A 72,089-nucleotide genomic window follows, 5' to 3' on the forward strand; every position below is an offset into this window, starting at 1 on the left:
TTTAAAATCTAATATACTCACTAATACTGCCTTCTTCTCGTTCCATGCTGTCCTTTTAGATCTAGGGATTTTCAGATTATCTAGTCCATTTATTAAGCTTTAGGGCTTTTCATTCTAACTCTTGGCCATTTCTTTGACCTCACTCCCAGACAATCCTAAACAATTAATAATCCTTTCTGACTGCTGAGTTCAGGGAACTTCCTTTTTAAATAAGGAGACAAAAATAAAACAAAGCTAAAAGATAAACCTAGTAAATGTGTGACCCTTTCTCCCTGAAATAGAGTCATTTGTCTATACCTACTAATTTCAGAGGAATTATTAAAAGCTGTCCCTGAGGCATCCAGATAATTTTTATTAAGCTTGGGTATCTATTCCTATTTAGTGTGGCTGTATCTTGTACCTAAGATATTTAAACAAAAGGAATGCTAGGTATGGTAGCAAGAACTTAGATTACTGAGGAAGATTCTCTAGGGAGAATCTTTTAACCTCTCCTGCCTTCTGAAAGAAGGAAAGACACAGAAGTTGTGGAAGAGATGCTGAAAGTTAGCATATGGAATATAAGATTAGGCAGGAAGAATTCAGTGAATCCAGTCTGAAATCTGAAGTTCTCAATGACTGAGACATTCATAACATTTGTATGATGCTCATGATAAGAACAGTGTTACACCCAAAAATAAATAAATAAATAAAGGGGGCGGGGGAAGTACATACTATTTTGTATGTGAGACTTTCATCAGAATGATTACATTCTTTTGTAGTGGGAATTAAAGGCTTAAACTTTCATTATTCTGTTCAGTTACTTGGAAGACCTACCCTCCATCTTCTGGATAAGTGCAAGGGTATAAACATTTGGTCCTCTCAGTTGTCATACATGTTTCTTCCTCATCTACTTTGCTGCTTATCTCTGTGCTCTCAACTGCATATTGGTATCACCAGTTCAAATTAACCTAAAATTATTTTATTGGGTTGATTATTAAAGTATGTTTGTAAAAGCTGCTCTTTGTTCTTTCTTTAGTCTACCCTTAGTTCTTTTCTCTCTGCACACACTTCTTGAACCCTGACTAACCACAGTTCTGTTAGATTATTTCCTTACCTCCTCTCTTTCCTCTCTTCCCTGTTACTTATCTCCTACATTGAAACTAACACCTAGTTACGGTCAGTCTTTCTTGGTCATTATCATTGCTCGCCTCCAGTTTGAGCTAATCAAATTATATCACACGTCTCTCTCAACACATATGCAACTAATTCAGGCATTTGACATGTTTACTCCTCACATTTATACAAAACGCATTTAAACTTTCACTTTTCATTTAGCTCTGTATTTCATCCTCTTTAGGAAAAGAAGTCACACAAGAGAAGTATCTGCCAGAGTTCCAGTTCTTGTTTCAATTTAATTGTGCTTATTTTTTTTCTTGCTTGACTTACTTATTTAGTAGTGAGAGAAACTATATCATGATTATGCAATTTTTGGCTCTTACCATCTCAAATAAGGTACCAGTATCTCCTTCCTAGATTTACACCTATGTCTTATTTTTCTGTGTGTGTGTGCATATGGATAGATGCTCAAAATTTCACATACACCATATTTGTAAAAAGATTAGAGGATTGGCAACTTGACTGTCAATTCCTGCCAGACAGGAAATACACCAGCCTTTTTTTTTTTTTTTTTTAGCACAAAACTCCCAGAGACAGTGCTGTCTGCCAGTTGCTTTCAAGTGAGCGATCAATTGTTCTTTCATTTCCAGTTCTACCAGTTGAATTTCTACCTTGGACCAGAAATACTTTTAAGCCACAATTTACCTTTCCAGTATTTTCAAATTGAAGTGCAGACTATAAATTTTATCTTAAACACTCAAGAGTTTTTCTTATTTTGTTGTATCTGTGTAATAATTTCTTGGTCTCTACTCTAGAATTTGCTCAGATATATTTAAATAAATAACTGAAAATGATGCTGCAGGCAGTAGAAGGGTAAGACAGGCTGTTGGTAGCTAAGCAACAGGCCTAGAAGTGATAATTTATAATCTGCATTGCTTTGTGACCCTCGATCACTTTTGCCTAGGTTCATTTCTAGTAAGATGGGGCTAGTGGATGGTTAGGGAGGATTGAAGTGATTTATATTAGATAATAGACAAAAAGTAATATGTGCTTCTTATAGCACAGAACCTCACTTTCCTCCAGTCTTCAGTGAAACTCTCTCAGATTATCTGGATGTTATGTCTGAGACTCCCTTTATGGATGAAGATATCTAAAAATTGTCAGTGTGTCACTGTCTTTCCCCTTCGGAGGTAGGGTTATCCATTGATTCTATCTGTTGTTAACCTCTCTGTGCTATTTGACCTCAGGAATTTCATTAACCTGTCCACTTGTTTGCGCTACTGTTTCTCTTTCACAATAAGATACCCAGATCAAGCTTTTCCCCTATGACTTTTATTCACTTGTCTTTGAAAGACCCCTGTTTCTCTTTCTGCAGCTCTGTAATTGTTTGGAGCCTGGGTAACCTCTTGGCTGGAAAGTTTAACTCTTGCTCTCCTTTATAAGATTTGAAAAGCTGCTCTCGTTTGGTCAACATGTTCTATTAGGAAGAATCTATGTTGTATCAAATATCCTATCTTGGCTTAAATTATTGATGAACAAGAATTTTAGTGATGAATTTTTAACATTTTGCAGCAATTGCGTTAATAGAGCTGAGAACCATCACCTAAGTGAGCAGAGAGGAAACGCCTGGAATAGTGCATGCTACATACACTTTCCTCCTCTGGAAAACCTTGTACTGTAGCTTATGCCTGTCAAACATGATAATATGTCTGTAAATTTCAGTTGACAGAAAACACATCAGCTAATCAGCAAGCTCAGAAAGTAAACAAAGCTGAGCCACAGAGAATGATTGCTGAGCAATGAGAGTGGTGCGTGGAGAGGGCGTTAGGAAAAGCACAGCAAGCCTAGAAGGAACACCCCGCACGGGAACCTGCCATTCAGCTCCCCCAGAATGATGTGGTACCAAATACTCACCTCCTTCCTCGGTTCATAATTAACTGATAGAACATATGCCTTGATGCTTTAAACTTTGCCACAAAACCTTTTTTATTCTTTTTCTGTTTGATTTTGAAAAGCTTAGCACACCCCCCCCACACACACACACCATTAAACTACAGAGAATACCATAACAAATACCTATGTACCCACCTGCAGCTTAAACATGGGTCCATTTTCATATTGTGTTTTAGACTAAAAGCAAAGATAAACTTCCTTTTCTTCACCTTACCAGTCCCAATCTTTTCCCTAGCTACCTTACAGAGGGAACCATTTTATAACTTGATGTGATCTTGCCAGTCAGTTTTCTTCAAACTACTTATAAATGTATCCCTGGAACAACAAATAATTGTGTTTGGATATGTAAAAAGTTACATAAATGATGGTCTCAGGTATTTCATGTAATCGGTTATTTCCACACATTCTACCTTTATTATGCTTTTGCCCCCCCCCCTTAAAAAACCCTATTTACACCTATATCTGGCTCATTCTGTGTCGTCCTTCACTTTCTTTCCTCATCTTTGTGGTTTGCTGACTTTGCTGACTTCTAAGACACACACACTCACTCTCTCTCTCACACACAGGCTGTTGTGGATACCTTGCAGTTGTAGAAACTGCATAGCAATCCCTACCCATCCTCTTACTGCTGAAACTTCTTGAAAACCTTACAGTGATGTGATCATCATTGTCACAGAAAGACCAGTAAGTCCACACCACTGAAGGAGAATAAGAAGAGCATGAAGTCTCCAATCACTTGGCTAGCTCAAGAGTCAAAATATCCTCTTAAGGAAAACCACCCATTTGTGGGTGATACATATACCATGTAAGGAATGGCCACTGCAGTGATCAATTTAATACTGAGTTACAATGAATGTGCCTCAGTCTTAATTTGCTGCTTTCCTGGTGATGGAAGCAGCTGGAGTTTCTGAACACAATTTGTTATGAGGGTTATGAGGAATAAAGCATTTGAAAGGAACTCAGATCCACTTTCCCCCAATAGTTTCAGGGCAAGGTTTTAAAACTTCCCTAGAGAACAGCAAAATAATTCTCTTTATTATATATATCTCCTGTTGCAAATTTCTAGGTCATTTACTGGACTCTCACTCAGATCAAAGGACCATATTATTGACTTACTAAATTCTTGACTAACTCCTGCCTTCTACTAGATTACATGATGCTTTTGCCATGTGGCTTCTTTACCAGATGCTCTTGCCCTCAGTAAAATACTGGCACTCCCTCATATTTCCTTAGGCATTTTTTATTTACCTTTACTCTTTTTTCATGCAAGAGTACCATACTTATACTGAGAAAAATGTTAAACTTCTTCCAAGGAGCTTAAGTCATTGTGGGAATCCTGTTCTTCATTTTCATGAAACTTATATGCACAGGGGAGGCAGAGGAGAGGGACCAAAGAAGTGAGATCTCTTTCCTCATAGTTTCATTTTATCTGCCCCAAAAGATTTAACCTCTTTGAGGACAATGCTCACGGCTATTTCATTCAGTGTTTTTGGTTGGAGTAGGCCCTACTAAAGTCATTTCAATGCCACAAGCACTCTGAACTGCTTTTAGTTTTTGAGCATAGTACAGATATAACAAAGTGGACACACTTTTGCCCGGGACATCCCTCATAAGCCCTTGCTGTGCCCTGACTCTTTCCCCACCCCATTCCAAATCTCCATCTAATCAGTTCATGTATAGATGAATGGCCCACTTTGCTTTCTCCAAGAAATCTTCAACATTCCAAATCTGAGAGCAATTACCTCATCTTTTAAAACACTTGGCTTTTATTGCCTACTCCATGGCAAGCTCTGTGTCTGTCATGTTTAGATTTGCACCTTTAATCTTCAAGTGAGATGGTGTTCTAGACTCCGGGAGTTTTTGCTTTACTCTGTCCAACAACCTTGTAAAAGCATTAACTTTTTTCTATCTGCCTATTTTTTTTTTAAGCTAGTTTTCTTCAGCACATTTCAGAGGAAAGAAAATTATTTCTTTCTAACCCGTCTTATGAGTTAATGGGTTCCATATCTGCACTTTAAATAAGGGAGGAAAACATCTTTACACATCTTTTAGCTACTTGGGTTGCCTGGCTAAAGTCTTTGAGTTTAGTGAGAGTGAAATTTATCTTTCTACGTCCTCATCTTAAGTAATATGAAATACCTTAACTACAATTCACCATTTGGCTTGAGAAAATTCTTCTGATAACATATTTACCAATAACTAATATGTATAATCTATAACCATTTTAATCTAAGGATTTTTACATGACTTTGCTAATACTGATTAACCAGTGAAAACAAAGTCCTGGCACAGAGGGAAAGAGATGGCATCGACAACCCCTTATATTGTGAACCATGAAACCCACTGATCTTATTCCCTGATGAGAAAGTATGCATTAAAGGCAAATTAGTCCAAGGCAGTTATATTTTTTTAATCCAAGAGACTTCGTTGTCTTTTGCCTATAGTTATCCTTTATAGACTTTCTATGTGCTAATTATTTAAAAAATTTTGAAATTGAGACCTAAAGGTATAGCCAACCTCCACATCTTCTACCTCAAGTTAAATAGTGATTTTTCCTATGTCTTCCTTTGGATGTGAAGAGAAAAATAATCTTGGAACTCATATCAAACAAATAAAGAAAAATGACTCTGAAATATCCAAAATGGCAGTATACTGACTCAACACATTTACACTTACATTATAACATATTTTAATATAAATTCAAGCTGCTAAAAATTAACTTCCACTGGCAGCTGTGTAAAGTCACTTTTTCTCACACATTTCCTTGTAATAACTGAAGTCTTAGAGTAATTCCCTTAAATAGTCAGAGAAGAGAAAATGAAGAGTGTGTGTCAATTTCCAAATTAGGAAATTTCACCTCAGGGTGGTGACTGTTTCTTGAAGAGATGCTCTTGGTTGAGGAGGTTCCTCTTGCTCAGGAGAGCCAGTCCTTCCTGTATTGGGGCCTTGGCTGCTGCCAGGCTCATGTCCTTGATATGTGGAATAAATGTCATGGAGGAGCAGGACACCACAGGAAGTTCAGAATCCAGAAAACTGTTGTTCAGATATTCTCTCTGCCACCTTCTAGCTATGTGATCTTAACGCTTTAGTTGTTGCTTGCTGAGAAGGTCACGTTAAAATGTAAGTAAGGTATCCAACACTCTGACAGGCACATAACAGTGACTCATTGCCTGTAAGTTCCTTCCCTGTTGCCTCTGTTTCTAAATTGGACCTTCTCTTTCCTTCTTTGTAAATTCTGTCTTCTCACATGCACGAGCGAGCACTCATAACACTCTGGGAATTTATGATTCTAGTCCACACTGCTGGCATCTTGTTTTAAGAAGCTCTTAACTTTGGGTTGCATTTTTCTAGTTTATGCATGTTTTTCCTGAGTACTCACCAATGACAGTAGGGTTCTTTTTTTTTATGCAGTTGGCCTCACATTGTGGGTAGGCAATCTAGGGGCTTCCAACTATGTGATTGATTATTATTATCTAGGAGTCAGGCACATGTATAAGATGTTGAAGAGACTAATCTACAAAGATAAACACCGTGGTTTATCTGCTTTGAGGTTTCAGACTTTTAGTTAATTAAGCAGCCATCCTTTCATTCTGTGAGCTGACCTACTTTTTAAGATACATTATCAGCTAGTTGAGATTTCTTATTTTCACATTTGTCCTGCAAAAATCAAAACAAAACCAAAACTTCCCAGTCTGTAATTTCATTTCAATTTCAGTTACTTTTGATAACTAAACACCTATCTTACTTTAGCCTTAACTATATGGATTGTGGTTTAAATTTTGGTGCATCAGAAGCAATGTTCAGAGATGATAACCAGTAATATTCCTGTGAAATGTGATTAGATACCTGGAGGGAAGACAACATAAAGACAGTTCTTGGTGATTTCCTAGTCACATAAGTTAAAGAGGTTCACATTTAAATGTCAGTAAGTCTTTTTGTGTACAATTGCAGTAAAAGTTCATAGCAAGACTGTTGAAGATGATGAATCAACTTAAATGCCCTGATACTTTTAAATAATTTATTTCAATAAATTAGTGTTACACTAAAGTATTATTATCCATCATTAAATATATAAAGTCTTGCTATGCCTCACCCTAATGTATTGTCATTTGAGAAGTAAAATGCAAAAAATATCCACAGTTTGGGTCAAATATTGTGATTTTTCCTTTAGTATTAAGGTGCATATGACTAACGGTTTGGGGTAGTGCTGGGTTATGCCAGTAGTTCTGGCTGGCATAATATTCATCAGACCCACTCTTAGCATTGGAATAGCTTAGTTTGGACAATGTGATTTTTCTTTATCCTTTTTAGGGGTCTAGTTGCAGTCCTATTTACTTTCTGTCTTTATAGTGTATTATAAGACTTATATAGTGTATATAAGTCCTGGGATTTATATCTCCAGATTAATATTTAATGGCAGACATAAGTTTGGATTTTCTACCCTTGTTGATTAAATGGTTCTTGTTGTTTGTTGAATTGTATCCTCAAAACTCTGTTAATGTTCTAACTTTCTGTACCTATTTAGACATATGGCATTATTTGGGTATTTCTATAAGTTAAATGAGGGGGCTGGAGGGGCAGTTCTAAAACTAATGGCCTGTGTCTGTGGAAGGAGAGAGGCTTGAAGTATGGAGGAGACACAAGAAGGCTGTGTAAGGACTGAAGCAGAGACTGGAGTTTTGGGGTGACTACTTAAAGAATATGAAAGGATTTCCAGAAACCTTTAAAAATTAGAAGATGGGAAGTATTCCTCCTGACGCCTGCAAAAAGAGTGTGGCCCTGCCAACACCCTAATTTCAGATTTCTAGCTTCCACAAACTATGAGAGAATACATTTCAAGTGTTTTAAGCCACTCAATTTGTGATAATTAGAGGAAGCCTAGGAAATAAAGACATGTCCTCATTTCATCTGGATGGTGACTGAGTGGTTCTTTGGTGTTCACAAAGCAAAATTTGTATATTCTATGTAATTCAAGTATTAAGTCAGATAATCACAAATGTATGCTTCAAATGAGGCGAAAAGCTAATCTATTCTCAGTTTTAATGACTTTAGGAAGTCCCAGGTTGAATTGTGCATTCAATACCAAATCTATACTTTGAGTCACATCATCCCAAATATATTCATCAAGTTTATTGAAAATCTCATGTAGTTTAGCACCACAAGTAAAGTGATAAATTGTTAGAAACTCTAAAAATGTTTGTATAAATATGGGTATGGATTTAGCTATACATTTTTAAGCAGGGAATATATACAATTGTTGGTTAATAAATTATACTGTCTCTGTTCAGGTAGCTCTAGCTATGGATATGCATTTATCTGTATTGATAGTTATATCATACTCTATATGGCATTTTCATTGGTTTTATGGTTTCTGTTCATTTGTCAATCTGTCATGACTATCTGCCAATTGATGGGTGGATCAGTAACTATTGATAGTTATAGATCTATAGATACAAAGATCATTTGCAAATCCAGGAAAAGTAGTGAACCAAACCAACTTTTAAAATACACCACTGTTGGGTTATTTACATTATATGAAGATATTGTCACCTTTCAGAAGTCTTCCTTCTAAGGCTGATTCCATTCTATGGGAATAAAATCCACATGCTTTATTAAGCTGCTGTTAGGATTTAGGGAAAACATTCAAGGCCTGATGGCACTAATGGCAGAGAAATCAGGAAGGGGTGGATGCTGCTACAGCCCTGCTGGGGAGTAAGGAATGGGCCATCTGGACCTCCAGCCGAGGCCAATTGGATCCAGACAAGAGCTGCCAGCAGGAGTGGTCTGGACCTGGATGAGGGCCATCCCTGCCTAAGGAAGTGGGCTGGCCCTGGAGCAGAGGGGAAGGGATGCTCTTCTCAGGAGAAAGGACTTGGAAGACAAGTTCCCTGAGAGGTCACAGCAGAGACAGACATCTTATAATTATTAACGTTGACTGAAAGCCAGTGAGATGACGAGTACTGTTGAGAACGTGGAAGCATTCCTGATTTCTGTCCAGGGAATCATTTATTCTGGTAAAGAGGTCAACACTTTGGTGTTCTTGTTCCTTATATTTAACTTGCAGAGGAGTCCATTCACCTGAGACAAAGACTCCCTACCCAATCTCACCCCAGACCTTATGTTTCCAAGGAATAGTCCTTTGTTTTGATGCTGCTGCTCGCACACCTTCTTGTTCCATTACTTTGGCATCAACTCCAGAAGAAAAGCAACATCTTCTGGTTCATCCACATCTCTTTCCACAGTGGCAACAATATTCTCAAGTGAGGTGACTTTATAAAATTAGAGCTTGTCTTTCTTGGATTGTATAGTTACTGGATTTACATAGCACCTCTTTAATTCTAGAGCAGGCAAAGGAGAACATAAAGTGAACTCTCATTATCCATTGTAGTTTATTTGTCTTAAAGATGAGCTGTCTATGAATCCTTTGTTTAAATATGTGATTTTTCTTAGGCTCATTTATGTGAAAGGTTATTCAAGGTGATTATTGTATTTAATGACTCCGCAGAGTAAACCAGTAGTGGTGGACACTGTTTTGTCCATCAGCATCATGAAGAGAATAGTAGGCATTTGCCGTGTGCACCATGAAGAGAAGTTGAAGAAAAAGCCCCGTGAACGAATTATTGTTCTTTAACTACCTTAAATCATTTTATTCATGAAGTAATTGGCATTTTATAGGCAGTAAGTGATAGTTAATTATTATCAGAAATGATAATAATCTGACCTATTACTTGGGTTTTTTTTTTGATTGATTGATTTAAAAATACTTATGTCCAGGCCTCTTCTGCAGCTTCTGATACTTCCATTTTAGGGTAGACAAAGATGTGTAATTTTGCAAACCTATCTCAGATGAACCTGGTGAATAATCCTGAATAAGAAGCAGAAAAGAATGTCTCTCTGTAGGTCAGACAAAGAGCAATGTAGGGCTTTGTCTTTTTCCTCTTTCTCTGTCTCCTGCCTGCCTCCCTCCCTGAGAGAGTGGAGCCTGAACGCTGCATAGTGACAGGCTGTTCAGTTGTGTCTGTATCCTAGACCTGCAAACACAGTTCATTGAATTTTATATTCCTGCTAGTCAAACCTTTCCATAAGTGTGAAGAACAAAGACTTTTATTAACTAGGAGATTGAACCTTCTCCCTCATTTGAACTACTGACAATAATTATGCAAGATGAACCAACCTAGATGGTATCTTTTTTTTTTTTTTTTTTTTTGCGTGTCCCTTCCTTTCTCTGATACTGTACAGTAAAAGTGCCAAGAGGGAGGATGGAGTCACAGACTGAGGTTTGGGGTTCTCAGTACTCAGAGATTAGTCATGGGACAGCTGACTCCTGGGTATGCGGGAACAGGCAGAGACTGAGACAGAGGCAGTAAAGTAAAAAGAAGTGGCTGCACAGTCTGCTGCAACTAAACAACACCAATAAAACAGCAGCAGGATTAACAAAATAAGAGAGGGTTAAATAGTATTGTAATGGACTATATTTCATTTGGGACTGTTTCTACTGGAATACATCACATGGCTAAATTGGAAATAAAGGCTATTAAGTTTCAGTCAACCCATGAAATTATTACAGCAAACATTCATTATTTTTCCATGCTGCCTATTGACAGCCCTTTGCCTACAGAAAGAATTATAAACCCAAGTCACAGTGGAACACAATCACTGAAATCCAGATTATAAATTCATCACTGTGCTCATAAACCCATGCCATTGTTTCAAGTAATATTTAGGTGAAATGTGTGCACTAGTTTACTCTTTGGGTGAGATATATTGCCTAATGGAAATCACAATGCTGAAAGCCAAAAGGTACCAAATTGTGCACAGAAGTAAAAATTAAAATATCTTTGTATATCAAAGTATAGGAAGTAGGTAATACAAAGGTCTGAAGATGTAATTTTTTATGTATGTACAGAATGATACTATTAATAGATACTATTCATTTGTCATTTATTCATGCAAAGAAATACTTATCGGGCAGCTACTGTTCCAGATACTGAGCTGGGCAAAAGGAAAACAAAGTTGAGCAAATCATGCTTTCTATTCTTAGTGGCAAGTAGACAAGTGAACCAAAACTGCAGAATAGAGCAAGCAATTGTTTTAGAGTCCTGCATAAGGGGTTTTGGGAGCAGAGATGTTTCAGTGGAATTTGCTAGTCAGAGAAGGACTTGCCGTCGACACTTGAACTGAGTTTTAGAGGACTTAAATATCTTATTCTGTAATTTGCTTGGGTGAAGACAAAAGGCAAGAAGAAGTGAGTTATTTTGAATGTTAAATAAAAATTTGGATTCCTAACACCTTCTTAATTCCCATGTAATGCCACAGAATGATCCAGAACTGCTCACCTTGGTTTTTAAGTACCCACCATGACTAAATTCTGGATTTCCAGGCTGTGAGATTACAGACACTCATTGGAAAGTTGTTTGTTATTTTTATTTCTGAGGAATGTAGTTTTGAGGATGATGGACTTCAAGAATTATCTTTTCGTTATGATCTATCTTTAGGGAGACATCAGTTTTGTAGATTAAAACATTCTACTTCTGTCCATTCTGAGTTTGGTGGAGTACTTTATGCTGCATTGTAAACAAGCTGAGGAATGGATAGTTCTGTGTAACGAGGACATCATTAAGTGATCTGATACGTCAGTTCTGATTGGAACAAAGCTTCAAGCTGAACTGTCCATTTACACAGGGCTTCTATTTATCAGAGCAAGACAAATAACTTTTTATAGGTCAGTGTACTTCAAAAGAGTAGAATTTGATATATTTTCAACATAAACAATGTTAAGAGTCTTTAGATTTCTATGTTACAATTGCTGGGTCAATAGAAACTCAGTAAATTTCTGTATTTCTCTTGACTTGGCAAGGAACTAATTTTGTTTGGTATTTTATAAAGATAGAACATATCAATAAGAATGTCCCTATGCTGGAGGTAGTGAAGTTAATAGTAAGGAACATTTATTCAGATTTAATTCTTTGAATAAAAATGTAGTTTTTAAAAGGAAAAACTGGACTTGCTGAGTTAACTTGATGAACAACTATAGCATTTTATTGAATAGTATGGATATGGTTGACTACAGGGATCACATTATATACTAAGTATGCATATTGTAAACCAGATATTTAGTGTAATCATAACCTGAGAATAAGAAACATGAACATGGAATAAATCTTTTATGTATTCTAGGACATAGGTTGAATTTGAAACTTCATTAGCTGAGAGTTTCCTTATATATGTGTATATAAATATATATATATATAAACTATATACCAAGTGCCTTTATTCCCCCTCCCCCATTTTATGATAGGTTAACATGTGCCAGTGATAGAATTTTAAGTGCTTTGAGGACTATATACTCACATGATGGATTTAGAATAATCTGTGATTTTAATTTTCTAGGCTATATTTTCCCAATCTCGTCATCCTCTTTTCCTTTCCCTTTCTTCAAGTCATATAAGTTAAGTTTTAAAATATTCTATTCATCTTTTATCATTACTGAAAGAAAGCAAATATAATTTTCTTATCTATATAGATGCGGTATCTAACATATGCTCCAATTTAGAGGAGTTTCTTAATGATTGTTCCAAAGGAGCAGGAGCTATAGATAAGCAACTGGGGGAGAGACCCATGATTTCTAAGAGCTGAACATTTTATATCTCCATTTGTCAGTTAAAACTGTTTTTAATCTCATATTCTACACCCACCCAGATGTTTGATGCTTTAGAGTCCTGCATAAGGGGTTAGGCAGCAAAGATGTTTCAGTGAAATTTGCTAGCCAAATTGTTACAGGAACAAAATCAAGATGAAAAGTGTCATTGTTCACCTCCCCCATGGTTCTCTCACCCGCATTTGTTTCAGCCAGTTCAAGACCAAGAAGCAGCTGCAGCATCTTTAAACATCTCTGCTCTATGTACCTCCTCCAGGCCTCCTCACCATCTTTCTTCCTCCCAGTTCAGTCCCCTCTCCAGCCCTCTCAGGTTTCTTCAGACCCTCCCTTTCTGGGGTGGGGTAGGGAACCTGGAACACCCCCTTTTCCAGGGGACCACCTGTTATGAAAGGAGGGCTTGCCGTAGGCACCCAAGCTCAGTTGTGAAAGACTTAAATATCTTATTCCATAATTTGCTATGGGGTAGACATGTGTTTGCTGTTCCAGAGACCCCAAATTTGCAGCACACTTCCACTCCTCTATGTCTGCTTATGCTGATCACTCAGTTTCTATCCAGTTAAAAGTCTTTCCACCCTGACAGTCCAGTTTAGGGGTAACTGTCTAGGTCTGGTGTAGGCCATGGTAGACACAAAGAGGCACAAGTTCTTTCTTTTACAGTTTAGCTGTCATGGGAAAGTTATTTAATTCCTTTTAGCTTTAATTTCCTCATTTGAAAAGTTAGGATAATGAAGGCAGAAAAAAATGTTTCTCTCTTCCTCCTCCTTGTCCAACTCTTGTGAAGCTCTTTCTGATGGTATGAAGAGTACTTCCACATCAGAACTCTTCCTTCTTGAGAGTTACCATCCTTGTTTTTAGCTCAATAATAAAAATATTCTTTTTTATTTTACAATGTTTGTTCACATGTCCATTTTCTCTAATGTGCTGAAAGCCCCTGAGGGCAGGCACAGTATTTTGCCTAGTGCATATTAAATATGCAGTGAAAATATGGCAAGACTCAATAAAATGTGCACTAGGCACAGTATTTTGCCTAGTGCAGATTAAATATGCAGTAAAAATATGGCAAGACTCAATAAAATGGGAGTTACCTGATTCCTAGTCTTCTATCCAATTTGTATCCCCAGAACTGACTTTAGGCATTTGCTAAGATCTGATATTGTAACATATATAACACTAAAGACCTAACAGACAATAGCTAAATCTCAGCTCAGTTTGTCTACTTGGTAGTTTTTGTTGTTTGTGTTTGGGATCAGAGGATTACATTCTATTGGGTGAATTTACTCTTCTGTTGTTATATTTCAGGATACCTGGGTTTCTTGTTTGGGTTTCTGTCTACCACTGCCGACAGGTAGATTAAACTGGCTATACTGTTAGGGCAGTGATGAGATAAAAAGCTGACTGACCTCATCTCTGTGCCCTGTTCTATGCAGAGATGCAACACTATATTAAAGCTTTCTTCCTCATTTTGCTGCTGTAGGCCCCTTCCAGAAGTGCAGGCATGAAAAAAGGTGTGGGTGACGAGTATGTGTGTGCTGTGTGTGCTCCGGGAGAGAGAGAAAGCAAAGCAGCGAACACTGGGTGATGGCGAGAGAACATTTGGCATGCATCTTCTACATCTGTTGGAAAGAAGAAGCCAAGCCACCTGTTGTATTTCAATGCCTCATTCCTCAGGGATCTGGCTGCTTGCAGCAAAAGGTTTAAGATAGCAGTAATTCACAAGAATCGAGAAGTTATAGGTCACCCAGTTCTTTCCCCTGGGGGATCCCTGTCAGACCATTCTCTACCGTGTGCTCTTTAATACAATACAGAACATTTCTAAAACAGTGCACTCCTTGTCTAACTTAGTTTAAAACATTTTAAGGGACAAAGGTTTTACTCTTTTCTAAAGGCGATAGATCCAAAAATCCCATTGTTTACAAGGTCGAGAAATGTGTCCCTGATTGTCAGCCAACAGAGTCACTTTCAGAACTTCCTGGTATTCTCCACTTCATTTCTTTTGTACATTGGGTCTTGAATGGAGAGGCCCTGACTTATCTTTGCCATAAATACCCTGCAGGATGTTTTAATACACTGAAGAAAGGTTTAATCTATTTCTGTTAAAACCTGTAGAAAACCTTTTCACCCCTCTCCAGGAGCTTCTAACCCCTAGATACATTCTCTCTCTCTCTCGTTTTCTGTTACCTGTTTTTCCTTTCTTACAGTCACTAAGCCCAGCCTCCATGGGCTTATTTGAAATGTTACCTTTCTTTTTCTTCTTCATTTTTTTTTATAACATGGTAAAGGTTAATAGTGAAATGTAAAAGTTGCTTTTTTAGTTTTGTAATTCCGAGTCTTAGTCAAAGAGATTCAGAGGTGGGCTATTCCAGGTCTCTCATTGAAAACACAAGAAACTGACAGAGGGAGGAAGTGATTTTCCAGGAAAAAATCATGTAGAATACCACCCTTCTCCCAGAGACTGACCCAGGAAAGTGCCCATAATAAGCCTTGCCAACATGCTGAGTAGGACACCTTCTTTCCACATTTAGGGGATAAGAATGCCACAAATGTGCTAACCCCTGTGAGCACTTGCCCTGAGGTCTCAGGGGGGTGGTAGCAGCTGCAGGAGCTGTCAAGAATTCTGCACCTGCCTCAAGTGCTCTGGTTGGACATCAGGTGCTGGCTTAGGCTGTCCACTTACTAGGTGATGCCGATGCCCTGGCTCACTTGCGAGGGGGGTGGTGATCCCACCTCTCTGTAGCAGATGCTCAGCTGATGTTAAACAGCTGCACCAATTCTGGCTTTGCTAGAACATGGAACTTGTATGTGTCTTTCACAGCAAGCTCTCCAGGCTCCTTCACTTGCATGAGCAGGTAGCCGGTATAACCTACTACTGACCCACTAGGCTCTGGTGCTACACTGCCTGGCTTTGAATCCCAGGTTATCTCAATGACCAGCTCCTAGCCTTGGGCTCAATTACTTAATCAGGTTTCTCATCTATAAAAATGAAGAAAATATTAGTACCTTGTAGTGGTGAGCCACAGATGGGACAGGCTCTCCATGGATCTGGGCAGATGGGGAAACGTGAGTCCTGGAGCCCTCAGTGGCTTCTTCAGGCTTTTAAAGGTCTTTCTACACCATGTGCAATGAGGCAACCAGGTGCAGGATGGGCAGGAGGGTTGGGGGGCCAGGAGGGTGGCAGGCCTGCTAGCCTCCAGTGAATCTGGACTCTTTGGGCACTTTCTGGGCTCTCTCTGGGCCTGCCTCATGTCTCTGCCTCCACTGCTGTTCCACCGCTGTCTGTTGTTCTCTTCCCAACATCCTCTGTGACGCAGCACTTTTGTGCTCAGCCTCTCAGCTCATGTGTTTCCACTCACATGTGCCCACACCATACTCCAGGTGTCCACCATCAGGCATGCGTACCCCGAGCCCATGCTTCCAAGCACCTCTTACCTTCAAGGCTGCAGATGATCACCACAGAGGCCAGTGGCACAAAAGCCTGAGCAATCTTCACTCATCTTACAGCCTCCCTCACAGAATTGACTTGATGATCAAATAAACTAGTAAGTAATAAACATTGGCATGTTCAAAGCACTCGGTAAATAGCTTTTTTTTTTTTTAATATTCATGATTCCTCTGAAAGCACAAACACGTTTCACTGACCATTGCTGGGTACTGGCTTTAATCAGCTTCACTGTTTCCTGCTGATATTTTTGAGAAAGCAAGGATGTTTCTGGTGCTCAGGAATGACACTGGTTACAAGGTGGACCTTGTAGACACCCCTGATGCCTTGCACAGCACTGCTACCTCTCTGCTGGGGCTGCTGCTGCCTCTGGGGTTATTTTGTATTTGGGGTGGGGAAAGTGCCTCTCTACCTTATTAGGAATTCTTGCACAGTAGTAGCACTTTGCACTCCAAAGTATTTTTTTTTTTAATAATTGCATACTTATGCTTTTTTTCCCTCCTTATTTTTTTAATTAATAAGCATTATGATATGTATTTTGGTTTTTACTTTTGGTTTCTGACTACTTAGAACTCAGGTAGGAATCACTGGCTTGGTGGTGTGGCAAACAGCAAACTGGTTTTATCAGCTGAGGCTTTGGACCTGACTCCCTCTCTTCTTAGGAAAAATGATCTGAAGTTTCAGTGAACCATGGGCAAACAGATTTTAGTAACTGGCTCTCTTTGTCCAGAAGGCCTCCCAAGCATGTTTGAATCTCTACTGTGGGACCCTTCTCATGTTCACTTGATCCAAAATGGCAGCAGTGACAAAATAGTCATCTGAGCGAAGTTAAGGAAGATGTTCACTCATTTAAGAGGAGGGTATAGACATAGTGTAGGTCATCAGCCACTTTCTGAGTCACAGGCATGAAAAGCTGCCACACAGGAAAGCTTTGGACTTAGCTTTTTTGTTCTTAACTGCGAAAAATCTTATAACTGTCTCAGAATGGCTAATTTAAAAATCCATTCTGTCCCAGTCCCTTCAGTATTTAAATGAATGGTATTGGTGCTTTTTCTCTTTTTTCCCCCTTCAACATTCAGCATCTCTTAGAGCTGCCACTTATTAATGGGCTAGGTGTGGGAGATGCCAGGGATAACAAGGAAATGATTTGTCAGCTTAAGGGGTGTCACTGGTCATCAAAGAGTCTTTTTTCTTTGGTATGAGCTATAAAATCCATTTGAGTCACAAAGTCAGGCAGGTGACACTTGATACATCTACAGAAACTGAACATTTATGCCAATTACAGACTCTGTACATGAGGGAGGACAGAACTGATTTAGCCACTAGACATGTAGCTCACCTTAGGACCTGAAAAGAAAGAACTAATGTTAAGTAACAACTGAAAAAGAAGCTGTTTGACCTGACTAGTTCCAATCTCCTGCCACTACTCTATTTTATTTCTTTTGGGGCCAAGGAGACAAATCCTCACAAAGAGATAGATTTTGCAAAATAAGTTCATTGGAATTTTGTGAAATAGCTCTATGAATTTATGTCCAACATAAAATAGACAATAAGTATAAATACATGTGTAATAAGTATCATGAAGGATTAATAATATATATAATGTAGTTCTTTTTTGCAAGATTTTCTGTCTAGTTTGAATGAATATGTACATAGGAAAAGAACTGGGAATGCCATGATGTAATTCTATGTCCGATAGATGGACTAGACACCTGATGCTTAGGATGCATTATTCTTTTATTTGAGATGGCCAGAGGAGTTTCATGAGGGAATGGTTCTAAACTGAATTTTGAAAGACAGGAAAAATGAATTTTAAGAAGTTGAATTAAGATAATTAAGAGATAGGAGCTTGAGAAGGGCTGCTGGTAGACCAGTGTGAGTTTAGGACAAGAGCAGTGGAGGGAAGCAGGAAATGCTGAGTGATGCACTGGTTTGAAGTCTCTTGAATCAAGGACAAAGGATTGACAGGTCCTTGACAGTCAAAAGAACACCACTGAAACTGTTGTTCATAAAGTAATGTTTGGGGGAATTCATCCTGGAATTATATGGAATGAACCAGGGAGGTGAAGCTGAACAGGCCAATTAAGAGAGTTGGAATATTATGTGGGATAATCATTGGAAGAATTTTTAGTGGTTCATGTTTGATGTAGAAAGGAAAAACCTCCTCAGAGGTGTGAGGCAAATAATAAAAGGAATAAACCTATAAATGTAGAGTCACACGGTTTGGGAATGTATTGATTCTCAACATGAAAATACAGGGAGAATGAGAAGTACTTTCAGGTGCATGCCTGGGACATGGTGGAACTGAGAACGGAAGCAGGAAATTAAAGGGCAAACTAGTTGTTCCTTAATCACTGCAAATACTTCCTAACTGTCCTTTATTCACAATAAACTCCTTCTGCTCTGCAAATTAAACTTTAATTCTATACAAATTTTGAGGCCTGTAAAGGCCATCTTTGAGAACAATAGAGACTGAGTATGTATAATGTAAAGCACAGCAATCAATGAAGTCTTAAATGTATTGGCAACACCATTGACTACTCCACCCTCAGAATTTGTTAGGAGTTATTGTCTGAAAATGCAACTTTTATATGGAACTGCATTCATTTCTCTCAATAAATTATACACCTCGAGGGTATTTTAAAAAGATCAAGTCACTAGCTCTTTAAACAAGCATGCTTCAGCTATTATTTTTGCTACAAGAGATTTTCATAGTATTTGAAATTTGAGGTGGGCTAATTCTTCTATATTATTAAACTGTTATAATCAGATGGGACTAAATTTGAATCCCTGCTCTTCATATAAGAATTCTGTGTTTTCATCTTCAAAAAACTAGCAACAACAAATGTTGGCGAGGATGTGGAGAAAAAGGAACTCTCCTGCACTGCTGGTGGGAATGCAAACTAGTACAACCACTATGGAAAACTGTTTGGAGGTTCCTCAAACTGCTAAACATGGAGCTTCCTTACGACCCAGCAATCCCACTCCTAGGTATCTACCCAAAAGACACAAAAATACTGATTGAAAAAGATACTTGTACCCCCATGTTTATTGCTGCTTTATTTACAATTGGTAAAACATGGAAGCAGCCCAAATGCACAAAAGTAGATGACTGGATAAAAAAGATGTGGTACATATATACAATGGAATATTACTCAGCAACCAAAAAAGAGAAACACATGTCTTTTGCAGCAACTTGGATGGAACTGGAAAAGATCATGCTTAGGGAGATAAGCTAGAAAGAGAAAGAAAAATACCGGATGGTTTCACTCATAGCAGGAGTATAATGGACCAGGTGGAAAATAACAAAAATCATGAACAACCATATACCAGAGACATTTTGTGGGGGTGGAGTGGGGAATGGGATCAAAAACGGGGTGGGGGGAGGGAAATGCACGGGATTATGGTGATGGCACATGGGTGACTTGGTGATGGGAAACCGGCGGGGATTACAATTGAGATGGAAAAAAATGTACAAAATGATGTAAAAATAAACTTTTGTAATAAAATAAATAAATAAAATGAAAAAAAAAAAGAATTCTGTGTTTTGTCAAAGTAGGTCCCTTTGTAGGTAAGAGGTGGTAAAGAGTACGTGAGTTAATACAGGTAGAGGGCTTGTCTTTGTGTCTGCATACGATAAGCTTTGAGTACATGTTAGGTAATGTATTTTTACATAGACTCACCAGCAGCTGTGCAAGACAGAGCCTTATTTCTTTAAATAGACTTTTCAACATAACTTGGAGCAGCTATGTGGGCAGGATAAGAAAATCTCTGTCCTGGCAGAACCCAGAAACCCAGAGGCTATCTCAGATACTGTGGGAAGCTGGGATTACGATCAAGTTGCATCAAGAGGAAATCAATTTGGTGGTTGTCTTCAAGCTCTGGCCTTTGTGGGTAGCTGTTACAAATGGTTTTGCTTCCCTGCTGTGCCCTGCTGAGGGTCCTCAGTTTCAGGTCCACGTTGGGAGAGAAAACCTTCCTAGTCAGAGTCACTCCATTCGTTGTCTGGGGGCAGACAGCTTTAGGTTTCTATATGTACACACTCAAGCCTGTTTACACACTCAAACCTACACATGTGCCACATCTTTGTTTCCTGCAGCAAATCCACCTCTAGGTGGCTGTGCAGGTAGGTCTTCCACAGAAGTAACTTGTCTATAATATAGCCAGGTCCAGTGTGGAGACCAGCTGTCTAATCCAGAAGCTATTTCTCATCGTGAGTTTTCTCTGAGCAGCTCATGAGAACCATTAAATACGGTTCACAACGAATGGATGTTCCCACTTGTAGATGCTGAAGAGTTTGGCATTTTTAAAATGCATTTTCTTTCATAGAAAACTTGAAGTTTTGCCTCACCAGTCATCCTTCTACACTGTTACTTTTATTTCAGAATGGAAGAGCTAAAAATGTCCCTTGATAACACTTGAGAGAAAGACACAAATCTTACTCTTTCAAAATCCTGTATTCAAGTCAATTCCTATTATAACTCTGGTCTGTCATATACAAGAAGGTGCTACAGACTTCTAATGAGGTTTCTCATATGATACATAGAATTTTTAGTTCATTTTAGATGACCACATTTATAATTTTTTTTCAATTAAAAATTTCTCACTCATTTTGTCCCTTCAATAAAGCCTTAGGAAAGTCTGATTTTCCAGATCATGTGAAAACTAGATAACCACCTTCTACCTGTGGCTTTAGTAAAGGAAGGGAAAAAAATCTCATTTTCACAACGTGATCACTTTTAGTTTGACATCCCCATTAAAAGAAATAGCTCTCCAAGCAAGAATGTCCCTAAAGCCAAGAGAAACTTGTCAGTAACTCTGAGCCTGAAAAAGCTTGATTTCCAGAACTGTGATCAGATTGTCAGGCAATGCTGCTTCCATAGGATTCAAGACAAACCACCTGTCTGACCCCTCCCCCACAACACGCGTAACTAAAAACTCTAAAGATGAGTCAAGCAGCTGAGTGAAAGACATCAAACAATTGCATCATTATTTCCCTTGAGGGATTGCATTCTGAGAACTAAAAAACTCACTTAAATTAGCTCTAATTAAATGCTGTGAATCTTCAACCATTCAGAAAATGGATTGCTTCACTAACAGAGTAAAATTGTGAGTTAATAACAGAGTAAAATTGTAAGTCTTTAAAAAAATAAAGATGAAAAGCAAGGACAGTTCAAAAGGAAATATGGAGAATATACAAAGAGAGAGCGAGAGAGAAAACAATGAACAGGACCCCTGAGGATTGCCTATATATAAATGGATGATGACCCCAGATAATCAATCATTCAGTAGGTGTTGACAGAATTGGTTTATGTGATCAGTGATATGCTTGCTAGCCATATTGATTATGGAGTGATATGTATAGATTACTAAAATGACTAACACTCATCACACTACCGTGATTGACAAGATCAAGTTATTTTATATAGATTATTCCTTAGGGTGGAGGGTGGGGGAGTTGACAGTAGGAGGATTCACCAGACACTCTAAGTTATTCTGAGGAAATAGGATTGTTTAGGATTTACTGTGAAGTGTTTCTGCACAAAGGAAATAAGGATGTTTTGTGGAAGGAATTCAGGGGACCATGCAAGCATCTTTCTTTAATTGGAAACTGGATACACTTTACTAAACATTTTATTGGAATATTTATTTCACACGTTAGGAAGGGTCCTGAGAGAAATGCTTTGTGATTAACTGTGATCATCCATATATGAAAAATGAGGTAAGGGACAAGAATAAATATGCAATTAGTAGGTCAGGTTTCCAATCCTTTACTCATTTCCTAATGTTTTCAGCAGTACCAATTCTCTCAAAGATGATCATCTGAAGCAGGACATCTAACGCTAAATCTTAGTCAGTTTTTTGTCCTATTATCTCTCATTGTTGCTTTAATCTTTAAGACAATGTGGCTATAAAAAGAAAGCTTAAGATGTCATTGTGATCATACAAGGAGTTTCTTTTGAAGCGAGAGAAAAATGAGACCCAAACCCCTTGCTGACTTTTTGTTTTCAAATGACACCCAAACTCACTTGCACACTAGTAACTTTTTAATTCAATTTTAGTTGTAGTGTTTTAAATGGATAGATCCTGTACAGAGTGGGTCCCTTGGATAAGCAACATCAGCATCACATACAAACTTGTTGAGAATTGCATATTCTTAGATCATCCCAGTCTTAACTGATTCAGAACATGTGTCTGTATGGGTGTCCGAAACTCTGTGTAGCATATCCTCCAAGGTGACTCTGAAACCCGCTAAAGTTGAAAACCAGTGAACTGAGCAATTTGCTCTCTTCTCTTGCTTTTTATCCTCAGCACATTTCATGTAGGGTGCAGCTGTGACTTAGTATGAAGTACAGCTTGCTGTCTCTAACTAAACTTTGTGTTTCTTTAGCACAGTACTTCAGACAATTGAGCTAAGCAGACATACATAAAGGAAATATGTGAATTCGCCTGCACTCCCCCCCTTTTTTTTTTGGAAGAAAAGGCATATTTAAAGGTCTTGTTTTAAGTTCTGATGTGTCTTTGTAGTTGTGGTACTTGAAACAAGTTATGTAATTTCTCTTTTATGTTCCTTGTCTATGAATGAATGTTCTTCATGGACTTTTTCTAAAATATAATGAGGTCCCACTAACTCTAGTACATCCAGTGACTTAAAAAAAAAAGAGGGGGCATCTCTCTATGGGGGAAAATTAAAATGTATTCATTTGGTTAATCAGTAGGCTAATTTATCTATGTATCTTCTTAGATTTGGCAGTGAGAACCTGGGCTGGATTTCAGATCTGAATTCCTGCCCCTCTGGATACTTTTGTCCAGGGCACAAGGATATGCAGAGTTCTTATGCGATAATGTATGTAAAGAAATTGGCATAGAGCACTTGTTTTCCACATCATCTAATATATGCATGATACATATTACACACACACATAGTTTTCTTAGATGTATCTTTCACAGCTCAAGCAGCATCCTCGGTAATTGTCTGGTTATCAGTAAAGATGCTTCGGCTGCCTACAAGAGTTTTAAAAGAATAATCTTGTTGCTCATTGTGGTGACACATGCACTGAATTAATAGGCTGACAGAAAGCATTTAATTTTATCCTCGTGGGCCATTAAAACGTAAGATCTGAAAAGAAAACTGGCTTCACATTTGCTACTCAAATGCCACCCATGATTTATCTAACTGATGAAGTAATTTAAATAAGGGATTGACACTCCAAAACAATAAATAAAATTTATATAGATAAAAAATGTGAAGAGGATATCTCCTGACATGATGTCATCTAGGAGGTAAAGGCTTTGAAATTTTTTCAAAGGCAAAAGTTAATAGGGAGAAATTCCTGGATTCTACAAAAAGAGCAGGAAGAGGAAGATACAAGAGGATGAAGAGTGATGTCTTTAACTTCTTCACAAGAGTCCTAAGGTTAGCCCTTCCTGGAATTCTGTATTCAAGAACTTGAGTTGTTCTCATCCTGAGAAAAATACATAAATTACTGTCACATTTGATTGTCATAGATTTTGGTGTTTAGCTTTAGTGTAACTCATTTTAACCTATCAGTTCCTTGGTACAAAAAGCTGAGGTCTTATCTAACCTATCATTACATATTTAATTGGCACAATGAAAATGATGGAGCAAAGCACCAGTTTTAAAAAGTACATATTCTTTAAAGACTAATTGAAATCCTTGTCTACCTATTACTGGATTACATAATTGCTACCATAATTAAATGCTATACAAGGAAATATAACAAGATATTATGTGGACAAAGTAAAATGCTAACCTAAATAGCATCGTAAAAACATAATACCGGAAATAAATTGGAAATCACTATTAGAACACTACTCATGTTACAAGATGTCAGAATCATGCATAATGCAAGAGCGGAACTGCTTACAAGGGGCTTTACTTAAGAGAATTTAAACTTGATTCTATGGACATGAGGAACTGCTCTTTGAAGCTTGGTCTCCGATGATTCTGCCTGGCGCTAACAACATGCCAACGGAATGTTCAGTTTCTGTCTGATGCATATTTATTTATAGGGTGCTGAATAAAGGTGCACTCACACTACATGGCAGATTGTACTTCCACCATATTCTTCATTAATCACTTTGGCATCTTTACCATTGCTTTCTTATTGATCTGTTTTTAAACTCTCTATGTGAATAAACCTACAATCAAAAAATTACCCATTGATCAATGTCAGCAAACACATTCCTGCAAACACAACCTTTACTCCTTTCTCCCTGAACCCTCATTCCATTTCATCTCTAGGGCAAAGGCCTGAAAAAACAGATGATCTTTGTGTTAATCCCTGAAGGCCAACAAATCCAGGCTTCACTAGGTTTACAACGGCTTACTATGAAACCAATCTGAAGTCACTTTCCTTTACTGCCTAGATTTTAATAGAAGGTCTTTCTTTTGTACTCTAAAGGTATTCTTCACTATTCTGTGTTGAAGACTTGATCACATTTTGGTCTTTGATGCCACCTGTAGAGAAATCACCATCTCTGAATACATGTACCAAATATAAACATTTATACACATACTAGTCTCTCTAATTTGGACATAATTAAGAAAGGGCTAGTTAATTAGTGAAAAGTCTGAAATTATAGATGGCTGATTACTTGTGAGTACATAAAGGAATAGCAGGAAGTGACTAACACAGTGTTGCCAAGTACAGGACCTGCCAGGCCTGTTTTAATGAATAGCTAAAGATCACTGAAATTAGCACATTAATTGTATGCATGTAAATTGCTTTGCTAAGTGCATTAAAATGTTCTTTTTGTAATCATGCTGAAATTATTTTGTTGGTTAGTATACCCTTTTCACAATTATTCACAGAAGACAAAAAAGTGAGCTTCGATATGGCCCCTGCCTCAATTGGAACACTACCAATTACATGTCTCCACATTGTACCATGTATATGCCAAGGTCTTGTGAGTTATGTTTAAAAGTTCCCAAATGTGCACAGAGTAAGATCTTTCTTTGTTTTACTATTTCTTTACTTCATGTATTTCTCTCACCATCTCATGGAAAGTAAGTATGATCTTGGGCTCCAGATCACACTCCCTGATGGGAATCCTGCTCTGGTTCATAGCTATGTGAAGTTGGACTCATTATTAAATAACTCTGAACCTTAGTTTCTCATCTGCTCTTGAGGATTGTTGTGAGAATTAAATGTATAAAATATGTTTTGAAAAGTGTTACTCAAATCTCCATTATGATAAAAATCACCTGGGCACTATTAAAACCTACAGATAACCAGGTTCCTCCTCTGCGCATTCTGTGACAGTGACTTCTAATTCCGTCCAGGCCACCATCAACCCAGGAGATTACTACCATCTGGGAAACACAGTTTGGAGCACCTGGCTTATAGTAGTTTCTCTTCTGCCACATCCTATGCATTCCCTGCATGTTAATGAGTCAAAAACAAAGGGAAAGGAGACTGAAGATACATAATCCAAAAAAGCCATCCCAGCACCCCTGACAATTTTTCTCCTAGTGCCCCAGTATAGAGCATTCTCTCACTTTATAGAGAGAATGATTTTCTCCATAGTTGAAAAGTTTCAGTGGTCCAAAAGGCAAATGTTATTGTATGGGAAACCTATTTCTTTTGAAATTCTATTCATTGTTCTTGCCTGATATTTGGAGCATTCTGGAATAAATCTGCTCACTTGTCTATTTGACTGCCTTTTTTGAACCTTAAAAGCACTCGCCTGTCTCTAGCGGAGCTTCTCTTTCCAAGGTAAAGATATCAAGTTCCTTCATCCATTATTGGGCATAGAACTTCACTTCTATAGACAATATTGGTCACCTGCCTTTGGAGCTCACTTGAGACTAGCAATGTGCCTCTTTCAATGTGCTTTATGGTAGAATTAGAATGCTATACATTTCTGAACAAGACAAAAGATAGACAAACCATATTTCTGTATCAAATACTAAAAATACATTATTTGAAAAAAAAAGGTACCCTTAAGAGAAAAATTTCTGACTCCATTTCCTTGACTCATTTATGAAAACTTACATTTTGACATTAACATTTCTGAACAGAATGACCTGATGTCCAAACTCTGTCTTTTCACTCGCCTCATAGGGTTATGCAGAAAAGAAAGCAGTTTGATTGATTATGTGCTATGATTTTATGAATCCAACATAACTTACAGAGTTATCTTCAAAATAATGGCTACTCAAAAATTAAGGTGTATTTTAAAATTGAAATAAATTACATGAACTTGAAGGAGGCAGGAGATTGCAGATAGACTGGATAGTTGAGTTGTTGCTTCTCTCAGGAATACTGAGGGTATGTCCTGAGGGAGCAGCCACCTCTGTCTGGCACAAGCTCAGGAAGTAGAGGACTGGCAACTTAGCAAGAAGAGCCAAAAGCCTTCAGAAAGTGAAACAAAGACTGAGATATACTGACCCAGCCCAACAGCCCCTTAGGCACTCCTGAGCCCTAACTGGCTTGGGAAGAAGAGTACATGATTCACAATGAGAACACAGCCTGGTCTAGAGTTCAGTGAAGGACAGCAAGGGCTGTATTTGGTAGCGGGGAGACTTGTGCCACCGTCCCTAGCAGAGAGCCTGGATTCTCAGGATTGTTTGTTCCCATTTTGGGAATAATTCTCTCCACTCTTCCCTCCTGCCTGCATCTACAAAGACATGAAGAACCCTGCCTATTCAGTAGCTTTTTCAGGACAGACATGGGAAAGCGACCAAAGGGTCTGGAAGGGGCATTGCGGCTGGCACGTGTCTCATGGGGTAAGAGAACAGCACCTCTGGGCATATTGTTTATATTGCCTTTTCAGCAGAGGGCTTCAAGGCCACTGGCTTAGGAAAGACTGAATTCACACCTCCTGCTTCCCCACTGCAGGACCTCCGGACCTATTTTGGAGCATACAGTAAGAAATTACAAGTAACCACAGTGAACAGCACCTGTGAAAAAGGACTTCTAATTGCTGGGGCCACTGTGAAGGTTCAGGACTGGGGCCTGCCTCCTCTTCCAGTGTGTTCTCTTGGGCTTCCCCAGAAGCTTCCAGTTTGCTAGTGCTGGACAGTACAGAACTCTTGGGGAAAAGATCTAATACAGCATAATGGTCAGATAAGAAGAAATAATAAAACACATGGCAACTTGTGACCTCAAGGGAGTATATCACCACGAGGAGGGAGCAGCTCTGCAGAATTCAACTGCAAAGAATGAAGGAGCATAACTTCCTATCAGAGAGTTAAAAATGGCCATGCTGGCCCTCCCTGGTGGTGCAGCCGGTTAAAGCACAGCACAAAGAAGCTTAAGCCACTTCCGCATGAGTTGGATCCCAGCCTGCCCCAGAGGTGACTACATGGCGCGGCAGACCTCTCCTGACCCGCCCGCTGCTCCCCTCAGCAGTGTACTTCATCTATCTGCCTGTTCTGCTTCCCACTCTCTCTCTCTGGTGAATCCTCTCACCCTCCGCATCTCTGACCTGTACCCCAGTTCTGTATGAATAAATAAATAAATCTTAAAAAAAAAAAAAGGCCATGCTAAAGAAATGGAAGAGAATGCAGCTATGCAGAAAAAAAGAAGAACTTGGGAAACATAGGCAAAACATACTATGACACTGGCTTTGAAGATTTCTTTGGGAATTTGTCTCCAATGGAAAGAGAAACAAAAGCAAACGGGATTACATCAAGCTAAAAATCTACTCAAAAAAGAAACTATCAGTAAAGTAAAAAGACACCCCATTGGAAGGGAGACTATATTTGCACTTAGTACTCTGGCAAAGAACTGTTACAAAAATATATAGAAATGCTGCGATTAAACAAAAAGAGAACAGTTAGCTCAATCACAAAAAAGGCAGAGGAGCTAAATGAACACTTTTCCAAAGAAAACGATCATCACCAATACTCATCACTTATCATCAGGGAAATGCACATCAAAATCACAATGAGAGATCTTTTTACACCTCTAAGAATGGCACATACCAAAAATACCAGAAGCAAATGTTGGTGATGATATGGAGGGAAGGGAACCGTCATTCACTGTTGGTTAGATTTTAGACTTCTCCAGCTCCTACAGGAAACAACATGGAATTTCTCAAAATATTAAATATAGACCTACCATATGATTCACTTTTAGGTGTCTGTGTGAAGAATGCAAGAACATTAATTAGAAGGAACACAAATTCTTCTAATTTTCATTGTAGCACTAGTTACAGCCATATTATGGAAACAGCCTAAGACAGAGGAATGGATCTGAAATATAAGATGCACGCACACCCACGTGTACACACCCACACCCACACAATAAATTACTACTCAACTAGAGAAAAAAAGATGAACTCCTGCCATTTGTAATACTCATAACTGGCAAGGGCAGACCAAAATGCTAAGGGAATTAAGTCCAAAAGAGAAATGCAAATACTGGATTGTTTCGTTTGTATGTGGAATATAAAGAAACAAAAGAAAGGTAAAGGGAAAACCAAACCAGTAACAAACCCTTGGCATTTAAATGCAGCTAAGGCAATCTGAAGGGGAGGGGAGAGGAGAGGGAATGGGGTTGGAGCACAGTGGAGCATATTCAAGGCCTTGGTTGTGGGCATGGCATGAAAACATACTGTCATCAAGTATAATGGTGTAGACCAACTGTACCTCAATAAACATAACTGGAAAAAGAGATAAAAGTTAGACAAAAAATAAAAAGGCTTATCACATCCAAACTCCATACAAAAGTTTTACTAGATGCTTTAATGCTTATTTTCCTGTCATTTTTATAGAAAATAGTGTTGTTTCACATCAAGCTCGTGCCAATTTAAATTCCTGAATTTTTTTCAACAGATTGTTGCCATGCCATTGTTCCTTGAGTTTTCTAACTGCAGTTTTTTGCTGCATACTTTTTTTTTTAAAAATGCCTCCATACTTCCAGGATGAGGGTTGACAAGTCTGTGTGGTAGGGCCGACAACAGATTAACTCTACCCTGCTGGAATTTTCTTCGGTGAGGAAAGTGCAAATTTTATTATCCGTTCTTTCCTCTTTCCTTTGCTGTGACTGCAAAGGCAATCTTAGAGTAAGTGAAATATAGATCTCTTCCTCACAAAAAAATATTGGGACTTAGATTAGTAGGTAAAATGCCTTTATGTATGGAGATTTTCCTTTACTGATGTTTTCAAATAATTAATTATAGAAGAACTTCTATAATAGTTTTCATCTAATGGTAGAAAAAAGTAGGGTGCAAAATTATAGGCACATGGCATGACCAGAGCTGTGCAGAAAGTTTGTAGTAGAGACATGTATGTATATGCATAGAAAAATAAAGAACCCTAGAAGGAAATAAGCCAAAATATTAAATATGAGTATTGCTAGTCATCTAGATTACAGATGTTTTCTTCTCTTTGTGGTTTCCTGTATTTTCTAAACTTTATGCAGTAAGTATTCCTCATAATCGCCAATACCTTAGTAGGCAAGCAGAAGAATTTTGCTACCAGGTGAAAAGCTGATGTTTGTATTAGAAACAAATTTCATGATTTTTTTAAACTACTGCCAACTTCAGGAGGTGGGAAAGGACCCTCCTTTTATTCTTGTTCCCATTTCATTTTATCTCACACGCAGAGATCTTTAATGATATGTCTCAAGGAGGGGCAGGCACCTGGAGCAACAATCGAGGAGGATCGCATTACACTGTGACAAAATCTGTAGAAACACTTTTTGTCGGGGCCATCCAACAGACTGCAGCAGGTGTGAATCCTCTCTCTTTTTTTAAGTAATTTCGAGATGACTTCTTACACATTGAGCTGCACATTGATTATAAAAATAAGTTTTTGGCCTATCTCCCAAGAGCACTAGGATTCTCAATAGTATTTTAATTTTCTATTCTTTTATCTAAATTTATGAATTCATGGCAGTGGGACCTGAGCACTAGACTGAAAACTCCATGAAAATAGCAACAATGTTTGTTTTTAGTTCAACTCTGTATTATCAGCATCTGGACTAATTTCTCACATTCAGTGTCTGCAGAACCAGGGAGCAGCAAGTCCTTCAGTCAGCTGACTAAGATACAGACTGGGACATTACCTCTTCTCCTTGGGGTGTCAGTGCCTGGGTAAGGACAGAGAAACCCTAAGAGATTTGGACCACAATGGACTGAACAGGCTGCCACAATATGGGCTCAGTGAGGTAGAGCCGGCAGACAGAAAACTGGAGAACCTGGCTTGAATTTCCTCAATACTGTACATTGTGGAAGCTTCATTCTTTGGACAATGAATTGGCTTGTCCTGTCTCTTGTCTTGGAAAAGGAAAGGGGTGGGTTACAGATAGCTGTCCCTTCATTCTGAAATACTTGAGAAAGGGTTAGGACACTATCTGTAGTGACAAAATGACCAATATCAAGATCTGGGCTGACAAAGTGACAAATGTGAGAGTTGACAGCAGCTCTATATCTGCAAGAAAGAGACAGGGACTTTGGCACCCATGATAGATTATCAGAACAGGTGAGCAAAGCAAAGAGGGGCCAAGAAGTACAAGATGCTTATGTGACTTCAGATGGATTTCCTTCTAATTGGGTTTGAACTTTGTGACCATTTGACAGAGGTGAAGAAAAGACCTTTGGGTTTAGGGGTGGTGAGGGCAGATGGGAGTCAAGCAGCTAAAGCAGTTGAAACATTTGTCATGGGGAGGCTGAGGAGGGTGGGTATGGGTGGCAGCAAAGAGACCTTTGCTGGCTGATCTGACACAGCCAAGCAGGGCAGAAACCTTTGAAGGGAGCTAGAAGACTACTCAGTAACCATGACATGAAGTTTGCTGACATGCTGTTATCCCAGCAAGGCATAGGGCAGATTCTCCATGGACCCAGGCAGATGGGCAAAGGAGCGTCGTGGCTTTTCAGTGGCTTTTCCCAGATTTTAATGATCTTTCTGTGCCACTTGCAGTGAGGTAGCCAGGTGCAGGCAGGCAGGATGCTGGTAGGCCCCCTAGCCTCTGGCGAATCTTTCTTTCTGGGCTCTCTGTTGTTCTCACATGGTCTCTTCCTCTCATAGCCATGGCTCCTCTGTCTTTCTGCAGCCCTCTGCCACTTACCATACTCTCTGACATCGCCTTTACACATTCAGCCCCCAAGCTCAGGTATGCCCACGTTCGCATACTCACCCCCTGTTCCAGGAGTCCACCATCAGGCACGTGTGCCCCGGCCCCACATACTCAAGCCTCTCCTGCACTCAAGGCCGCAGGTGACAACACAGAGGCCGAAGGCACAAACGCCTGAGCAGAAATGTCATTTCTTGAGCACGTGCTTATAACACATGTTTCAAAGTCCCTCTCCAGGTAGGAAAGCTGCAGAGATTCTTATATCTTAAAAAACTGGCTGGTGTACGAGGACCCAAAAAATTCCCATGAAACAATAATATGAGGAGCTGAGATCCTAATGCTGAGGTTTCATGAGAAAAGCCATTTTCTCCCTTCATGGTGACAAAGGGACAAAAGTTTTTAATTGAGGGACAGGATATTATGCACCAACTTTAACAAACTTTAGGGAGTTTAGCATATTAACACAGAGTAATAACTTAGTGGTAAAAATTTCAAGAACTGCAAAAAACTGGGAAGAAATTTGTATGCAAGAATTCAGAGTGTATCATATTTGGACAATATGGACAGGTCATAGTAAGTGTAGATGTGGCTTTGAGGGGCTTCTTTGCCATGCCTGGAGAGAGCTGGATACAGCATTGCTAATTCATCCTTGTTGAAGGCACCATCCTATGCATCAGGATTTCGTTTGAGCTGTCATCAAATAGTCAATTTGATAGCCAAGCCAATTCTTTGAAATCCAAGTTCTAGTTCTGGACCAGTGCCCTCCCCTGGGTTTGCTGTGAATCTGTAAATCTTCTGGTTGATTTTTTCCCCACTATCTCTAGATTAACTTTCCAAAAGCATTGCTTCCATCATGTTTTCTTCTGCACAGTACAGTTTCAGTCATTCTCACAGAGCACAGAGTCTCAAAGATGTGACTCTTAAACCAACAGGATCAGCATTACCTGAAAAACTGTGTGAAATATAAATTTGGGGATCCAACCCCACATCTCCTGAATTAGAAATTCTGAATTGGAGACTCTGGATGCTGAAGGGGACACCAAATGATGTTTCGGGAAATCCTCATGCATGCTTGAGTTTGAGAACCGCTGCCATAGAGCTCTTCAAACTAGCTTTCAAAGCACTCTCATCTTTCTTATAACACTTGCCTCTTATATTTGGCACTTAGTGATCCTTCTATTATGATTGTTTTCTGTATTTGTGTAATCTGATCTCACTTTCAGAACTCCTTGAGGTCCTGCTCTGTGTGTTTTCTTGATTTACTAACCTGGAAAATCACACAATCTCTTTATTTTGCAAATCTCTGAACAGTACTGTGTGCATACTGGACATTCAGTTAATCATTGCTGAATGAAAGAACATGCCCACAGAAGCCACAGAGGTGGATTAAGACTGCTGAGACCTCAGTGTCATGCCTTCATTCAGATTGTCCCTTCTGGCACTCTCTAGGGGGTTATAAATACCTGGGGGAAAGCCTCAGATGCTTTTGCCAGCTTTTCTCATCATCCTTTGCATGGGTTTTGGATTTTGCTTGCAAAATACAAGATAGCCTTGTGTTTAGAGATACAAATGCCGCATAGTTGAATTAGGAAGAAGCTAAAGACAAAATTGATCTTATTTTCTTATTACTATTTTTTCTTATTTTTCCCTTATTTTCTTATTACTATTTTTTTCTTATTTTTCTTATTACTATTTTGAAACTGGGCATGGATTATGAATCTGTCATATAAAAGAAATAATATTTTGCATGATTATCTAAGGCACAAATAAAAATTAATTGCAGTACACAGCTGTTAATTATAAGCCTTTGGCACATCCAGGAGCAGTTGCTCGTGAATACCTATCCAGCTGAAGATGAAGATCCCTTGCTCATTGGAGAAGCTGACATCAATTAGGAAGGCACTTGCCAGTTGCTGATCGGCAGCATCTGCACAGTCCAGAGGTCCAGGCTGCCAGTGGTCATTGCCCTTGTGCAGAGTAGGCTGCCACAGTTGCAAAGAACATTCTTGGCTTATGAAATGACCCTTTCTACCTCTCATGCACATTCACATCTAGAAGAGAAGATGCTTGACTTCCGAGGATGGTCCTGTGGTTATTCTTCTAAATTAATTGGACTAATAATGTGACAGGCATGAGTGTGTGCATATCTCTTGTTGGTAGGTAGTAGTTAACATGGGTGTACTAAATGCATGAACAGTTTTTGTATTGCTTTTTCACTATTACAGTTCAGTGCTGATAGGGCCTGATATTTGTGCCAATTTTTTCCCTGATGCCATGGTTGGAACTCTGAACCTAATTATTGTGTTTATTTACTGCCCTTGATCTAGATATAGAAAACTGAGTAACAGGCACAAAGAAAAATATATGCGTGCAAAAGAGTATGTATGTGTATGTTGTGTTGTGTTGTGTTGGAAGATTGAAGGCTGAGTAAGGACAGGGAAAAGAACCACTTGACATATTAATATAATAGTCCTATTAATATAATCGTTATCAATAATCTGAATACTTATGGTATATTGGGCAATGCACTAAGTTCTTAAATTTCCTCAATGGACCCTTGTTAAGTTGGTATAATTTGGTTTTCTTTACATGAGTGAGAAATGAGGTTGAGAGAAGTTAAGTAACTTACCTGAAATAAATGTTGGATAAGAGATTTGAACCCTGCAGTATGATACCCCCTTTGTCTCCTCTAGATTATATTGCTTTTCTGTTCTTTTCTATTATGGTACCATGTTATTCTTAAATAACCAAAGAAGTAATAGAGAATATAGGAGGAAAATAACTAACAGCTAGTAGTTGTAATTTTCAAAGGATTTATATATATAATATCTGCTTAATCCTCAGAAAAGGATAGGACAGATGGTATCATTGTTAAGCAGGTAAAACAGAAACTCAACACATTAAATGAATGCCTGGCGGTGCAGGTACTGGAGTACCTTACTTGATTGTTGTTTACTGTTCCAATGTGAGCGTCTGTCACCTTATCCTGATAATGGACATTTGGATTTTTTCCAATTTTTGTATGTTACAAATAGTGCCTCTATGAATATTTATATGTATATTTCTAGGGTATATTTTGCATGATTTTTTTTTTCAAATATACCTTAGAAGTATATACATTGAAAAAGAACTTGTAAGGCAAACATTAAAAAAAAAAAAAAAGACCATGCATGGAACAATGATGTGACTATGTCACAGTTCACAGTCTGATTTAACTAATTCTGTAAAACTGAGGTAAGAAGTATCTGTAAACCTAGCTGCTCACTTTTTCCTCTCCCTCCCAAATAGTCACCTGACTCATCTAGGCCAACAGAGTGGTGAAACTGGGATTCAACCTAAGTTCTATAATTACAGATAGTGCTCAGGCCTGTCCCACTGAAGCACCTAATATTATCCACACTATCCTCCTTGGGTGGTCTGAAAACTACAAACTTCACAGGTTCAGAAGAGAGATTATACACCGTGAGTTGCAAGTCTGTTTTTGCAGGAGATTTGGTTTTGAGTAATTGCTCAAGAGTGTTTATATTGCTTCACCTACGGGCTGTGTGCTAAACTTAAAATGAAAAGAATGGCTTCGTGGTTTAGTTTTATGAGGGAACCAGGGCCACAGAGTTATGATCCAGTGCATATAACACTGAAGGATAACAATTTAAAGTTTAATAGTTCTTGTCATTTATCTTTACCAGAAGATCTCAAAGAGTTTTGTGAAAAATTATAGACTAAAAATTTGAAAGAGTTATGTGCCATTTATAGTTAAAGAAAGGAAATACTAATGTTTTCTGGAATGCTCCACGGCTGTCATTAGCAAAGGCATGAGGAGAGCCCAACATCATTGACTCTTTGGCTAGAAACCCTGGCAGAATTAGATGTGACCAAATGATCCAGTAAATTTGAGTGGCCCCGGCTTGCATTAAATGGCAATACTCCTTTGCCAGGGATACTGCTGATTGAAGGAGGACTTAGAGGAGCTATAGATTCTCCAAACTTGTAAGTGATGTTCTGGTGGTCATATCAATACAACTCTAATGTGCTTTCTGATTAGTGTTTTCCTCTCTTTAATTGGAATATTAAGCACCATATTGATATTAGCCAGCTGAGGTTTTTAAACAGCACAAATATAAATGATCACTGTAAATTATATTTGGAAGAAGTTCTCCTTGAAATATTGAGGTTAATACATAAAGACACCAAATTAATATAGACTACTTTAAGACCAAATATGTAATACTTTGGTGATCTGTATATATTCTGGTGGATGACCATAGGATTTTTAATTGAATAACTATGAAACATTCAGCACAAAATATTATCAGATTTAACTACCCAATGAGTATGTTACTTGTTATTATGTTAATCGGTTAAATCAAAGATTACAGCATTTCTTTTTTTCTGCATTGCTTTTTAGTCTGGAGGGGGTACAGTTTTAAAATGAGATAAAATTTTAGACAAGCGCAAGTACTTAATAAAGAGAACTAATTTCTTGAAAAAAAACTATTAAAAAAATAAAACTATTATATGTGCAATACTAGCTATTTAATAGTTCAAGAACCTCCTTGATATTCACATTCTGAAGGTCATAACTAATCTGAGGTTGAGACTACAAGGAGTGTTGTGGAAAGACAGGCACTTGTGGAATGAAGAACTATTTGTGAGATAGCATCAATAATACCTTCATCTGCAACACACTGCCTTAAAGTCATAGCCTAAAAACTCAAAATGCAGGTGATAAGGCAGGATGGCTGAATAATTCAATCTAGCAGATTATCATTCCAGAATCCATACATCTTCATTTGGTTGTAAGTGGCTAGGAATGCCCAATAAGTTCAAAGCCTGTACTTGAAAATCTGTTCTTAGTCAATGGGTCTCATCCTACAAATAAAATTATTTAGTTCAGTGGTTTTCAAAGTGCAGACTAGACACATCAACCAGGAACCTGGTGGAAATGTATATTCGCATTTGCTCATCTAGACCTATGGAATCAGAAGTAGGAAGGATGAGGTGCAGCCATCAGTTTTAAAAGCCCTCCATGGAGTTCTCATGCGTGCCAATTGTTAGAAAACAAACAATTTAAATTGCATTGATTATTGATGGCCATGTAAAAGCACCTTTCCCAGTGATTGATTCCTAGTAGGATCTCTATAAATATTTCCCTGGTAGTAATCATATGCTGAATTTAAAATACAGCAGGCTATGATATTTACTCTCATATCTTATTTCTTTTTCACTGATACTCAGGAATGAGTAGTTGCCCTCACTGATTATTCATTTTCTTTCCCTTTGAGACTAGCTCTTCAGCTTTTCATTTAATATGAAAGGTCATTTTCAAAGAAAATTGTTGTCTGATGCTTCAGTTATTTAATTCTCCAGAGTCACTGAGAAGCCAAGATGGTTCATGCCAATCATTTATTTCCCCTTTCTAAAAAAGGATAGTCATTTCACTGTCAATAATAATTAATGAAATTTTTCTGTAGTCTCTTCCATAGGATTAGCCAGAAGTCCAATAACCAGGAGTTTGTTGTTTCAGGCTTCTAAGTTGGCTTAGAGTATGTATAGGCAGCACATTTATCCAAGGGATTTAAAACTTTCAGTTTTGTTTCAGGTAATATAATGAAGTGGGGGAAAATCAGTCAAAGTAGGTAAAGTGCAAGTTGTTTGTGGAGAAAAATAAGCTCAGAGTGTGACATGTGAATTCATGAGTATTTTATACCCAATAACTTCTGATGTGAGAAATCATAGATGCTAGATCCAGAGAAATTCATGTGTTGTAACTCAATGCATCTTGTCTGGAACATAACTTCTTTGGAATGAACAACACCCCTGCCTATGAGTCTATGTCGCCCTTGGGGAGAGCTTCCTCAGGTAAGGACACCAAAACTGGGAGATTCCGATTATAGGTCTAGGCAACTGCCCTGAAATCTGCACCTGTGTTGATATACATAATTTTTTACTGCCAGAAATACTGCGCTGAAATTTTAATAAGTTGCTAAAAATTGATTCTGCCCAGGAATTTATGCTAGGTTTATTAGAATCTTATTAAACCATAGTTTTTGTGTGGCTAAGAGAAACCCCAAGGTCTATAGATCAATTGCATCAATAATTTTTTTCTCTCCTTTTAGGAAATCGGTGTTCTCCCAGGCCAACAAGAAAGCCTGAAAACTTTACTGAAGCTTCTTTTTTTAAGGCTGTTGACTTCCTTTAGATAAATCCAGAAGGGAAAACAGATCTTTACAGCTGTTGTGGTTATGATAGCTTAGGATAAATCACAGAGAAAAATCAGGGTATAGCTACTTCCTTTAGCATTTGTTGCAAAAAGTGTCTTTTGTTGCTAACTCCTTGTTCCTGCTAAGCTGGCTGGGGTCAGCATAGTGAGTCAAAAAGCAAAGCCAACCCTGCAGGAGAGCAGTTGGGATTCTCCAGTCTCCACCCCAAAACATGACACTGGTGATCTGAATGTATCTCCAGATAAGCAAGATCCAAAGCATCAATACTACTTAGTGGAGAATGACCCTATGAAGAGAAGTTTGAAGTCATCATCAGAGTCATTGGAGGGGATATCTGAGAGTCATGTAGGTGACATTTCACCAGATCCTGTCATGCCTCCAGTCCAGAGGAGAAAGCTAGAGCCACTCCCCAAAAAGCACCGGTATCTTAGGAAAGTTGTTAGAACAAAGAGAATGAAAATGAGCAAGAGAAAGAAGACCATGGAGACCCACTGCCCACCTATCATTCCAATACCTTTGGCGCCGCCACAGAGTGAGGAGGATGAGGTGGTTGATCCAAAGCCAACGCTGTTCGCTGCTCAGGAGGACGATCCTGGCCTTCCCGCTGAGGTAAGGCTGAGGCTTGAGGTGGTAAAATTCTGGGCTTATCAAATTCCAAAAGAGAAATAATGACAACTCTTCACCTGGAGGGGGAGAAATTGGAAATGGAAACTTGAGAAACAAAATGAAGTCCTTGAGTCCAGACAGAGCGTGGCTCAGAGGGGCATCTTCTCGCTGTATGTGCTTTCACATTGTGAACATTTTTTCTCTTAAGATTTATTTATTTATGCATACAGAACTGGGGTACAGGCCAGAGGTGCAGGGGCTGTGAGAGAATTCACCAGAGACAGAGTAAGGAGCAGGACAGGCAGATCTACAAAGTACACTGCTGAGGGGGAGCAGGAGGCGGGTCAGGAGAGGTCTGCCGGGCCATGTGGGTCACCTCCAGGGCAGGGATCTAACGCGTGCTGAAGTGGCTTTAGCTTCTTAGTGCTGTGCTTTAACCCAATGCGCCACCAGGGAAGGCCTGAAGGCTTTACTTCTAATTTCCTTCTACTTGCAGGTCAGATTACAGAGTCAGCAGGATGAGGGTGCCTGTGAGAAGCATCAGGAATGTCAGATCCAGTCCTGTGAGCTTTCGATGTCTCAGCAGCCGGGAACCTCTTCTCCTACAGTAACGTGTTTGGCATCACCACCACTCTGCTTTGGTCATTTCCTAAGCTGTGTTTGCCAGACCCTCTCGAGGTCTAGGAAACGGAAGGCTACCAAAAGAGAGGACACCAAGCAGATTGAGGGAGGAGGCGATGCTGAGGCTCTGAGACCTGGCCTGCTGAGGGGCCTGGGTAAAAACAGGGTGCAGCCTCACGAAACCTGTAGTAACTTGAAGTAGATACTGGTTTCCCTGTGTTTGTTTTTCTAGTTTTCTCTATATTGTTACTGTTAGTTGAGTTTTATCTGTCAAAGAGAGCTGCATTCATGCTGAGAAAAGCCAGCCCAACATGGTAGGAAAAGCAAAGTAGGAAAAGCAAAGTAACTCTTGAGACTATAACACAGTACCACGTAGTGAATTGTTCCTATTCTTCCCATTTGGCTGAAGTGAGATTTGCCCTGGAGCAGTGATTCTCCAAATTCTGCCACCTTTAACTAATTTCAACTTGCTCCTGGGCATGATGTTTGCTACTGTTCTCGAACAGAAAGCCACTGTCCTCTCCAGCTTCAACCATCTCCATCTTTGCTTTTCCTTTGTCACTTGTTCATAAGATGTGTGGCTTTTCCTACTAAAGTGTTCTCTAAGATTGTCTTGAAAAGCACAGCCACACAAGGTAATGCCCCTTTCTTGTCAGACGACTTAATAGCCAGAATCTTGAGTTCTTTTGAGAGTCTTAAGGAAAATAAATACTTTAAAAAAAACTTTGAGATCATTCCACCTCCCCCTTGTCCTGACATGAGTTTCATTCTCTTCCTGTATAGAAAGTGAGAATTTAAGTTAATCATCTGACCTTCTTTGAGGGAGTGTTTCCCATAGCTTGAATTACCTTTTTTTTTCTATTTGTGCCACTGTCTGAATTCATGTAAAAATAATACAATACAAATATGGGCTAGTGTGTAAAGACTTCATAAGAAGGAAGTTGTATGCTTTCTTCCAACCTTAGGAATACCTTAAAATTGGGAAAGATAAGCAATATTTTTGTTTTTGTTTCTTTCTCTGTTCTTCTTGAACAGGGCTTTGCAATGTTGTAGTTGAGAAGGGAATTGAATATATTGCAGGAGAAGTGGCAAACAGCATCTTTATGATCCTTCTGGCGATAATTAATACAAACTATTATTGAAGAAGTCTTATGATGTGGTGAGGATCTCAAATTAGACCCAGAAATGCCATACTTAGTGACTGGAATAAAATGGACCTTTTAAAAGACAGTCATGCTTTGGTACCTTCTTTAAAAATGGTTGATTTCTTGTTTTAGAGAATATGTAGTGTTAATGATACTAATTGACCACTATAAATGGGTTCAAGTTAATATATGAAATTTCTAGACTACCTTATGTACATATTTTATCAATACAAGCAGCACATTCTCTAAAGTATGTAAAGTACTGCATCATCAAGCCTGTTATTAAAAGTTCAAAGGAATATGGATCATAGTGTTACTGCTCTGAGTATTTTGTTACTGTTATTGTTACTTATTATAAGTTATTTCAAGACAAGTTGTTAGATCAGAGAAAACTATCAGTGAGAGTCTAGATAACCATGTCCTCAACCCCATGGCTAATACTGATTTTCACATCAAGTCTATGTACTCCCAGCTGAGAGTACAGATTGAAGATAAGAAAGGTCTACACAAGAACCGTTGTTTTGTTTTCAAACAAGAGAAACAAGCAGGAGAAAGGGTGCCCCTTCTGATACATTTGTAAATGAGAATATGTATCTTCTCAAACTGCAAATTTTGTGTTGCTGTTTTTATGGTTTGAATTATTAAACATGGTTTATGGATTAATCACGTTGTTTTTGCAAAATTTATTTCAAAAGAATGTACAAAATCAAAGTAAAAGCATTCAAAAATATAACCTACTACAATAGAAGACAAATAAGGCTTAAAGGCCATTTTAAAAAATTGTTAGCTCTGCAAGGCAGATAAACAGATGCTATAAATGTGTTGTAAGTAGAAATAATAAGTATAAAGATTACCTTAATGTATTTAGCTCCTTTTTTCCCATGGGAATTCAAAGACCTAGGTAGCTGGTGGGTATACAAGATGATTAAACTGAGATTAAGCAGGTCGATTAAACTTTTCCAGTAATTTTTTTTTAGGCTAACTCATTAAAACTGATAGGGAATCACAATACAAGTTCTTTAAGCAGATGATTTAGCCACTAACCTATGGTTTTATCTCCCAAGTGTGATTGCTCTTGCCCTGGTTCTTTTTCAACATTCCATCCTGAAAACACTTCTGCTAACCATATTGGTTTTGTCATCTTGTCCTCAGAGCGTCCAAATTCCAACCAATGTCATCTTTACACACGTAGGAAAGTCTAACATTGAAAAACCCTGGTTAATATCAAATTATACGAATAATCAATAGAGAGAGTTCACTTATTAACAAAGTTTTGACAGAGAAATAGAAATTACCTAATGCTGCCCTCTTATCTATGAGACAAACCTGAAATGTAACACAGAGAAAGGAAGAGCTCTTTTGATGACATAGCAGTTTAGTGGCAAAACTATAACAAGTAAGAACTAGCAGTAGTGTATATGTCTTCAGACATGTTGTCTATAATCTTTAAGCAACCTGCACATGGTTGGTGCTAAAATTTGTACTTTACAAATGAGATAATTTATGTTCAGTAAAGTCCCAGGATTGAGGACCCCTGCTGAGTCTCTGAAGGCTCTATTCACTGCATCCTGCTTCTCAGTGTTGTAGTAACCCTTGTTTCCAGTCTAACTCTGTAGTGTCATGAGCAGGCAATATTTTTCAAATTTAGATGGTTAGCTTTAAAGCACACACACAGCAAAAATAGTCTGGTAAAATGTACAATTAAAAGTACTGTTTCTTCTAGGCAAAACTACATTGGGAAGTAAGTAGTAAAACAATTTTCAGAGGAAAATTACAATGTAATATAAATAAAAATTTAAATCACTGCACTCAATTAAAACAACACAGTTATTTACCTGAAGAGTGATCAAGTCAAAAACAGAACAGGGGCCGTAACAAGACAGTGTCACAACAAAGATGAATTATGTTCATAGCTTATAGTGTTTCTAAACCATTTTTAGGTGAATAGTTTGGGACTTGAATGACATGAGAAGAGATATTCTTTTCCATAACCCATTGATCCTTGAAATAAATGAGTATACTCTTGTTAATGAACTACAGGCTCTAAATAGGAAATTTGGATTTCCTCATGCTTTATAACATGTGCCATTCCTCAAGACAAAAGAGAACAACAGGACTGAGGATCTAAACCACTGGATTATCTGCTCAAGGAATGTCAGTCTTCATTTTTTCAAATTCAAGACATGAAGAGAAGCTTTGTATATTGTAGAGAAAGTGGTATAGGTTCCTTGAGCTTTATTCTGTCAACTATACAAATTGTAGCATGTTTTATCATGGAACCTTGGTGATGAACTATCTCAGTCATGTGATTACCACCTCCCCATTGCCTGAAGCTGGAGGATGGGTGTCTTTTTTTTTTTTTTTTTTTTTACGATTTATTTATTCATGCATACTGAACTGGGGTATAGGCCATAATTGCAGGGGCAGTGAGAAGAATCACTAGAGACAGAGTGGGAAGCAGAATAGGCAGATTGACAAAGTATACTGCTGAGGGGAGCAGCAGGTAAGACAGGAGAGGTCTTCTGTGCCCTGTGGATCACCTGCCTAGCTGGGAATCAAACTTGCACTGAGGCAGTTGTGGCTAGCTTCATAGTGTTGTGCTAACCCACTATGCCACCAGGGAGGGCCCCAGGATGGATGTCTTTGACTAGGATCTATTGTCCTCTCTACATCCATCACTAGTTGAAATAGTCCATAGAATTAGTCCTGCAGTTGGTGAGAAACCTAAAAAAAAAGCTATTTTAATAGAGATTTAAATATGTTGCATAAATTTGAAGCCTCAAAACAGATTAAAAAGATCTTTAAACAAGGCATGTAATTTTCAATAAATTCAGAATTCTGAGAATTTATTACAAATTATTTTTAGTGTGAGCTAGACTCCCTTCCTAATTGTAATCTGTTCTGTTTCTTTATCAATTGTGAAAATACAAAATATTGGCCATTCCAATGGTAGCCCTTCTGATGAGTGAAGAAAAGAAAGTCATTTATAGAGAGTGAAGATACAGTGACTGGAGATTTTAATAACTACCATGGGAAATACCTTTTTACATCTTGCCTATTTACTTGGAAAAAAGCAGAATTACAATGTCTACATTTTAAAAAGAACACATTTCAAGCAGATTTTAGTACCAAAACTCTACTTGGTCTGTGATGCTGAATAAGAAACTGGCAGAGATGAAAAATAAAACTGTAATTCTGTAGCACCTTTTCTAAAACATCAATTGTCCTAATTTAAAATTTTATTTCATTTTAAATTTATGAAGTAAGTTTTTATATCTAACTCTGTATGTTATATAATTATATATGTTTTGGAAAATATCTGCCTTAGTAGATAAATACTAAAAAAATTAAGCACTAGATCCTAGCTTTGTATTTTGTTACTGCATAACTTGGCTGTTTATTTAATCCATAAATCTTTGGGCTCCTCATTTAAGAAAGGAGGATATTAACACCTCATAGGTGGTTTTGAGGTTTTCATGAGGTAGTGTTCTTAAGAGAGCTTACTGACTGTTTTGTAGTAGAAAGCTTTTGCCATTTTAATGTCTAATGAATTCTTAAAAAAATGAAATAAAACATTACACTAAGTGCTATATAATAGTAAGCTATTTAGTCATTATTTCAAAAGGAACAAAATTCATTTATAGAGGGATCAAGTAGATGTGATACTTATTTATTCTCAGTTCTATTATCTCTAGAGAAAAATTTTACCCAAGAATTTGACAGCCCAAAATCCCTTATTCTTACAGCCTGTGAAATCAATAGTAGGTGGGCCTTTATTCTTGATTTGTAGGGCTGAACAGATACTCATCTGGCCCTAAACTGCCATGGTTTAATGCAACATATTTACAAGTCATTAGCATTTTCTGGGAAAACTTCATTATAACAGCAGTTTACTTAATGGCTGCAAAATAGTAGTCGTTTTTTAACTTTTTTTCTTCTCCTACCCCCTGAAAGAAAGGAAAGGAACTATCAATACCATTACTTCACAATGGCAATACTTATTAATGAAATGATAATAAAGTTACCTCCCAGATGCATTAGAATTTTTGAGAAATTATCATTTGGAAAAGCCTCTAAATATACAATCCCCTCCCCTTTTACTGTTTCTCTTAGCTACTGATTGACTATTATGCCCAGACTGACTATAGAAAGGGCCATTAACTTCCAGTGTTTTGTGATCAGGAATTTTATTATGTTCTACTCACTGAGCACATATGAAACATCTGTGCCTAAATTGAAGCTATTTTATCTCAAAGTAATACAAAGGAAACATACATAAAAAGTAGAAGAAACTGTTTGTGCTGTAAATTAATTTGCAGCCATCCAATGACGGCTTAACAATATCAAAAATATCGAAATGTACTCCAAATGTACTCCTGTGGCATTTATACAAATGCCACAGCCAAACGAGATAAAATTATTCTTTGGATGGATTTCTACAGATTGGGTGGAGCAGAGCACAAGTCTAACAAGATTCAATAGAAACTGGTAGAAATGGTAACGCTATTATGGACAAGTCACTATGTACAGGGATAGTCAGTCTAACAAAAGAGCTAGAAAGTCAGATGCTGAGGAAAAAAGAAAAAAATGGCACAGAGGTATTCACAAAGAAGAGAATAAAGAGAAGGTGGAAACTTTTTTTCTGAACAGTAGAAAGACTTAGGGCTATTGCTCATGAAGCATTTTTGGGGGGAGGTTCCCTCCACAGGAAAACAAAATAGATTATATTGGACGTATTCATGCCCATGGCTCAGATGAAGAAAGATACATGCGTTACAGGTGTTACAGGTCATATGTGGGGGTCATAGGCTAGTTTAGAAATGTGTGAAGGGCTGTAGGGAGAAATAAAATGTAACCACCCGAACCCCATATTTATACTTTGTATTTTTTTGATTGATAGTTGTCAGGAAGTCATAGTAAGTTCCTGATCATTTCTAAGGACTTATACAAATTAGTAAATCCAGAAAGGAATAGAGTGAAAATAGAGAAGTGCGAGGGTGTGGATCAAGATTTAGTAATGTCCTCTAAGAATATTTTGTCTGGCTAGTTGCCTTCCATTAAATGTCTGTTCTAGATGATTGCCTCATTTTTACCCCTTGCTTATAAATATTTTTATTAGAACTCATGGATAAAATTAAAGGAAAATTACGTTACCCTTGTAGTGTACTGTATCATGAAGAATGTAGAAAAATTATGTTCTGACTTATAGTTTCTTATTCTGAAATAGTAGAAAACTAAACAAAAATGAAACATTAAGTGTGATGAAAGCTTTGAAATGCTTATTGTTTACAAAGTAGTATCGTCTAGTGTTTGAAGATGATGCCTCTGCCGGCAATGCTGGGCTCACTTTCTGGCAATTATCACTTATTATGTACCTCAAACTAATTACCTTTTCTGCAAATCTATTTTTTCAAATGAAAAATAGGAATAACTATACCTCATAGGACTTTGATGAGAACTAAATGAGATAACACTTTTAAAGAGCTTAGAACTTTAGGCACACAGATTGTGAGCTCAACAAATAAGCATCTGTTGCCACCAATGGGCAGGGCACTGAAATACCAATTAGTGTGGGGAGAAGACATGAGGTCTCAAAGGGGAGGACGGTAGGAAGTAACTGGGAGTCTGATCCTAAGTGTAGGACCTTCCAGCCTAAAATTTTTGAGCAGGACTCAGAAATCAGTAGAATGGCTATACCTAGTATGTGCACATGCATGGTAAGGAAAAGGTTATTTTTACATAGACAGAGACCCAGTTATTACCTTAGTTATGACTAAGGGTACGTTTCTTAACATCTAATTGTGAAAGAGTCTAATTTATCTCTTATCCCCAGTACTTAGCATAGTGCCAGGCACAATAAGTGCATAATTACATCTTGGTAAATGTGTCTATCAAGTAATGAGTAAATAATTTAGTGAAGAAAAGAGTTTCAGTAAATGTAAAAATAAATGTACCAATCATGGAAATAACACTTTGCTTCACTCTCAGATAGCTTTTGTAGTGTTTTGGAACTGAAGATAACTCTCTGATCATGACACATAAAGGGAGAGCACCCCAAGTGACCTGCATGAAATTTTCACCAGTTCAGTGGATGGGTCATGGGAATAGCATCATGGGGACATAATAGATTCAGGACTACTCTATTCAGTGATTAAGAAGTAATGTATTTCCTATGTCAGCAGTCCTAGTACTTTGCTTTACAATGTACATGTGTGTACATTCATATACAAACACATGTGCTTTTGCATAAATACATAAATGTGTCACAGACACAGATGTAACATCCATTTATTAAGTGCTATATAGCAACCTACTTCAAAAATTACTTGCTTGAAACAATGATGTTTAGTTCACGATGCTCATATTTTAGCTCATAACCTGCACTTTGGTCAAGAGTCCCTACAGGGAAGGTTCATTTTGGCTAATGCGGCATAGCTGAGGAAGTCCAATTTTTGACTAAGGTTTCATTTGTAAAATGGGACACTCCAATACTGGAAAGCACTGGCTATCATCTAGTTGTTCAGCAAAGCTGTGGTCTAGGAGCTATCATAGTCTGTCTCGTGCTCAACCTTGTTGGCTGTGTTTTAATAGTGAGTGACTCAAGGCAACCAGGTGAAAACCAGGCTTTATGATCTAGTTTCAGAAGGCACATGCATTAGCCACCCATATTAGAGGGGAAAGGATACAGGATCTTCTCCCCTGGGAGGAGGGTCAATGTCACTTTGTTAGAAAAGTGTGTGGAATAGAAAGTCTTGTATTGACCATCTTGGAAAATATAATCAATATTACAGATATGCTAATCCATGCCCCTCTGAAGTTCTCCCAATATGACAAAATTATTCTGGTTTGTAAATATGTTCTGGAAGAGGCATGTTAGTAGGGAAGAGGTACTTTGTGGAGCTTTGGTAAAGATAGTTTCAGTTACACAGAAGGACACCATGACACTTATCTTCAAAGGAAGTTTCAAACAATATGAATAGGACAAAGAGATAAGAGTGTTGAATCATTGTGGTAATGAAGAACTCTGTGTCAACAATTTAAAAAAAATAAGACTTGGAATTTTCATGTTGATGCCAGTAGACAGAGATCCTGAATAATCAAGGAGCTCTGGCTATGGCTCCATTGATAAATGTGTAAAGTGTGCATAATTAGGGACTCTCCCTGGTGGCAGTGGGTTAAAGCACCGCATTATGAAGCTCTCTCAAGCCACTGCAGCATGGGGACATGGCATGACAGACCTCTTCTGACCCGTCTACCTTCACCCCTCAGCAGTGTACTTCTTCAGTCTGCCTGTTCTGCTCCCCACTCTGTCTCTGGTGAATCCTCTCACCCATCACACCTCTGGCCTCCAGTTCTATAAGCATAAATAAAGAAATCTTTAAAATAAAAATATGCATAATTAAATCTAAATTTCACTTTTCTGTGACTGCACAAAATCTATCATGACTAGAGACTTAGATAAACCTTACCAAATTCAAAGTAGACAGGAAAATCATTGAAAAATATGTATTTGGAACATGTATCAATATCCTTGATACACATTCTTTGTTAGTAAATATTTATTTTGCCCTCACAGGTGAAATAAAAATAATGACAGCAGTTCTTCAAGGAAGATAAGTACAGTATTCAGCAAGTATATAATGTACATCTGACTTCTCTGCCAAAGTAAAGGATTTAAATCATTTTTGAAATAATTTATTTTAGGACTTTGCATAGAAACCCAGCAAAATTGATACCAGTTGGCTCAGGTGACTTTTCCTAGTGTTTGATAACTTCTATTTAAATTTCAACACTTTCTGATGCTACCAGGATGTAGAAATCAGATGTTTGCTTTTATTTTCCCTATACCAGGCATAGATTGAAACCAAACTTGTTTTTATTTCATCCTGTAGTGACAACACTCCATGGAATTGAAAATTGTATAGATTTTGTGAGTTCTACAAGTTCTTTACCTATGATGTAAAACTGATTGAATACAATTAATATTGTAATTGGAACCGTGTTCCAAAAGGAGTTACTTTGATCCTTAGTATTTTGTCTTTCTTCTTTGTGGTTAATTTTCTTTATATTCTAAGTTCTATTTCTGTTTTTGAAAAACCACCATGTTTTTCAGAAAATTCATTCTAAAATGTCTTGATACTATTATGACATAGACCATATAAACAGTTTAGTTTTGCATTGTATATACTCTTCTTTCTGAGGAAATGTTAAATGAACCGGTTACATTTTACTTTGAGGAGTTGAGTTTAGAAAAGCCCTTCAAGCAATGTGACTTCTTTAGACAGGTGGTAATTTATTGTTAGGCATTCTGAAATGGTTTGCCTGGCAGAAATAAACATACAATACAATTATCCAAAAAGCATTCATGTAAGTGTTTTGATTCAACAAATGACAGTAAAGTTTGGAATTTAAATATTTTGTGAATCAAAGTAGCAACTTCAGCAGTTGAAAAGATATGAAGACAAGTCAAATGGAAAGGAATTTTGATTTTAATATGTGAAATGTGCAGTTATGTAGAAGACACTAAAAGTATCAGAAAATGACTTCAACAAACAGAAATTATGTTTAGCCAAGAAAACAAGAGCATAAGGTGATTGACAGGTATTATACTTATTAATAAAATTATTAAAGTTTTTTAAAAGCAAATGCACATAACCTCTTTCACTATCTCTCTGATGATTTCAACATTATATATATATATATGTATATGTTTACTGATTGAGGTTTAGCAGATGCTATGTAAAAAGTAAAAAGTCTATATGCTAAGAAAAGCTTTTTAATTGTCATGCTGTCAATCTTTTAAATTTATATATATGTACTTATATATCCACTGATCCAAGAGATAAATTTACAGAAGTTGTAAATCTCACAGCATATAAATACTGTGATAATAAGAAGTAATATGTTTATCAGTTGGACTCTTAAATCATATTTATGTTTTTATATGCTATTTTGTTCTAGGGAGGAGTGTGAGAAAACACATCTGTTTATTGAAGTAACATTGGTTTATAACATCGCTAAGTGTCAGTTATACAGCATTATAATTCAGTATCTATAAATACATCACCATCACTACCAAAAGCCTAATTTGCACCTATCACTATATAAAGCACTTTCCTTACCCATTTCACCCACTTCCTTATCCTCTTCCCCCTTGGTAAACTCCAAACTCTTCCCCCTTAGTAAACTCTGTATCTAAAGATGTTTATTTGCTTTACTTGCATACAATATATGAGCAAAATCATATGGTATTTATTTTTAACTTATTCCACTTATCATCTAGGTCTATCCCTGTTACTGCAGAAACATTTTTATATTGGAGAACAAACTCTTTCTTTAAAGAGATATTTAAATAAAAAATTAGGAAAAACATCAACACAAAGGTCAATATGGATGAGAGTTCAAAGCAGAATAATTAAGTGAAATTTCATCAGCATCTGTATATCCCTGCATCTTTTATTCTTGAAAATAAAGCTAGAATCAGTCATTTTCAAACTCTGTGAATGTTCAAAATCATTGCAGATACGTTTTCACAATCTTTGTGCTTAGGCTCAATGCATCATAGATGTTAATGAAAAAATAAAACTATACAATGCTTAGGAGAAAAAATAGGAGCAAGTGTTCTTGATTTTAAAGTAAGAAATAATTCTTAGATACAAAACCAAATGTGCAATGTATAAAAGGGATGACTGATAAATCAGATTTATCCAAAATACAACTTTGTTCTACCCACGGCAGTCTATTAAGAAAATAAACTACCCACAGGCTGGAAGGTTTGTGAAACATCAATCAGACAAAGCCTTTGTATCAGAATATCCACAGAACTTTTAAAATCCCAAAATTAGAAAAGTAACAATCCAATTTTGAGAAAGGATAAAAGAAGTAAAAAGGCACTTCACATACAAAAATGATATTAGAGATGGCACATGAAAATAAGCTCTGTACCAGTAGTCATTAGGGAAGTGAAAATGAAAACTATAGTGAGGTAGCATCATATACCTATTAGCTTGGGCAGCATGAATGATAACCAATCCTGATGACCATGTAGAGCAAAAGACATTCTCACACATTACTGATTGGAAGGCAACATGGTAAATCTACTCTGGAAATCAGGAAACGTCTCAAAGACTAAAGCGTGTACTTAATATACATGACTTAGCAATTCCGGCTTTATGTATGTAGAGAAAGTTTATGTTCACACAAAAACCTTTACATAAGGTTTATAACAACATTATTGCTCCTCTAAAACCAGAAGCATCACAAAATCCTTCAATGGGTGAATACATAGATAGACTGCAATCATCTCTATGTGGAATATTACTCACTAGCAAAAAGGAATTGGATTATTGATAGAAACCATAACTTGGAATGAACCTTCTGAGAATGTTGCTAAATCAAATAATTTAAATACAAGTTACATATTGTGTGATTACATTAAAATGATATTCTAGAGCAGCTATGCCCCTCAAAAAAAAAAAAAAAAAGAGAGAAAGAAAAAGAAAAGTAGAAAGAAAGCAAGAATAAATCATGCTTTCCAGTGTTTAAGAGTGAGAGTCTCTTTTGTATATTGAGCCCTGATTTGTTTCTTGATCATAAATCTGCTTTCCAGAGCAAGAGAGAATAAATCTTTTTAATCTTCCATCTGATAACTTCTTTGAGTACGATTCTGTTGCTCCCCTTTGTCCTACAATGCACACAAACACATACAAAAATCTCATTCTCATATAATCTTATACTATCAAGTTTCTCTTTATGCTAAACATCTTCAGTGGCTCATATGACTTCCAGGACTCCAGACCCTTTGCTGATTGATTTTTCTCCCCTGAAAGGCAATATATCTAGAGTGACCATGCATCCAGTATTTCCAGGGGCAGTTATGTTGTCCACTGGAAATAGTAACAATGCTATTTTTCACCTTTCAACTAACCTTATTTCAGTGATAAATTGTAATGTCTCCGTTGCACAGATAAAGATAAATGGCAAAACAACCCACACATAAGGTCTATCAGAGCAGTCTTCTGGAAAATTCATGAGTGTGGATGTGCATTTGTATCCTTTTTCCACACCCATTCTTTTTTTAATATAATAGTTTATTTTTACATAATTTTGTGCCTTTTCCCATCTCAGTTGTAATCCCCCTGGGCTTATTATCACCAAATCACCTGTGTGCCATCACCATAGTCCAGTGCACCTTCCCCCCACCCCATTCCCCACTCCATCCCTGTAACATGTCTCTGGTATATAGTTGTTCACTATTATTCCCCACCCTCCCCCCTCCCTGGTCCTTTATGCTTTTGCTCTGAGTAAAACAATCTGGTATTTTTCTTTTTCTTTCTGGCTTATTTCACTAAGCATGATCCCTTCCAGCTCCATCCAAGTTGCTGCAAAAGGCATGTGTTTATCTTTTTGATTGCTGAGTAATATTCCATCACACACCTATTCTTTTTAAAGCAGTGTACAAAAATCCATCTGAATTCTTCATCAGATTCCATGAAAGATACTCTCATCCTTTGGGTTGTGGGATATTAAGCTATATGATTGGCTAAATGTCCATCTTGCTTTGTGATCAGGTGCTGAGACACAAAAGCTATATGACATGTCACCATGTTGTCTACAACTTTATTTGTCATCACTGTGAGTTTCAGGTTGGTTATCATGTTAGTCTTTCTTGTGACTTGTTTCTAGTCCTGGGACTCAGTATTGCTGGTGGCAGTAACCACCTCAATCATTCTAACATATACAGTTTCAATCATTGCTTCAATCATTCTGCCATATATAGTTTCCATAGAACTCTGCAAGAAATCAACTCTTTTTATGCAATATTAGCATTTGGAGGATCATTCAAGCTAAATTTTATCTCTCAATTCTCCCTGCTTTTCCCCAAATCAAGACATGGTCTTTAGATATGATCTAACACTTGAACTCATAAGATTTATGTAGTTAGCCCCAGCACCACTGTGATTGATACTGGAAGACAATTAGGAATGACAGAGTCAGTACTGCCAAGAGTAGTTCATGCTTGCCTAAAGCAGTATGGAAAGGGTCACTGATTTGTGTAGCCTTGGGAGTATCTACTGGGAACTTGTAACAGGGCCATTATCTGTGTTTCATTGTAGGAGCTGAGGACAGATTAACATTACAACAAGATTTTTTCTGGTAGCATCTCTTGCATCTGTGAAGCTCTTGCATTTCTTCCTGCTCATGTTCATATGCTGTCCAACCTTATAAAAGCATTCTGAATTTGAATCTGCCATTCATCATAAAAACTAACATTCATTTCCTGATATCACCTGTAGATTGCATATGCCTACTTTCTACATATTCACCTTAGTCACTGATACACAGGTTGAATAGGGATTTTCTTTGTATTATAGGCTATATAGGAAGGAACAAAAATGCAACTGGCTCCATAAAATTATCCAAAATTGGGCCCTCCCTGGTGGTGCAAGGAGTTAAACACAGCATTATGAAGCTATCACAGCCACTGCAGCACGAGTTCAATCCCAGGCCTGGGAGGTGACCCACATGGCTGGCAGACCTCTCCTGACCCACCTGCTGCTCCCCTCAACAGTGTATTTCAGTACAGCTGCCTGTTCTATTCCTCACTCTATCTCTAGTGAATCCTGTCACTGTCCATACCTTTGGCCTGTACCTAGTTCTGTATGTATAAATAAATCTTAAAAAAAAAAATCCAAAGTTTTCATATATATTAAGCACACTTATGAAGAAACATTTAACGTTTTGGACCAACTGAACTACATAATTACCAAGAAATAAGGAAATAACATTTGCTATTAAAACAAACTCATTAAAAATTTATTTGGTTCTTACAGTTAATGATCTTGGCCAATTCTGTCCCTTAAACATGAGGGGTGGTAATGAATATACTGTTACACTCTGGTCTTCCAGTAGCTTGTTTCTGAAGACTTACAAAGCTAATCTTAAAAGAATAAGGAGGAAGCACTAATCTTTTTAATGGATTAATTTGTTTTTAAATATATAAAAATCACATTTATATCATTTACTAAATGATATTAAACTGAACTAGAGCACAAACCCTCTATAGGTAAATCATTTAGATAACTTTAAAAAGTTAAATGTGTTTAGTGTGTAAAAACTGAAATTCTTAGGCCTCAAGAGTTGCCACAGATTTGTCAGGGTTTGAGTCCTGCACATGTACATTACATTAAAAAAGTACAAAGGTCTTTTATTTGCTGAGTATAAGCAAAAGCTGAGAGTGCCAGTGACTGTGAGTGTTATACACATAGTGCAACAAGTAAGGAGAAAGCTTTTTGGTATATTTGACTAATGCAAATCATATTTTAAGGATTGTAAGGGACTTTTACAATCATCAAGTTTAGGCAAGAATAGCATAAAAACTATGCTATTCCAAATTATAGTTGTCTTGCTTTTTTTACAGTTATTTTAATTTGTTGTGCCTTTAGTCATATCATTATAAAACTGGTTATTGAAACAAATCTTAGACTAGAAAATAGGTTCAAACTAATTCCTAGTTAACTCACTATCTTGGAAGCAACTAAAAAATTGCTCAAAAATTAAAGGTAAATTGTGGCTTCAAACAAAGAATTGTTTTACTTGTTGAAAAGTACAGAGATGGCCCTTCCTGGTGGTGTAGTGGTTAAAGCAGTTAAAGCACAGCACAAAGAAGCTTAAGCTACTTCCTCATGAGTTCGATCCCCGCCTGCCCCGGAGGTGACCACATGGCGTGGCAGACCTCTCCTGACCCGCCTGCTGCTCCCCTCAGCAGTGTACTTCCTCGATCTGTCTGTTCTGCTCCCCGCTCTGTCTCTGGTGAATCCTCTCACCCTTTGCATCTCTAGCCTGTACCCCAGTTCTGTATGAATAAATAAATAAATCTTAAAAAAAAAAAAAAGTACAGAGATGACAAGGTGACATTAGAGCTGTTAGGTTGGCAACCCTGCTCTTGTACTTGAAGTTGTGGCTTCTTGGACATATGGCTTAGCCTTTTGAATCTGACTTCCCTCCGTGAGGCTAAACTTGGCTGACAGAGAATCAAAGCAGGCCTAGCAACAAAACATAAGGATGCCCTCGGTGACAACATTAATAACCACCGTTTATTTAGCCCCTTTATGTGCTAGACAGACTGCTAAGTGTTTTAAAATTTTATTCTTATAGAGTCACACAGGTGGGTGTTATTTTCATATAAGTGAAGGATTTTAAAAATTCAAAGAACTCTGGTAAGGTGAGCCATTGTTATTTGAATAAAAGACTATGCTTTAATGTTTGGAATCCTCCTTGACTATCAGATATTTTTGAGAGCAAAAACCAAATGTCATTGGGTGAACCAATATTAAATTTATTAACAGTCATAGAAGGAAATACAGAAGCATTACATCTTAACTTGGGATAGAGTTGGTATGAAATAAAGTATCCTTATATATATTTTCCTTCATGAATAAAACACAGTGGTTGCCAAATACCTAAATGATTCCCTACATTTTCCAGCAACCTAACAATTTGGATATGAACATGTAACACATTCTGGGTAATGAAATGAGAATTCGTGTCTCACCACTGGAGCAAGCAGTTCAGAGTTGGTATGGCTCCTGTATTATCTTTTTTCTCTGTTGCTCTCATCTCAGATGCCACTTGTTACAGATGGCATAGTAAGATGGAGAAGTGTATCTCTACTCACATTGTTTTGAGTAAAGATAGGCCACTGAGAGTTTGGTTTTCATTTGTTACCACAGCATAGCTTTGACTGTTCTAAGGCAATGCACTGTATCTTACTCCTAAATATATTCTCCCATGAATCTAGCATATTATGATAAATGGAGACACTTGGTAAGTCTTTGTGCAAGTAATGCAGTCCAGATCCATTGCTTTACAAAAGAAGTATTTCAGGAGTAAAGTAGTAAGATTTAATTCCCAAAACTACTACAGATAGAGTTCTTTCCAGTCCTTTAATATCACTGTACTAACAGAAGATTATCGTAACCGGGATGTCTGGGGTAGTCTTGTTTGCTTATGTGATTGATCCAAGATCTCTCAGGCACGGCCCACATATGCTAGAACTTGTAGGATAAAATTTTTCACCATATATGCTGGCTCTACCATATGATTCAGCAATTCCTCTCCGAGAATATACCCAATGGATACTAAAACACTAATTCAAAGGGCAACCTGCACTCCCATGTTTATTTCAACACTATTTACAATGGCTAAGATATGGAGACAACCTAAATGCTCCAAAACAGATGAAAGGATTGAGAAGATATGACATATATACACAACGCAATACAACTCAGCAATAGAAAGCAGATGAAGTTAAATCATTTGCAGCAGCATGGATGGAGCTGGAAGGGATTATCCTAAGTGAAATAAGCCAGAAGGAAAAAGAAAAATATTGAATGGTCTCATGTATATGAGTAATACAGAGAAACTGAACAAGGGGTCAGAAACAAGACAAAATTTGGCAGGGCAAACCATAGATCTGAGGCATAGAGGAGGAAGGAGGGAGGTGGGAATTGGAGGAGACAAAATGGGGGAGGGAAGGGCACTATGATGATGGTCACAAGTGCCACAGTGGTGGGAGAATTATGGGGACTACACGAAGGTATAGATCAAACTCTGTACAAAAATGAAAAATGTTGTAAGAAGAAAATCCCCTATATATATATATATATATATATATATATATAAAATCTTCACTATAAATGCATTATTCTTTGGGAAAATCTAGCCTAAAATTATTGCAGATTATTAGTATTCGTCTCAAAATTGGAATCCAAACACCTGATATGCTACAAGGCTGGAATCTGGTTCTAAAAAGCTAATCCAGATGACTCAGATTTTTGATTTGGCTACAGTGAAAAAATTGAGTCTTCAATTTCCTTCTCTATAAAATAAAAGATTAATCTTTAAGGCCCCTCTAGCTCAAAAAATTCTATAATTATGAACAAGAACTATACAACATGCAATGTAGAATTAGTTACTGTTTTATAACATAGTAAATTTGATCAATTTAAACAGTCAAACTTAATAATTCAGTCCCTGAAGCAAGTTGTATTCAGTTTTGCTTTATTCATTACATAAATTGAGTGATTAGGTAACCATCGCTCATATGTGAGAAGTCAGTAATCTGCAGTTAATTAAGGTGTAGATTCTGAATGGAATGGCCTGGTCCATATTTCTTGTGGATTCCCATACTCACAATGATAACATGTGAAAATTGTATTTTTAAAAATCTTGTAAAGCTAAGCCACAAAGTTTTGGGAAAACTTAAGTTAGATACTTACAAAGGAAAATTATTTAAGATATATATTTTAGTATTAATTTGAAATATTAATATAACTTTTGGGGGCTTTGGAAAAAAATTATAAATATTTTTAGTTTATAGCTGAAAGAATAAATATGTTCCTATTGTCCACTTTTGAACTTGCAAAATATTTTAATAATTACTATCTTAAGTGTCCATGCAGGATTTTTGCTATATGTGAGAAGGTTTTATAGAGGAAGAATAAGGTGATTTTTCACCTACCATGTTAGGATCCTTGTTAGGACACTGGAATTAGACTGAAAAAAAAAAAAGAGAGAAAAACAATTTGAAGTTTAACGACAAAACACTACACTTTCACATGAGAGCAAGTGATGACTAAGTCAAAGGGCTGATTAGAGCTTGAGCTGACAGCACCTCAGCGAAGATCCGTCATTTTGTAGAAGAGAGACAAGAAAAAAGAATTGGGGTTTTAGGAGCCACAAATTTGGGGAAGGCAAATATCTAGTGAAACCAATGGTAAATAAAGAGTAGGCTAGCAAGATTCCTCTGGGCTGGTAAGGGTCCAGAATTGACTCTAGGGATTAACGCCTATCCTTCCTTCTATTCTTCCCAGAAAAGAAGAGGGATAACTTATAATTTTACATCCTGCTTTTAAACAAATATTAGGAGGACAAAGAGATTTTTAAAGTGTCTGCTTCTCAATCGTCTTCAGCTCAATATAATCGCTGTGCCAAAGTAGCATATTTTAGGGTGGCATATCAATTCCTCATGCTAATTTTATAGATGGGCAAGTTTTTTTCACCCAGGTTTAAACTACATGTTTCATTTTGTGCTCTTTTCTCAAATGTTGTATCTGTACTATAGTTGTTACATATGGCAAACAGACAGGAGAATATTCTCTTTGTAGGATTTAATTAAAATGCTTATTCTATTTTGAATGATATTTAAGATGGATAATGTTGCCCTTAATGAAATAAAAGGCATATCACCAGCTGATTTTATGATCTTTAATTGAAAAATATGAATTCAGCATGCTTATTTTCCATTCTGACAAGCATGTGCCGCATGTCACTCTGAGCCGTCACCCCTTTCCTCTCGCAGCTTTCTTTGTCTGCATTAAGCGACATAAGTGTCTTTCACAGATGGAACCGCACTGGTGCAGTGAGAGTTAACCCAATGAAAGCAGCCTAACTAGATAATAGAAAAATGTTTGCTGCATATGGAGGAAAATGACATTTGAGAACTCATTTATTAGATTGATGAACTGAGCCATCTAATGCAGTGTTTTCCTGACATGCCTTGCTGGTGGGATGGGCTGCAATTTCAGAATCAGTTGACAGACTACGCCCTGCCTCATTAAGGCAGACTTAACGCTGACTACATCTGGAGAGTCTTGGGTCTTTTAGTTTTCACTTCAGTGGGAAGAAGGTAACGTGTTTGTGAGACTTCTGGATATTGAATTGTGAGAGCACCAGTGAAAGTTTCTTATCCAGTTCTCATTTAGCAGACACAAACTTTTGTTAAAGTCGATCCCGGCATTGTGCTTACTTTCATTTTTTTTTTTTAAAAAATTATTTATGCATACAGAACTGGGGTACAGGCCAGAGGTGTAGGGGCTGTGAGAGGATTCACCAGAGGCAGAGCTGGAAGCAGAACAAACAGATCAACTGAAATACACTGCTGAGGGGAGCAGTGGGTGAGAAAGGAGAGGTCTGACGCGCCATGTGGGTCACCTCCGATGGGGCGGAGGCGGGGGCGGGGAGGGGGGTATAATCGAACTCGGGTGGGAGGGGGAGGCGGGGGGCGGTGGTGGTGGTGGTGGTTGTGGGGTGGGGGTGTGTGGAATCAAACTTGTCCTGAGGTGGCTGTGGCCAGCTTGCAGTGCTGCATCCTAACCTGTTGCGTCACCAGGGAGGGCCACTTCCATCGTTTCTTTATACAAGATTTCTCTTTGCTATTTCTCTTCACTTAACCTGCTGCAATCAGATTGTCTTCCCCGCCTGCCTGACAAGCACAGGTTCATTTGTGGCCAAGCCAGAGAATCACTGCATGGTTGCAGGGGCTCCTGTGGAACAGCTGTGGCTGACTGGAGGTGCCCCGAGCACCAGAGCTGCCTTAGTGCTGTGGATTGTGATCTACTGCCTATGTTGTTCTGAGCTTTTCATCTGTTTTTTTGTTTTTTCTCCATTTGGCTTCTTTTAACCTTATCTATTCTCTCTGCTTTTATCATCTCAGCTTTTAAACTAAGTCCATCCATCTTTCTCTCCTCAAAATTTGGCTGAAGATTATCCTACCCCAGACATTGACAACAACCTGGTCCAAACCTAGTGCCCTTCTGATGACCCCCACTGTGTCATCCTGCTTCCCAGAACCAGCCTTCTGCTTTGGTCCCAGACAGGCAATATCTGTTCCCTTCAGTTTCTTCATTGAGGTTACCTATGCTGACTCTTTCCTCAAAAGTCCTCCTGCTGCTTAAATTCACAGTTCTTTCTGGTGTCTCAAACTGTGCCATCCAGTATTGCAGGCTGGTGAAGATCATGTGGCCTCAAAGATGTGTTTCATATGCAATTACTTTTGAAAATGAAAGTGGTTAGAAGCTGCTTTCTTGCAGAATATGTTAAGTTTTGCCTTGTGGTTTTTAGTGACAATTCTCGTGTGCTAGCTAGACATGACTGAGTTAGCATGAGGTAATGTACAGGGAATATACAAGGGAACTCCAAGGGACTGGAGGTGAGTTTGACCCAATAGGTGCACTGTGGAGAATGGCAAATCATCCTAATCCCCTCCCCCCCCCCCTTTTTTTTTAGGTTTGTAACTTCTGAGTGATACTAACACTCAGGATGTCTCCTAGCAGATGTGGAACATATTTGCTAGGTTTCTATGGATTTCTAAATGGCTTATACATATGGCAATTACATTGGTAGAGCAACTTTCTTTGACTTCGTGTTCTCATATTCTAGATAAACTTATCTGCTGAAGGCAATCTATGAATGTTTCTACCTTCAACACATGTTGAAAACTTACAAAATTCTCTTGGCAATAAAGTGTCTACCACATGTCCACTCAGTCTTGGCAAACCCTATGAACAAGGGGCTGCACAGTGATCTGTCCTGGTGCCAGGTCTGTCCAGGCCCCATCCTTTGTCCTCTGGTTGTTGCCGCTACAAGGTAGGAAGATTATAGTTCTGTGGTGGTACTTATAGCTTCTTACCTCATGTAGAATAGATAATATACAGATCCTTCAATAGATATTGGCTGACTGATTCAGTCAATGAGGAAGCAATTATCCAAAGTGAGTTCACAAACACAAGGGAGTTTGCCTGTGTATGTGCGTGAATGCATTCTCATGGGCACATGTGTGTGTCTACGTATTTCTAGAGACTGAATTTGTAAGTATAAAGCACACATACAACTCGGATACTGCAATCCTAATATACTTGCTGCCATGGCAGAAAGTCAAGCTCAACCTCTTTGTCAGAATGTTTAGCAAAGGCAAATCAAATTCCTTGTTATTCAAAGCTTTGCCCAGGAGATTTTTTCCACTTATGACATATATAGACAGTGTTGCTAAGTATAGAGGCCACTCCTTACCCCTCCAAAGGATTTGTTGTGTTTTCTGGTGTCATGGTACCTCAGCTAAGCACTATTCAAGCATTACAAGTATAGCCACAGTTGTAGAGCAGCTTCATTAGGACAATAGCCTTAATACCTCCCCCTAATACCTCTCAAGGGAAAAAAATCTTCTGGGGATAATGTTAAAAAATAAATGCTCTTTATATATTCTCAGCTGTAAGGTAATACTGGAGGAAGTTTTGCTTCTCAAGTGTGCAATACTCTTTTTTTTTTTTTTAAGATAGGGAGTTTTAGCCTGAAGGAAGGTATATGAAATGATTCCTCCACAGCTGTCTTCAGTTGTTACTCTATAATGACTCCATGTCTCATCTCTCTGACATGCAGTTTCTACTCCAGCAAAATAAATGTGCTTTTTAAAATACATCTCAGATATCTGGCCCTTAGTTCACACTTTTTTTTTTTATTACATTGGCTGGAATGCTTCTACTCCTTCTTGCCTTCCAATTTTCCTTCAGAATTTCATTCAGAATGAATTCCTCTTTGACATCTTTCTGGTTTAAAGTCATACATGTATGTTTACTCCAGTCATTCCAGCATGCTCCTCTAGCTTGTAGGAATTCATACTACCTCTGTCTTGTGATTGATTAGTTTCTGTCATTTGGCCATGACTTGGAGGCATCGCAGTGATTTTAGATTTATGAGTAGGGTGGGGACAGCAGAGGGCTAAAGGCTCAAGTTCAATGAGGTTTTAGAATATTGAGGGTTGAATACTTTGAGTATTTTGGGGATCATTAGGAGAAAGTAGACTTGGAATTCCCTTGGCTGGTTTTTGGCAGCATGGCTGTGATAAGCTGATTCCCTCAAGCACTTAGCAGGACATGACCATCAATATGGGGGTTGGAGAGAAGGGACAGAAGTGGCTAATCTATGAACACTTGAGAGATCATCACAGAGAATTTCATCACTGAATCGATGCAGGTAATGGCAAGTGTCAGCAAAGCATGGATGATGATCTTAAGTGTGAGTGTCACAGATGCCCTCATAGGAGATCTATTTACTCTTATTTCATCGATATGGACAAAAATTGGGAGACAATAAATGGAACCATGGATGTGGTATAAAAGATACCATTGAGAAAGCAATGTTGGAGCAAAGACTTTGGGGCAGTTAGAGATGGTAAATATATATTTGAAGGAAGAGTTTTCCAAAACTAAGAAGCCAGACATTGCAAAGCCCATGCTATTAAAGGGTGCCTGAAATGCTATGGGAACAAGAAAAAGGCAGTGTATCTGGAAGGAGGGGGCAAAGAGGTAACAGAGATTCTTTTTTTCTTTTTTTTTTTTTTAAGATTTATTTATTTGTGTATACAGAACTGGGGTACAGGCCAGAGGCTCAGGGGCAGTGAGAGGCTTCACTAGAGACAGAGTAGGGAACAGAACAGGCTGACTGACGAAGTACACTGCTGAGGGGAGCAGCAGGCGGGTCAGGAGAGGTCTGCCACGCCATGTGGTCACCTCCGGGGCAGGCGGGAATCGAACTCATGCGGCAGCGGCTTTAGATTCTCAGTGCTGTGCTTTAACCCACTGCGCCACCAGGGAGGGCCGTAACAGAGATTCTTTAAAAATGTTTTTCAATTTCAGAAGTAAATAAGTGCTTAAATATTTAAAAAAAAAACCCTCTAAGATGATAAAGTGTATTAATGAAAACATATTTTAGCACATTAAAAAGGATCTTACTGATGTATTTTTAATTTCACGCTAACTGTACTGTTAAAAATAGTTCACATCTTAAGACTGAATCAAGTTTTCTTAACCATGTTTACACTTGGTGTATGTGAACATGTGCATGTGAGTCACATATGTATAAACGCGGATATCCTTGCATACGCAGACCTCCTGTTGATCCATGTGAAATGTGGTTCAGTGCATTAAGAACACACAGCTTGTCTAAAGATACTAACTCCTGACATAGTGGGTGAAATTACCTAATTATCTAATTTGTTTGAATGTAGACCGCTGAGCTGAATATAATTCACTTCAGGCATTAAATTACCTAGTGGGCTGCCTATAGTGATCAGATCAACTCTCTAATTATCTAGTAGTCACTTCATTTTGGACTACTTCAACAGAAAGTCAACATCACACAGCCAAGTGAATTCTCCAGTTAATAAAAATTTCTAAATCTTAGCTAGGAGGATCTTACAGATTGTTTAAACTTCTTTGCTTTACAGGTGAATAAATCAAGACTCACAGAAATGACAATTCAATCAGTGCAATTAATTCTATCTGAAAACTCTTTCTAGAATCTGCAATATTTTAATTAGTTTTAAGTCCATGTAGTAGAGGAGACTCTCTCAGAGCAGAAAAGTCTGGAATTCAGACCACTATTACAGGCCTGAAGCACAGAACTAGTACTGTGTAATATACTACACTATACTATATTGTTATATCATATTATATTTTGTTATAGACTATCAAGCTCATTATAGCTGATGTGCTGAATAGACTGAGGGGGTTAAAGAGCTACTTGCAAGTTTTCTTAACCATGTTTACCCTGGGTGTATGTGAACATGTGCATGTGAGTCACATATGTATAAACGTAGATATCCTTGCATAAACAGATTGCAGGAGAGAATGAAGAAATCATAGATCAGGATGACTGCAGTGGAACTAATGTGAAGAATATATTTTGAATAGATTTTGAAGATGAAACCAATAGAACTTTTAGGAACATTATAGAGTATGAGAGAGGAGTGGAGAGTTAGTTGAAGACGTCTTAACAAAATATTATAGATTGGCTTAAATAACAGAAATGAATTTTTTCCTAATTCTTGAGGATGGAAGTTCAAGATCAAGTGTCACCTAGGCGAGGTTCTGATGAAAGCTCTCTTCCTAGATTGCAGGAGGCAGACTGCTTACTGTGTCTTCATGTGGTGGAAACAGAGTCAGCAAGTTCTTGGTGTCTCTTCTTAAAGTCACTAATCCTACCATGAGGGGTCCACCCTCATGACCTTCTCTCACTTTAATAAACTCCCAAATTCCTCTTTCTGCAACTGTCACATAGGTAATATCTCCATATGATTCGGAGTTTGCCCTAAGCCTGTGGTGTTGCTCTAGGGTTCTAAGTTTGATCTTCCCAGTAAGAGTGCAGCTCTTTGACTATAAAGACTATAAAGCCCTTTGCTCCTTTTAATTCCTCACATTGTCTAACATGTACTAGGCATGTTGTAGTCATGCAATTGATACTCTTATGTGTTGTGTAAATGTATTTTGATACATGATAAGATAACAATTTTTAAAATAGTGTATCTAAATGTATTATTTCTATTCCAAAAGCCATTATTCATAATTTGGAAGAAAGGCTAAAAATATTAATTGCAGTTATAATACTGCCACACAAAACTCCAAGTTTTAAGGAATTTTTTCCAGTTAACCTTTTTCTTGATTTTGTCTTTGTATGTTTTTGCACATGTCTTGATTATGAAGGCCAATAACCACATCTTTAAAATTCCCTTACTTTCATATAATTTAGTCACTTGCTCCCATTTCTTGTCTCCCCCCATTCCCAACGCACTTACTTTGGATTTGCAATAATCTAAATGTTTCAACAACGAATCAGCAGTCTCAACCCCATTTTCAAGAAAGACATTTCTGTTCTCTTTTATAACCTCCTAGGTATTCGCATCTCTATGATCCTCTCGTGATTTTTTAGCAACAAATCAAGCCTTTTCTTAAATCAAGTAAAATCCAAGATGACATCTTCATAGCTCTGTCGATAAATAATGTTCAGAGAAGCACTCTCCCTGGTGATCAAGAATTATTCTGTAATGTATCAGAAACACTGGGGCTTTGGTCTTGTTTTTAAGCACTGTTTCAAGGCATTGTGATTGAGAGTCAAGTGAAAACTATCAGAGAATTAGGTGGCAAGCTTAGATCACTACAACAACTAGTAACAAAAACTCCTTTCATAAGAAGCAATGTGTGAGAGTGAAAATGAGTGGTGAAGGTGGAAAGTAAATATTTTTCTTTATAATAGATGTTAGTGGTTTTGTTTATTACAGTGTTCCCACTGAAAATATTTTGAGGTGTTTGTAATAATAGTCAACAAATTAATGATTATTTACTTCAGTCCTGGCAAAATAAGTGACATATCATTGAAAGCAGTTGTATAGCTAATTGAGCCACATTTTGGACAGTATACCCAGTATAGAAATGTCTTTCAATTTGCTATGTGAAGCATCCTCCAAATCCATGGCAACAAGGTCTCACACATTTGCCAAAATTCTCATGCTAGACTTTAATTTAGTTCACTGTTGGCAAAGAGAGATAATTATCTTCTTCCAAAAGTGGCTATAAAAATTCTAGATGCTTTTCTTAGAAGTCTTTCTTCTATATCAACATGGAATGTAGGAAATGTCTGATTATTGGCTAAATTTTTACAAGAAATGTATGTGTAGAAAAATGTTTAATGAGGACTTACAGAACATCATCATATAAAATGAAGCAGTCTTCACTGCAAGTGGCAAAAAAGGTCACTGACAACAAATAAAATAAACCCTCAGTGATCTATTGGAGATATTGTTTCCACGGGAAGAATACCGAAATGAAATGAAAGTCCATACAAAAACGTAAAGTAATAATGATTAACTGTTCTCTAAATTTGCTAAAAAAAAAAAAAATAACTCACAAATGCAAGGAATTCTGAAAGTCCCAAGCAGCATGGATAAAAAAGTCACATCTTATATATCACATTCAAACTGCTAAAAACCAAGGGTTTTCAAAAACCTTTAAAATCATAAAATATCCAAAAAAATCTTTATGTATGGGGAATAATAAGAAGACCAGTACCTTTAAAGTGGAGAAAACAATAAGGTCAACTGAAATTCTATAATCACTGAAAACATCCTTCACTAATGAGGAAGAAATAGACATTTTCAATTAAAAGAACTGGCAAGATCTTTTGCCAGTAGACCTGGACTATAGGAACAGGGAAGTTTTCCTGGCAGAAGGGAAATAATACTTCATAGAAATTTGGGTCTACAAGGAAGAATAAAGATTTGGGAAATGGTAAAAATGGAAAGTATAAAAGGCCACCTTATATTTTCTTTTTGTAATTTTCTAATGGACAGCTATGGTTTTAAGCAAAAATAAAATTTTCTTATATTTATAATGTAGATACAAATAAAATATATCAGTAATGCAAGAATGGAAATAAACGGAATTATTCTGTTATTAATAATCTTTATTTCATGTGAGGTGGTACAATAGCAATCCTAAATAAATATAACTAAAGGTTGCATACCATCATCTCTAAAGTTAACAAGTAAAATGACAATTAGTACAAACAATCATAGTGAAAAAGCCAAAAGAAAAAATAAAACTTAAAAAAAAATGTGGTTTTCTGTCTTAGTTTCTAACACCTCAAAGCCAATTATTTAGAGAATTTGACTATTTTTTGCCAACTCCACTGCCACTTCCCTCTTTGCAAAAGCCACCTGTCTATATCCCTGCTTCCACTGAGCCATTGTTCACGTGGCAGTCGGTGTGAACAACGAAAGAGCTTACAATGGCTTATAAAGCAGGACAGGCGCTCATCCCAAAGCTGTGTCTACCAGCTTCACATACAAGGTACCTCTCACCCCTTCCTTCCTCCCACTGCGACCACACTGCCCTCCTTCCAGTTCTCGCAGCACCTTAGATATGCTCTCCCCAGGCCTTTGCACTGTCCGAAGTTTCAGCAGATGTTTTTGAGGCTAACTTCCTAGCCATTTTTCTTCTTTTGTTCAAATGCTGATTATTCATTTGACACTAACTTACGCTGCTCAACCTATTAAAAATAGTGATACATGCCCTCCCTGGTGGCGCAGCGGGTTAAAGCACTGCACTAAGAAGCTTAAGCCAAGTCCGCATGAGTTCGATCCCTGCCTGCCCCAAGGAGGTCCACATGGCGTGGCAGACCTCTCCTGACCCGCCCGCTGCTCCCCTCAGCAGTGTGCTTCGTCGATCTGCCTGTTCTGCTCCCCTCTCTGTCTCTGGTGAATCCTCTCACGCTCCACATCTCTATCCTGTACCCCAGTTCTGTATGAATAAATAAATAAATCTTTTTTAAAAAATAGCGATACACTCTCAGCTGTTTTGAGTGTTTTTTTACGGTGCTTAAAACCTATAACAAAGCAAATAAATTATCATATTTATTATTTTCCTCAATAAGATAAAGTTTGCAAAGACCTAATCTTTTTCTGTTCATTTACTCATTTTAATTGAACACATAAAGCACATAGTAAAGCAGAGCAGATGCTTAATATGGGATTATTGATCAAATCAAGTGAATGAACAACCAAGGATGAGGTCTTATTCATAGAGAATATATGTATTTTCAGCATGTACTGTGTATTGTCTAGACATAGTTTAATAAGTTTTCAAGGATTTGAGATGGATATTCTGAGGGAAAAAAAAAAGATCCAATTCCCTGAGAACTGAGAACTGCATGTAGGCTCAATGGGCTCAATGTAGTGCTCCACTTTTCTTATTCAATTTTAAATTTAAGTGACAGATGAATCTAATAAGGAGAAGTAAACTGTTTTCATTACTGATAAGACTAATACTCCTTTTATTACTGATAAGTCAGATCTTGCTGAACATGGTTTGACTAAAGGCACCCCACAAATAGACTATCACCTGCCACACACTGTGCCACTTATGGATAGACACCATACCAGGAAACTTACAGAACAGAAGAGAATAGAATACGTGCTCTTTTTGTCACATTCCCTAAAAGAAATAGAAAGTGGACTTCAGCATTCTTGGTTAATTCTTTTTAGAATTAAGACGTGAAAAATGACCTTTTCCTCCTCAAGGAAGATCACGGTTGGAGAAGTCAGGAGTATTGTGCTAAAGGACATTCTCCATATGTAGGGAAATAATAGGGGTGAAGGACAGAGTTGTTCTCAGATCTAAACCAAAATGAATCATCAGTATGTTCATAGATACTGTGTGTTTGAACAAATTCTGGGAGAACATAGGAAAGAGTGTAGCCAGGGGCTTGGGGCACCCCGAGAATTTGAATGAAGTATTGTGAACTGAATTGTGTCTCAACCTTCCCATTCATGTGTTGAAGCTCTAGCTCCCAATATGACACTATTGTGGTCTTCAGAAGTACTTAACTTTAAAATAGGTCATTAGGGCAGGAGTCTAATGTGATAGGACTGCTGTCTGTATAAGAAAAAAGAGACAAAAGAGCTCTGATTAACACTAGAGGAAAGTCAAAATGAGGATTAAAAAAAAATAAGCAGCGCTCTTTAAGTAAGGAAGAAAATCATCATTAGAAACTGAATTTTTCAGGCAACTTAAATCTTGGACTTCTAGTCCCCAGAATGATGAGAAAATAAATTTGTTTTCTGGTGTCTGAGCTACCCAGCCTGTGGTCTTTGTTATGATGGCCCAATCTAGAACATAATAATAACAAGCCTGCTAGTAAATTTAAGCGGAGCACATTAGGCAAGGGTGTTGTCATAGAAACTATGAGCCAAGAGTATTTTCACAAGGAAGAAGCCAGTGAACAGCTTCAAATGTGGCTGATAGTATGAGGACTAAAGTCCACTGATTCAGTCATTTAGATGATTTCGCTGTCCCATTTACTGATGAAAGTGGATGTCAGTAGAAATGGGAGAACAAACATAGTCAACAGCTTCAAGGAGCTTACTCTGCAGAAGCTAGGTGGCTGGAGGGACAGTCAAAGGGACAGAGAGGATAACATTGGAGCAGACACAGAGGTGGGTGTAAAAATGGTGTGATGGATTTCCTTAACCATAGAAAAAGAAAGTTCCAGTTTCCTTGCCTTACAGAAGGAAAGGTGGAGCTGAGTGCTGAGGGGAGGCTAAAAAGGACTCAGGAAGAAGAAAAGTGGATCTGGAGAAGGCATGTGAACCAGCGAGCCATGTGAAGAAGCAGCCTTGTATCAGGGTCTTGGAGGACATGGGAGGAGACACTTGAAAGAGACAGAGATGTGGGTGAGAGACCTGTGGGACGGCTGACAATGGTGGCCTTTATACTGATCTGTATTTCGATTTTGCTTTTTTTCCTTCCAGACGTGCCTGGATACTTCTGCCCCTTCCATGAGTCCCTAGATCAGCAGGTACCTTAGACTTGTGGCAAGCTTTTGGGTCTCACTGTCCCTGCTTTGGACAGACCTGTTTTTCTGGGTATTTACTCATGAGGGGATGGGTAACTTTGGCTGTTTTATTGGGAATCTATTATCTTTTCTCCTCTCTCTATGTTCACTAACCCATTATATTTCTTTCACCCTGAATTTGTTCATCTTCATGCAGCAAATGGCAGAACACATTCAGAATGTGCAAGATGGTGTCTGGGGTGCTCCTATTCTATACATTGACAACTCCCTGGAATTATAGTGATTACAAGATAAAATGTATCTAAAAAGCATTCTCTGTACACTCTAAAGCACTTTATATTATTGAATATAACATTTATTATACTTATATATTATCAATTTATTAAGTATAATTAAAAAAAAGTTTTATAAATTCCAGAAACATTAACTGACTTTTCCAAACTCAAATTGGTCCCAAAGTTATAGGACTCTGGATTTTCCTCCTTTATTCTTTCCTCCATAATATCTCCAACAATTCTAAATGATTGCATCTCTAGGAGAAGTTTAAATCCCTTCTAATTGACATTAGACTATTTTTTTACTTAGCTCACTTTCATATGTTCTCCTCTTTGCCCACTTTTCACTCAAGAATTGTTGCTAGATTCCTTCTCCAGTAGAAGGTGTTATGATAACTCCAAACCAACTCCCCACAAGTGTGTATCCCTCCTTCCCATAGCTTCCGTGGTTGTATGAGGTAAAAAGAGTCAATATAAATTGCCTGAGAGAACTGACCCTATTGTGAAAGCTGGTTAACACTGATGTGACCAGCTCTCATTCCTGGGAATTCTGCCCAAAGAAGCTCCCTATGGAAAACTCCATGGTGGAGTATATCCCTTTGAAGCAGCTAATTTTTGAGAACACAGTCTGATGTCGGCGAGATTCTCAGTCTTAGTTAGACAAAGGGTTACTAGGTAATCAAAATGAGGAGGGAAATCAGGGAAAGAAGAGTCTGACAGATTTTACTCCCAAGGGCTGTTCCAACAAATACAAGTTTGAACTTTATTTTATAGGTAGGGACAGTGAGTTATTGACATTAAAAACAGAATTCTTCTTGACAGGAGACTTGTGGTTTTAAGTTACTTTGACCTAATTAGAGGTGCATATTTGCACAGAGGAAGACAATGCTAGAATTTCATCTCTTTTGAAAAAATGTATTGTGGAGATGGAAGAATGGTGACCCATCATTTAAATCTTCAGGATTCAGCTCCTTGGTGATTAGTGGGGGATGGAGGACTGAATCTACCCACCAAGAGCAGCAGGTTTTGCATAGCTTCTTCACAGACTGCTAGTCTACTTAGCTGGCTTTGTTCTCTCATCTATTATCTCAGAGCAGGAGAGGGTCTTCCCAGAATATTTTATGGTCTATTCATGGAAGGTAGATCACTTAGAAGGGCAGACTCTCAACATTGTCACAATGGTCCGAGCCCTACTGCCAAATCACCAAGTTGTAGACTTAGCTATCAAGCAACAGCTTAAAAAACAATGAAGCTGTTCTGCTTGTCAGAACCCCATCTATCAAGTTTCCTGACCCCAGGACTAAGGCCTCAGCACCTGAGGGTATCTCATCACTGGGTGGGTACAGCTTACAAGAGAAGTTTGACATTCATTGCATCCCCTCAAAAATATGTGGGCTTAGAAGGACTGATAAAAATCAATATTTGCCTAAAAGAAGAGGATGAAATTTGTGGGTGGTTCTGTAATTTCAAGATGTGGTACAAGCGCTCAAGAGATGAATTGCAAATAAAAGACCAGAAAAGAATTTCCTGAGTGTCATTTTAAAAGGCTTCATGCTAATAACACTCAAATTCCTCCTTTGATATTTTCAAGCTTGCTGAGTAAATAACTCATAAATTTCCCATAATGATTACAAGCATGCTACCAGTATGCCTCAGAGTCTGACCTATTTTGCAGGTTGGCATAGGAATCAGAAATCTGTGCCAGATGCCAGCATACTAGCTAGTTCCCTGACCCATACTCAACACATGAGTGGCTGAGATGGTGTCTGTTATCCCACCTAATATGTTTAAGTAGTAAACATATTGCTACTTTTTTCTTTCCTTTGTTTTATATCTTTTTTTCTCTCTAGCTGATGAAGAGAAAGACAATCTGTATCATATAATACTCTTGAAATTCCTCAACTCTTACCCAAGATCTTGAAGGTGGAGTACAGAAATACTTTTGTGTAATACGTTTAAGCTCAAAGACGTGAAGTATAAGGAAGTAAAAGCAAGTAATAAGTAAGTAGCTTTTAATGGCTTAAGTGTTGTCAGAGACTGTTTCTACATTCAAACATTCTTTTTTCCTCCACTGATTACAAATCTTGAGGTGCTTGACCATGAAGTGCTAGCTGTAAGCAATGAGTGAAAATAAAGAAACGGAGAGGTGGGATCACTGATTAATAATTATAATAACACCAGCCTCCGTGGCAATACTCAAAGTACACCTGATTGTGTTGGGGGGAGAGGAATTTCAAATATTCAAAACAGCACTAGCTTTAATTGTGACATTTCCTCAAGGTAGCATTTCAGAAAAAGCTCATTAAAATGCCTTCTCATGATAGAAATATGAAGAATGTGGTTGCATTCCTCAGTCATATTTTCTATAATACGTAGACAATGAAGCAGTGATATTAAACTATAATAAAGAAAATGATGAAACTAAAACTACCACTTAATAGTCATATGACCAAGCCCATAGAAAACAATAATTTCACAGATGGAAGGTCAAATTAATTTCAACCAGATGCTTCAGTGCAAAGTAGAAGTCTGAAATGAATAGGCCATCATATTTTTAGAGGAAGCTTGTTTTCGTTTTCAGTTTCACAGACACTGTGCCCTGTTTTTACAATAGCCAAGCTATATATGCAGCTTTTTGGAAAACACAAAATAATTCAGTCCTCTCCTGGGATGCTTCATGGGCATGGGGCAATGTTACATTTTCTTTGTTGATTTTCTGGAATCTCTTGTTTCTAAATTTAAATTTTTGTTGTCCCTATTTAGGAAAAAATGGAGCTGTAATCAGAAGGATGGTTCCTTTGTCTTTTACCATAGCCAACTTAGGGCTTCAATGCTGAAAGTTGAACTTTGTGCCCAAGTAGAGAGGTATATGGTGAGGGTGGTCCTGAAAGGTACTTCGCAGAGGGCAAAGACCAGCTTTGGGTGACCCAGTCCTTCTTATCTCTGTAACCTCAGTTTATCTACTCAGAGAAAGTCAAGTGACATAATTTCAAGGGAATGTTAGTCGATCTTAAAAAGGACATTGATCATGTGATCACTTACTAGAGGCAAAAAAAGCATTTGACAAATTTCACCATTAACTCATGATGGACTCCGAACAATGTAGGTACATAAGGGGACTTTCTCAACCCAGCTGAAGAAACAAAACAATGACTAGACTAAAATATTGAAAAGTATGCAAATTCAATAAACTCAATAGTATGTAAAGAGTTCTTTTTACTGAGTAAAAGACAAAAACAGGCAAAAGAATAGACTCTACTTAAAGTGTATGGGTAGCATGTAAATATCCATTAGCTATTGTGAATATGCAAATTAATACCATATGCACTCAACAATATTAGCCAACATAGAAAACCCTAATCATATCAAAATAAAGATGAAAACATGGAATAATTGGAAACTATATAACTTCTGGCAGAAATGAAAATGCTACAACTCTTTGAAAGAGAACTAGGAAAAGTCTTTGAAAGTTAACGAGGCATCTACCATATGATCTGCTCTGGTCATTATATTCTTAGGTATAGCCCAAGGGGAATAAATGTATACTTACAAACACCTGTAATGGATAATCACAGCAGCATTATGGATAATAAAGGTAGAAACTGCCCATATATCCATCAACTGATAAACAAATAAAATGTGGTATACCCATAGAGTGGAATATTTTTCAGCAGTAAAACGGGACAAAGTACTGATATATGTTACAAGATGGAAGAACCTTGGCAATATTATGCTAAGGGAAGGGGTACTGCCTTATTAGTATACCCTAGACTATAAACTGCTCCATGCCTGACCTAGTAAATAATACAAATAAGCTTCAAGTAGGCACAATTGACTACAAATAATTTAAAAGTATATAACAACTAAAGATAAAACATTTTTGATATACAAAAAAATCCAGTGCCTAAGAACATAACGTTAAAAATACGTGTAATCCAATAAAAATAAAATCACAACATAGGCAAGGAAGCAGGAAAATATGGTCCTAGTGAATAGAAGAAACATTTGCTTATCATACATCCCATAGAAGCTTAGCATCCATGATATGTAAAGCAACTCACATAACTCA

At 37.7% G+C, this 72,089-nt stretch overlaps 1 protein-coding gene across 1 annotated transcript; it reads left to right on the forward strand.

Annotated features, from left to right (window-relative positions):
* Positions 1-37,782: 37,782 nt before the first annotated feature.
* On the forward strand, positions 37,783-38,839 carry LOC101630418. The gene is made up of 2 exons (XM_004675465.1): positions 37,783-38,019; positions 38,513-38,839. Exons 1-2 carry the CDS (start codon positions 37,783-37,785, stop codon positions 38,837-38,839), a joined length of 564 nt encoding a protein of 187 aa, XP_004675522.1.
* Positions 38,840-72,089: the final 33,250 nt, after the last annotated feature.

Source organism: Condylura cristata, unplaced genomic scaffold (genome assembly GCF_000260355.1).
Source record: "Condylura cristata isolate star-nosed mole 26May11 unplaced genomic scaffold, ConCri1.0 scaffold00003, whole genome shotgun sequence".
NCBI classification, from domain to species: Eukaryota; Metazoa; Chordata; class Mammalia; order Eulipotyphla; family Talpidae; genus Condylura; species Condylura cristata.

Bases quoted from the DNA above. Each gene is read 5' to 3' on its own strand.
- LOC101630418 (XM_004675465.1), top strand. From the start codon at position 37,783: ATGCCTCCAGTCCAGAGGAGAAAGCTAGAGCCACTCCCCAAAAAGCAC. The intron at 38,020-38,512 runs GTAAGGCTGAGG...TTCTACTTGCAG, and splicing joins ATCCTGGCCTTCCCGCTGAG to GTCAGATTACAGAGTCAGCA.